Source organism: Anopheles arabiensis, chromosome 2, assembly GCF_016920715.1.
Source record: "Anopheles arabiensis isolate DONGOLA chromosome 2, AaraD3, whole genome shotgun sequence".
NCBI lineage: Eukaryota > Metazoa > Arthropoda > Insecta > Diptera > Culicidae > Anopheles > Anopheles arabiensis.
Genome location: NC_053517.1, coordinates 68,464,099 through 68,536,187, shown reverse-complemented (window position 1 = coordinate 68,536,187; position 72,089 = coordinate 68,464,099). Strand labels below are relative to the sequence as shown.

The window sequence follows — 72,089 nt, the reverse complement described above, 5'->3', positions numbered from 1 at the left end:
AGTAAATCTGCTACAATGGCATTTAGACGACACGTGTAAACGGCTAGTGCATCTCCAACAAGGCACAATCTTATTTACCGCCCTTGTACTAACCCGTTCATAGTTGTTTCCGTTATCTCTAAAATTTCTCCAATTTGGTCGTCCTTGGTATTCGATACTTTTTCCACGTAGACCTGAAGGGTGCCGTGCGGAGGAATCAGTTTCTACCCGTCCGCGTGTAACCGCCGCTACTATGGCTTCCGCTTCCGGTTGATGCGTCTTCTTGAAGATTTCTTCGTTCGTTTTGTCCAACTCGTAACCTCTGATCTTATCCACAAGTGCCGTTAAAGTACCTCCCTTGCGCATAACCTTACGACCCGCTTCCCGGACTTTAGAGTTTAGTGCATGTAGTTGAAGAACTTCAGTCACGCTCTCCGTTAACTTTTCTTCATCGAAATCGCACAGCTTGGCTGAAGCTATCACGCGCTTTACGTATTTTAAGTCAGATTCATCTGCACCTTGAGTCAAGGATCTAAACTTTTGACGCTGTACTAGACGATATTCCCGGGATCCAAACAGATCTTTCAACCATTTCATTGCGTTTAAGTATGGTGCAATAGCTACGAGTTTAGCGACTAGTAGCATATTTCTTTTTCTCTCCAACTTTAGCGCCTTCCGCAACTTGTTTCCTTTATTGGGCTTCCTAAAAAAAAATAAGATTAAAATTTTGTCCGTTCAATGTGTTATATATATTTTTTGCAGCCCTCCCAGAGGCATACATTTTCGAGTAGCCCTCCCGGAGGCGTCCTCATGTTACAAGTAGCCCTCCCAGAGGCGTACCGTTTTTTTTTTATTAGTATCATTATTACATATATATTTGATTTCTTCATTTTATTTTTTTTTGCAGCCCTCCCAGAGGCGTACATTTATCGAGTAGCCCTCCCAGAGGCGTCCTCTTTTTTTACACTCGGCCCTCTCAGAGGCGTTCGTTATTATTATTATTTTTTTTTTGTAGCCCTCCCAGAGGCGTACATTTTCGAGTAGCCCTCCCGGAGGCGTCCTCTTGTTACAAGTAGCCTTCCCAGAGGCGTACCTTATTCTTTTGTTTTATTATTATATATTTGCAGCCCTCCCAGAGGTGTTCATTTTCTGAGTAGCCCTCCTAGAGATTTTTCTCCTTTACACATAGCCATCCCAGAGGCGTATTTTATATATGTACCAACGTTCTATAATTCCAGAGAACTGCCTCAATTTACCAACTACAATTTGAATTAGTTTGACTAAAATTGATAAAAAAATTCACATTCGTACCGAACCGTAAAACATATCTGGAAGATCACGCTTCATGCTAAGCACCGTACTTTAGCGTGAACACCGACTTTCGAAGCAATCCACGCATACATTTGAAGTCATAGCCTATGGAATATTTCGCTTCTTTGTAAAAAAAAGAAAACGCCATTTTGATCCTGAGTGAAAACGCGGGTTCTCTAGACGTAGTGCACAAACCTGCGCACACACACAATTCTGGCGGACATACACTCCTGTTTGAGCATGTGTGTCTTCTAGATCAGGTATGTCAAACCTCCTGTTCGGTAGAAAATTCTTAGATTTTATTAAACAGTGGATTTGCTTAGTCTAAGAAAATAATTATAATTATTGATATTTATCTTTCTTTTTTTAACAATAGTACACTGACTCTTTTTTTTAATTTAAGAACTATTCTTTTCGGCTCGCGGGTTAAAAATTTAAAACATAAATGTAACACACTGATGAAAAGTGTTTGACACACCTGCTCCAGAATACGTACGCATACACTTAAAGTCGTAAACGATCTTTTGTGTTATGTTAACAATAAGAACGCAATACCACCGGGCAAAATTCTAAGAATTCGCGTGATATGTGGATGTCATACACGCACAAACACACATGAACACACACTCGCACACCTCTGGTATCGTGCTCGAACAAGAATTCAAATTCCCGGGAAACGGTCATACAACTGTGGTAAGCATTGTTTCCGCGTGAATAGGCCCGTTCTCCACACAATGTATGCACACTTGTCGGTATATATTTTTCTTTACAAATCCTCTGTCTTCGGTTAGAAACACCGATGTGTTCAATATCGCTTCTGTTCATTCTCAACATGCATCGCTCGTTTATACACATTAAAGCACATTTACTGAATGTCTTTTGCAACCGACATGACGTACTTCACTTCATTTATTATTATTATTATTATTATTATTTATTAATCTTCAACGGGCCGTATGGCCTAATTAAGATGTAACAGTTCAATAAAAAAAAAAAAACATAGCAAAAACAAGATTTGCATCGCAATTCACTGCGGCCACGGCAAAAGCCGGAGACGTTCCTTGAAGCACTGAGTTGAGATGTCGAAGTCGAAGCAATCCGAGACAGTGTTGAAGACAGCCGACATGCGGAACATAGGGTCTGACCGACCAGCACTGGAACGGGGTTGAGCGAGCCGTAGAGTTTCTCTAGACCTAAGTGTTCGGGATGGTGCATAGATATCGACTCGATGCAACAATGGCGATGAGTCGATAGAGCCATTTAGCAATCCAGCGATGAAAGAACACTGTGCATTGCGTCTTCTGACCGAAAGAGGTTCAAGGCCTAGAAGACGGCACCGCGCAGCATACGGAGGAAGATTATTGCGATCCTGCCAGGGAAGTAGGCGTAGGGCATATCTCGTGAGCTTACGTTGAATCGCCTCAATTCGAGCAATTGAAGAAGCGGTAGTTGGGCTCCAGACTACGCACGAATATTCCAGAACCGAACGAACGATACAGTTGTACACAGCTTTGATGCACATGGGGTTGCGGAATTCATTAGTTGTCCGGATAACCACGCCAAGTAATTGATTTCCTCTGGCTACAGCGTCTTCGATATGCTGTTTAAAGTTCAAACTAGAGTCAAGCAGAACGCCTAGGTCTTTGGCATGATTCTGTCGATTAACTGCAGTGCCGTCCATGAAGTAGGTCCCAGTCACTGGGCTCCTGCATCGACTAAAAGACACACAGTAGCATTTCTCGATGCAGATAGTCAGTCCATTACGCTTGCACCACGAACAGAAAATTTCGATGCAGTCTTGCAGCAATGTACACCTGTGTTGTGAATAGGCGCAAAAATTTTTGCATCGTCGGCAAACAGACTGATACTGTCGGGAGGTAAAGCGAGGGTAACATCGTTGATAAACAATATGAAGAGAAGCGGGCCAATGTTGCTTCCTTGTGGCACACAAGAGCTGCTGACTATTTCTTTGGACATGTGCTTTTCAATTTTCACGATGTATGTGCGATTAATTAGGTAAGACTTAAGCCACTGTACGAGCGGGCTGGGAACTCCTAGCTTATCGAGTTTAGCGAGAAGAATTGCGTGCGGAAGAGAGTCGAATGCTGCTTTTAGATCGGTATAAATTGCATCGACTTGAGCTCCGGCATCAATTTGACTAGTGCAATAGGTTACAAATTCAACCAGGTTCGTGGTAGTCGACTTTTTTGGCACGAATCCATGTTGATACGGACTTAGGTAGCTGCGGCATGCATGTAGCAGATTTTTGTATATCACTAGTTCGAACACCTTGGCAATGGCAGACAAGGATGTAATACCCCGGTAGTTGATGGCATCTGTCCTGTCGCCCTTTTTGTAAATAGGAACCATCCAAGATTTCCTCCATGTTTTGGTAAAGTAGCCATTGGCTAGCGATGCATTGAACAATTTTGCAAGGATAGGTGCTACTGTCGTTTGACAGCGTTTCAGCACGGTAGAAGGAATTCCGTCGGGTCCAGGAGCGAAGGAAGGCTTTAGTTGCGCTAGGGCAGATAAAACGATCTCACTGTCGATGAAAGGAGTGCTCATGTTAATTGCTCCAGCCGGAGTGTTGACGAGAGCAGCATCAATGGTATCGGTATCATTCATGGCCGGTGAAAAGCAATCTGCGAAGCGATCCGCGAAGAGATTGCACATTTCATTAGTGTTGGCACTTGTTGCTCCTTTGTACGTAATGGATTTCGGTGTATGCGTGGATTTTGTTTTGCTGTTGTAGAAGCGCCAAAACGAGTCAGGCCACCTGCAGAGGTTACGTTGAATTTTACTCAAATATCTGCGATATCGAAACCTGTTATAGCTGCAGTATAAAGAGTGCGTGTCAAAGTAGATCGAGCGAGATCTTTGGCAGCGGCGCGTTTGGTAGTGACGATAAGCAGCTCTTTTTACACGTTTGAGTCGTTTGAGTGTGCGGTCCGCCCAGGGGGGGTTAGGTTTAGGACGCTGAACTGGGACGCATACAACAAAAGCTTGCAGCATGAAGGACGAGAATGAACATACTGCTTCGTCAAGTGAAATAAAATTGGAACAATGAAAGCTATTGTTAAACATTGATATCATGTCGTTCAGTTTCACATAGTCAGCTTTAGCAAAGTTATAACGATAAAATGCGGTTGTCGTCGAGTTTTGTCGAGTCGTCGAATTGCGTCGGGTCGACGAGTTAATACGTATATTGAAGTCTAACGCCGGATGGTAGGAGTCAAGAGGTACAAGCGGAACAACACTTGGAAAGACAGGCGAACACAATTTAGCTGCAGCATTGTTAGCGTAGAGCAGGTCAAGCATGCGTCCGTGCGAATTATTGATGTGATTAAGTTGCACTAATCCGTTAAATTTAAATCCATCCACAAAGGTGTTGTTGGCCAGTGAGCGCGCAGTTGGTTCATAGTGCGTGATTGATGAGTATGCTGGCGAGGACGAAGGATCAGCTGTGGACCAGCTTATGCTGGGCTGATTGAAATCGCCAATAACAAACAGCAGATCCGAAGGCTTCAGTATGAGAGTGAAGCCGCTGATACAATCATGTAGAGAGCGAAGAGTCGATATCTCGGAGCTAAGCTGCGGTGGAATGTATACTACCATGACGTACAGATGTGCGTTATTGCAGGCAACGCGCACACAAATATACTCGAGAGAACGATCACGGGAAGGTAATTCTATCGACTCGTATGCGTTAGAAACGGCTAGCAAAACACCACCACCGCGAGAGCTAGAGCCGCTGAGAGAGCGATCACAGCGGTAAACAGAGAAGTTGTTGTTGAAGAGAAGAGCAGATGGAATGTTGTCAACAAGCCAAGTTTCCGTGAGTGCGATGAGATCGAAGTCAGCCTCCGATACAGCTAAGTGAAATTCTTTTGTTTTAGTACGCAAACCTCTAACGTTTTGATAATAGCAGCTTAAATACTCAGCGGTAGCGTTGTCATTGTGGCGGTTGGATAAAGCGGGTAAACGGTTAGTCAATTGAGCTGCGTTGTCAGAGCATGAGGCTTGGCGTGTTTGTTGCGTGCAATGAGCGGAACTTCGTCTAGTTGAGAAAAAAGCGATCGATTGTAGACTGGTGTAGGTGCGGAGATGAAGCACGGTGGTTTTGGGGCGGTCCAGAAACAAGTGTTGAGTTGGGTGCTTCCAAGGTATCATTCACCGGGGGGTGACACTGTTGTGATGATGTTGTTTCAGGATCAGGTGGAGTAGACGTGCGTGCGGCTAAACGGTGAGTCGTTGTTGGTGTGCGTGTGGTGTAGCGGTGTTCAGTACTAGTAGCTATCAACACTTTCAGCCCATTCCCGCAATGCACTGCTCTCAATCCACAAAACGTTTTATACTTACGATCTGGGAGCGTGGTTTGCGCCATTGTCGTGATATCCGCAACTGTCTTCGCCAATTTCAACATTCGTTTTTTTCATTTTCCTTTTTTTATTATCTCTTTTTTTTACTGCTGTCTCGTGCTTCAGATGTTTAGGATGCTTGGTGCTTTATGACCGCTCTCGTCAACATTCGTCCAAAAACTGATCGCTGTGTCGTTCTCTCTCTCCGTCGTCCCCAAAGCTCTCTCCGATTTTCGTTCGTCTCTCGTGGTCATCGCTCCAATTCGTTTCTCTCCCGCTCTCGTTTCTCTGCCGCTCTCGTTTCTCTGCACTTTGTGCTTCCTTTCTCTGGCTCCGTCTCTCGTCCTAGGTTGCTTATCATTTTGACACTTGCCTATACATCGATCTGCTATATTTTTATTATTTCTTATTCTATTCTCTACAAAAATCATTAATTGGAAGAATGTATTCGCTTTTGGGCTCTATCTTCAAATATCCCACACACATCGCTTAATATGTTGCTTAGAATATTCCGGGAGAAAACTACTCATAGACTCCCCAAGGATGCACGTACTTTACTGCGAACCAATAAAGCAACTAAGCCTAATATCACAAACATCGGTACAGGCCAGTATTGGTACCAAGGTGTTAGAACATGCCTTACGAATACTTTTAGGTGGGTAACAACATTCACCCCTTTTTCTGTGAATACAATTGTCTATTTATTTTTTACATTGATAGGAATGTGCAGTTTGAAGCAAATGCTGAATTGTCGCTAACTTTTTTTTATCGACGGGTTGCCTCTGCACAAAAGTTCACGCACAACATTTTGGCCAATATTAATGGGGATCCATACGATGCCACATGTGCATCCAATGACCGTTGCTATTTTTTGCGGCCAATCAAAGCCGTCTTCCGTCGACGAGAACCTTACTCCGTTGGTGGATGAGTTGAACTTGCTAATGGAAAAACGCATTCAATTAGGCCGCAATCCCACTTCGGTGAAAATAAAAGTACGTGCCTTTATTGCAGATTCACCGGCACGCCTTTTTATAAAAGGTAGATTTTTGCAACTTATTTCGTGACTTATACCATTCTAATTTTTTTTTATAATAGGTGTACAAAGTTTTGGAGGAAAACACGGATGTATGAAATGCACGGTTGTTGGAGATCGGCATCCAATTTCCAAAGCCATGTGTTTTCCTACTGGTTCAACGTTCCCTCCAAGAACCGAGAGAAATTTTCGCTTGGGTTTATATGGCGAGCATCACAAGGAAATAACGCCACTCCTTAAGCTAAACAAAATTAATATTGTGAATGCTGCGTCTATTGCGGATGGCCTGCATTTGATAGACTACGGTGTTACACGTAAAAATGTGCAGGGCTATACTTTTGGTCAATGAGGAGCACTAAAATGGTCGGAAGAAACATGCAAAATCATTTCTAAAGATTTGATTGGAATTACTCTACCATCTGAATTCCACAGAAAATTCCGAACCCTGGAGGATGTTAAGTTTTTGAATGCTTCCGAATATAGTGCATTTTTACATTATGCTAGCATTTATGTACTGAAGGATCGCATTACCTCAGAAGCATATGACCATTTTCTTTTATATTTTTGTGCCATAACTATGCTGTCTACCGACTTTTACAAAAGCCATTGGAAAGTCGCTGATGATATGCTAGCACTTTATGTAAAAGAATATGGTCGTATATATGGGGAAGGGTATGTTAGCAGTAATGTACATAATCTTTTGCACGTATATGATGAGGTAAATGATTTAGGAAACCTTAGAACACTCAGCGCATATACATACGAAAATTGTCTGCAAATTCAGAAGCACCTTTTGAGGCATGGGCATAAAAATCTGGAACAAGTGATAAATCGTTTATCCGAACTTGATCTCCTCTTAGCTCCGAAGTCATTGGAAAACGATCATCCTTGCTACACTCTAAATTTCGGAGATAAGATAAATCTCCACTTACGTGAATTTGTTTTAAAAGAAGGTAATCGGGATGGATGGTTTTTGTCCTCAAAGTTTTAGGTTGTACGGTACCGTAGTTCAAATGCCTACAATAATAATATAAAAATAATTAGAAATGTACTGGCCGAAAAGATGGAGTATTTTGACCGTCCCATATCTTCTGCGATTTTGTACATATGCAAGGGCAATGTAAACAATGTGTCTGATTCTTTGGTTGAGCTTGAACCAAACGATATTATTGCCAAATATTGTTCCGTTATATTGAACGGGCAAGGAGATGCATTGTTTGTTCCCGTGGTGCATACATTATTTGAACCTCGTAATGCACACCACCAGCCAGAATAAAATATTTCGTAAGTTATTTTCGTTTTATTAAGTTCATTTCGTAATTTATCCATTTTGGTAGTGCATGGTATCCTTAATTGAAAAAATAAATGAATTAATAATACAAAAATAAAGTCCTTCTTAATTTTATTCTAAAAATCCCAGTTCAAACAGTTCAACAATTTTAAAATTATTTTAATTTTTTTGAATTTACATGGAGTGTGGCAAGATATTTTCTTGCTTTGTTTTGGTCCTTGGTGTTGGTTTCCGTTGGTACGATAATTGCTGACGTCGATTACTGTTTTTGGTTTTTTTTTTGAAAAAATCTCCTAGCTGTTGATGTGAAAACCTTCCTAGCTCTTTAAATAGGTCTAACACGTTTGTATAACTTTGTATACATAATTTGTGCAAATCTGATGACGAGCGTCCTATCCAAGTGAGCTCATGAAACATTTTTTTTTGAGAAGCATATATCAATCGCACAGTGTAACAGGTGTTCCGTGCGTGTATCGTTTGTTTTGTATCTAATATACTGTATTAATTTTTGTCTAAATTCTCAATCAGTTCCCAGTTGTTCATCAAAACTTTTTAATTCATTCGCATCATTTATCGGGCTTAACTTAAAGCATGTCATTTCGCGATGATCATTGGAACCAATCATGTTAGATTGTAACGCATGTTCAAAGATTTGTCGCAAAATTCGCTATTCAGTTATAATGGTATCCAATTTGGATATTATAGTGTTCTGATTTTTTATGATTAGCATCTGATCGAAAGCAGTTATATTTTGATTTGAGTCAGTTTGAACGTGCGATGGCGGAAAAGGTATAGATAACGAAGGTAATGATTGTACCGAGTTGTGCGACGAAGTTGATTGTATACCTTCCGTTAAAGTTAATGGCTGACTGGAAGATCCAGCTTCTGGATTTGGCGGTTTCAATTCGATAACATCTAGCAACACTGGCCCTTCAAAGTTATTCAAATCTGTTTCGTTTGCAAAAGAGTTTGAAAGGATTGATGAAGGAAGCTCAAACAACGGCGGGGAAAGTGGCGGGCTGATCGTGTTTCGAGATGGATGCATTGATGATTCTTCTGATCCTAACATTGATGATAAAATTTTACTGGAAGATTCGGCTGCCACACTTAGCGGTTGTTTTTTGATCTCATTCACTGGCCCTGTAATAATATAAAAAAACATTCGTAGAACGCTTTGGTATTGTTGAAGACCCGCTGCGCAAAGCGATCGAAAACTTCTCACACTCAAACTGCAAACATATTTGTAGCAGTTTTGTAGCTCGGATTTTCGATCGCTTTCCGCCAAAAGCGATATAACTCTTGAAGGGTCTTGTAGAATATTGGCATAGCCGTTATCACTTAACCATTTGAACACAGATGCAAACCATCCTATGATATCACTTTCACTCACTTTGCTATGTGCTGTTGATAGGGGAAGTTAGGTAAAGACGGACACCTTAAGGGAAATGATAAAAATCTAGGGATATGTAAGTGCAACGACCATGAAAATGTGCATACATTATCTTACACTCATGTTTTATCAGAAAATGTGTTAAAATTTTTAAGTTTCCATCGATTTTTGCGTTTTTTTCATGAATGAAAAACATGGTTTTTTTCGTGCAGTTTTGAAATGTTCGGGTAAGACGGACACCTGATATGGGAAAGATGGACACCATGAAGGGTAAGATGGACACCTGTAGAAAAGGTTAGAAAGTGAAGAGTTTTACAGTATTTTAACAAATTCTATCGCTTTCCACGTCCTGGTACGTTTATAAACCAATTCTTGGCCTATTGCAACGGCGATTCATTCATGAATTTAGGAATTGTAAACGGCGCTTGTAATATATCGTAGAATGCAGCATCTAAAGCATTATTAACATATCGCGCACTTACAGCTGAAATTGCTCCAGTGTACAGAACAATAGTCTTGAACTTCCTTTTAGGAAATTACTCCGCAAAAGCCCACGACCCCAGTATTTATAAGGGACTTGTTAATAGTTTGGATTTCCACCATGTCAAAATTCAACATTTGATTTTTGTAATCTCATAGAATTTCTCATCTATTCCTGAACAATGTCGTCCCGCTGCGCAAAGCGATCGAAAACTTCTCAAACTCAAACTGCAAAGATATTTCACAACCCATGGTTGTGAAATATTTCACATTCAAAATTGCTGCAAATTTATGAATGAAATATTTCGACATTTTCAGCGCTGAAATTTTAGGATTGAAATATTTCTTCGATTGGAATCCAATCGTTTTCCCTGACATTTCTGCTAGCTTTTTCGATCGCTTTTGGCGGAAAGCGATCGAAAATCCGAGCTACAAAACAGCTCGATTTTGTCGTGCGGGAAGTACCCCGCTGCGCAAAGCGATCAAACTCAAACTGCAAACATATTTCACAGCGCATGGCTGTGAAATATTTCGCATTAAACTTGTTGCAAATTTATGAATGAAATATTTTTCAGCGCTGAAATTTTTGGATTAATATATTTCTTCGATCGGAATCCAAGCGTTTTCCCTCACATTTCTGCTCGCTTTTTCGATCGCTTTTGGCGGAAAGCGATCGAAAATCCGAGCTACAAAACTGCTCGATTTTGTCGTGCGGGTCAGTACCGGCTTTTGACTTCAATAGCGCCGTGGGGCCGATTCGTATGAATGTGACCCGCCCCCGCACGACAAAATCGAGCAGTTTTGTAGCTCGTATTTTCGATCGCCTTCCGTCAAAAGCGATCGAAAAAGCGAGCAGAAATGTCAGGGAAAACGCTTATAATCCGATCGAAGAAATATTTCAATCCAAAAATTTCAGCGCTGAAAATTTCGAAATATTTCATTTATAAATTTGCAACAATTTTGAATGCGAAATATTTCACAGCCATGGGCTGTGAAATATGTTTGCAGTTTGAGTTTGAGAAGTTTTCGATCGCTTTGCGCAGCGGGCCTTCAGCCTTCGAGTCCGGTTGTCCTTCCTTCAAGTAAGCCTCTAACGCATGGTGTAGAAGCATTTCCGTGTCGAAACAGGCTAAAAGTGCCTCCTTCATCACCATAGTCGATTAAGCCTTCCCCGCACGACAAAATCGAGCAGTTTTGTAGCTCGGATTTTCGATCGCTTTCCGCCAAAAGCGATCGAAAAAGCGAGCAGAAATGTCAGGGAAAACGCTTGGATTTCGATCGAAGAATATATTTCAATCTTAAAATTTCAGCGCTGAAAATTTCGAAATATTTCATTTATAAATTTGCAACAGTTTTGAATGCGAAATATTTCACAGTTCTGGGCTCCCGCCATGCAATTGACAGCGATTTGCGAGGGCGCGCGAGGGCTCGCACGCCATACAAGTTCACCGCCCCAGAGCCCTCGCATTAAGAGCTTGCGAGCCTTGGTAGTTTTTTCACACCTAGTTTTAGCAGTTGTAATTATAGCACCTCGAGAGCAAGTATAACAGTGCGATTTGTAGCATACTAAACACCTGAATTTTGACATTTTAGTTTTCAAAAATCCACAAAAATTTAAATTGTGATCTTTTCGCCAAATACTACCGCACAAAATATAATTCTTGAATAAAAATCAACGATTTTTTAAAATACCATAAGATTTCGAGTACATGAAATCTTTCGCAACCCTCGCATTGTTTGACGGGCTGTGAAATATGTTTGCAGTTTGAGTTTGAGAAGATTTCGATCGCTTTGCGCAGCGGGTGTCAGGGAAAACGATTGGATTCCGATCGAAGAAATATTTCAATCCTAAAATTTCAGCGCTGAAAATGTCGAAATATTTCATTCATAAATTTGCAGCAATTTTGAATGTGAAATATTTCACAGCCATGGGTTGTGAAATATCTTTGCAGTTTGAGTTTGAGAAGTTTTCGATCGCTTTGCGCAGCGGGACGACATTGTTCAGGAATAGATGAGAAATTCTATGAGATTACAAAAATCAAATGTTGAATTTTGACATGGTGGAAATCCAAACTATTAACAAGTCCCTTATAAATACTGGGGTCGTGGGCTTTTGCGGAGTAATTTCCTAAAAGGAAGTTCAAGACTGTTGTTCTGTACACTGGAGCAATTTCAGCTGTAAGTGCGCGATATGTTAATAATGCTTTAGATGCTGCATTCTACGATATATTACAAGCGCCGTTTACAATTCCTAAATTCATGAATGAATCGCCGTTGCAATAGGCCAAGAATTGGTTTATAAACGTACCAGGACGTGGAAAGCGATAGAATTTGTTAAAATACTGTAAAACTCTTCACTTTCTAACCTTTTCTACAGGTGTCCATCTTTCCCATATCTGGTGTCCGTCTTACCCGAACATTTCAAAACTGCACGAAAAAAAACATGTTTTTCATTCATGAAAAAAACGCAAAAATCGATGGAAACTTAAAAATTTTAACACATTTTCTGATAAAACATGAGTGTAAGATAATGTATGCACATTTTCATGGTCGTTGCACTTACATATCCCTAGATTTTTACCATTTCCCTTAAGGTGTCCGTCTTTACCTAACTTCCCCTATCAACAGCACATAGCAAAGTGAGTGAAAGTGATATCATAGGATGGTTTGCATCTGTGTTCAAATGGTTAAGTGATAACGGCTATGCCAATATTCTACAAGACCCTTCAAGAGTTTTTAATGGAGATGAAACATCGTTTTATATGCATCCTGAAACAAAGGAAATGCTTGCACAAAAAGGGTCACGTAATGTATATGAAATCGAAAAAGCACCAGCAAAGCAGAATATAACGGTAAAGCTGTCGTTCTGCGCCAGTGGATTTGATATGCATCCACACATCATTTTTCCCGGACAACGACTGAAAAGGGAAATTTTACAAGGTTTTCCGGCTGCATGGGGTATAGGCCATAGTGAACGTGAATGGATGGATACCAACTACTTTAAAAATTACATCGAAAAAGTGTTTCATCCGTGGTTAGTGAAACAAGGCACAAAATTTCCTGTTTTTTTGTGGACGGCCATGTATCCCATAAATCTATAAAAGTTGCTGATATTTGCAAATCACTTGGTATAATTTTAATTGCATTATACCCCAACACAACCCACATCACCTAACCTGCTGACGTTGCCATTTTTAAACCGCTGAAAGACGCATGGAGAGATTCCCTGGAGCAATGGCGTTATGAAAATGCTAATGAAAATTTCACCCTGAACTATTTCGGCGAAATGCTACAGAAAGCAATGAAAATCGGTATCAACACAGCTAGCTTTAACAATGGATTCTGAGTGTATGGTTTGCATCCCTTCACCCCAGAGCACGTTGACTATACGAAATTCCTAAACAAATTACAGTTACATCCCGGCGCAAGTCATCCAGAAATAGCTTCCCAGGCAACGGTAATACACGCAGAAGATACCAGAACAACACCTGCACATCCAAACAGTGATTAAAAATATGCATCAATTCCAACTGGCACACTGAGGCTTGCGTTAGACATGATTGGTGACGAAGCGCTGCAAAGAATAACAAAAAAGGACATTACAAAACTATCTCGCCTTGAAAGATGCATTCTATATTTTATACAGAATTCATAAAGCCATATGTTACAATAGAATCAAATATGGAAGATTATGATTAACAAAGCATCGCACATTTAAGTAATTATGAAATGGAAATACCATCTGAATCCCAGAACCACCCACACGAACATAATATTGATACAGTTTATACAAGTAAACCTTTATCGACCGAATATTATTTAACATTATTGAATGAAAATCTAGACAACCAGGAAATGGAAATACCATGTGAATCGCACAACTACTCACAAGACCATTACAGTGCAACAATTTGTACAAATTAACTATTATGGACTCAACATTATTCAGATGGTTTTGCATGTGAAGACCTGATTATCGATCCCGTTGAACCATTTTCTCCCGTCGAACTGTACAGACAAAGTTCCATAGATCAATACGTTTTTTTTTCGAACCATCTGAACCACCAATAGAGCAACTGATTAATCAAAATGACTCGTTCATGGAACAGGCTGAGCCCCCAAATACTTCAGAAGGATCTAGCAACCTGGAACGTCTGGTGGAAGAATCGTTTGCGAGAGCTCAATACAGCAGGCAAAGCTCAAAATAAGGAAAATGTGCCATTTTCAGACGTTTTCAACTTGCCCCCCACACCTTGCCGAAGTAAAAAACATCGCAATTTTAAATTGCGCTACTACTCAGTCCTTACTGCAGGAGAGCGGCTGGATGACATGAACCGCAAAGAGGAAGAAAAACTTCGACTGCAAGAGGAACGCAAGAAAAAAGCTATGCTACGCCAGAAAGACAAAGAAAAGCGAGAAGCGGAACAAAAAGCTAAAAAAGAAGCTCGATTGCTAAAGAAAAACGAATGTGATAACGTAAAAAAGTGCTATAGTCGAATTAAATTTATATAGTTAAGTGAAATAAATATAATCTTATTCCTTAACATAATTTTAACTGTGTTTATCATGGTTTTTTTATCTGCCTGAAACATTATTTGATTATGAAAAGTAAGTTATAAAGAGTATAGTCTCCTCTCTCCGATATGGGTGTTAAAAATGATCGTTAAAACCCTCATAAAGCGTACCCCTTATTACTAATTTTTCGCATTACGAGCAAATTCAAATACTCTACAAATACCTCTCTCAGCCAGTAAATTCTCGAGTAACGATCAATATTTTTCACGTTCAGGATATGTATTTTAGCGAGCTTTTGTAAAATATAGAGCGCATTTGGTTAACAGTAATCATTTCTATAATTTTGATAATTTACTATTAATTACCGGAATTAGTTGCCTCACTTTTCATTCAAATCACATGGAGAAGAGTCCCCTGCATAACAAGTTTTACACATAACATAACATAACGAGTGAATCACTGAAACCGGTTAATCTCGTTATGCCAGGTTCCACTGCGCTACATGCTGGTACACCTATTCTCATCCAAATTTGAATCATAATCCGATTGATATGGATTGCAATGCATGTGCATTTAAACGATTGTAATGGATCATTTGTACGTATGTTTGGATCCTTCGCGACTGCATTTGTATGGGCTTCTGATACGATTGAGGCTGGCAATCCATAGCGACCCGATTGAAACTCAAAATTACGTGAGATCAGATGTATATGCTTAAGAAATTTTTACGCAATATTAAGACAGTCTGCCTAATATAACTAAAATTTTATTGATAATCTTAAAATTTGAAGCACAATAAAAAAAAAGGTTGAATAGAAGCATGGTTCAGTTACGATAGTCTGCCGAAAGCGGGAACTGTTTTGGTTAATGTTTTGCTGTTAGTTTCTATTATGACCGTCACTGACAGTATCATCAGCATCTCATTTTTTGCGTTTTGCGGCAGTATAAAAGGAGAGCCAAACCGTGTTGTGCTTCATTCTTCCATCAGTGGTCAAGGTGAAAGGTTGCTGTTTAAAAATTCCACAAAATCATCATGGGTCGCGGAAAGCACTGCACACCAGAGGAGCGAAAACACATTCAGGGGCTGTATCGTGAGAACGTGCCAATCAAGACAATCTGCAAGGCGTTCGGCCGTTCGCGGACGTTTGTGGACAACGCCATTCGTAGCGAGGCTACGGGTAAATCGACAGGTCGTCCGCGAAAAACAACGGCTGACGTTGACGCGCAGATGGTTGAGATAATCAGGGCGGACCCTTTCAAAACTTGCAATCGTATTAAGCAGGAGCTTAGATTGCAAGTTTCGGCGAATACGGTGTCGCGCCGTTTACACGCCGGTGGGTTCTGTGCCCGGAAACCACGAAAGGTTCGTAAGCTGCAGCCGCACCACGTAGAAGCGCGCATTCGGTTTGCCGAAGAGCATTTAGCTGCATCCATCTTTTGGTGGAGCAAAATATTTTTTTCGGATGAGTCCAGAATCAATCTGGATGGTTCGGACGGCACTAAATACGTCTGGCGCCTTCCTAAACAGGCTTATCATCCAAAAAATACTATAAAAACCCTAAAGCACGGAGGCGGCCACGTAATGGTGTGGGGTTGCTTCTCCTGGCACGGCCCGGGTCCTTTGTTCCGTATCAAAGGGACACTGAACTCGGAAGGGTATAGAAACATGCTACGTCGTAAGATGTTGCCACACGCCCGACAAAAATTCTGAGACGAAGAGCATTACATCTTTCAGCACGATAACGACTCAAAGCATACATCGCGATTAGTTTAGTCCAGACCTCAACCCGATTGAGAATCTGTGGTCAACTCTCAAGCGTTAGCTTAAGAACAAGCATGCACGTTCTGCCGATTCCCTATGGACGTTCTGCCTATTCCCTACGCTGCAAGGCTATGTGGAAACGCATAGACAGGAAACGCATAATAATACCGGCTATAACGCCTGTTTAAAATGCACCGTTGAAGGGAATCATAGCGAGGCTGGACACAACATCGTTTATGCAAATGATTCAAATGCAAGAAAACGAACAAATGAAAAATTCCGTAAATATGAATATCCAGGACATCAAATAACAACAACACCCCTATGTCAATTGAATAACTTTGACATAGTGCAGCATGTAACTATTTCAGATCTGTTGCACTTGTTTCATCTAGGGATTAATTATAGGATGGCGTGATGGAAAGCTAGGCAAGAGAGCATGGTCCCAAGAGCAATGCCAAAAGATATCCGCTGCTTTATTAAAGATTAATCTTCCTTCGGAAATGCATCGCAAATTACGTTCCATAAAATATTCGAATTTTTGGAAAGGAGTAGAGTTTGGATACTTTTTAAACTACGCGGGACTTGTTGTGTTGAAGCCACATTTGCCAAATGAGTTGTATAACCATTTTATGTTGCTATTTTGTGCTGTAACATTGCTTTCGTCAAATGTTTACAAGACGAAGTGGAAGGTGGCTGGGCAACTGCTAGACAAATTTGTGAAAGATTTTGAAACTTTGTATGGGGAACGTTATATTAGCAGCAATGTTCACAACCTACGTCATGTTCTTGAAGAAGTAGAGCATTTTGAATCGTTGTGGTCTATTTCCACGTATGTATTTGAAAATTATTTACAGTTTTTGAAGCGCTTGCTGCGAAGCGGGTGGAAAAATTTAGAACAGGCCATAAATCGACTGTACGAAATGGATGAAATGAACATGCAGCATGCATCAACTCAATCCAATAGCAATTATCCAACTGTAAAGCAGCGCGGTAATGTTTCAACACTTAACATTAATTCTAATTTTCTACTACAGAATAACACCCGAAATGGCTGGTTCTTGACAAAGAACGATCACATAGTGAAGTTCCAAAGTGCCACAAAAGAATATTTGAATGGTAGCGAGAGTATTACTGGTAAAAAGATAAATGTGAAAGGCTTAGTTTTCAACGAGCCATTTGAGTCAAGCGAATTTTTTGTTTTCAAAGGATGCATTAATACGTTATCTGAAACATGTGAAGACTTCGGGTTAAATGATATTAAATGCAAATTTGTAGCATTGCCCACATAGCGAAAAGAGGAATTAATTTTTGTTCCTGTAATACATACGCCTGTTGAATAAAATAAAAACATAACAAATAAAGTGAAACCTCTCTTTTTTTAATTTTAATTCACGTCTTAAATTATTTTATAACGTATTACGAATGAAAATAAAGGTAAGTTTTCGTTTTATCCGCAGTTCTTATATAGTTATAAATTGACTATGATTTTTTAATAATTATAACCAAACATTTTTAGTCATTTTGGATGACGTACAACGTATTTAAAATACTAATTTATAACGTAAAAATAAAATCATCCATGATTATTACTATTACGTTTTGCGGTATGGCTTGACGTTCGCTTCGTATTGTCAATATGTATACGTTCAGCAGCATGTCTTAATTTTTTTTGTGAGTATAAAGCAACATAATTAATAGCCGGTGTTCATGAATTTGTGCTCCCTATTTCTACAAATAATTGTAAAATATTCTTATAATTACGTAAACCTGTTTTAGTTACATTACATGTTTTGCTTATACCGGACCAATTCATTTGCGCAAAGAATGTTTTTGTAAATAATAAATCTATCGCATCGTGTAAACGATTATCCACATCATTGCGTGTGATTTGCAGTTGCATCAATCTGACTACCTTTCGCGTGAAATCCGAATCATTATTTAGTTTAACATCGAAGGTTTTCAATTCTTCTTCAGAATTAATCTGATTCACTTCAAATTCCGTCCTGGAAAGTAAACCTTCGCGAGGACGAGTCCTTGTAATCAGTTCTTCTGATATGAATCTAGAACGTGCTGTATTCTTTAAAACGATATCCATTTTGGTGTCAATTTGGTCCATGCGGTTATTGATCACCTTGAAATTTTCTTTGATTTCATCGTTTTTTTCATTAATCTGAGCAGTTAATGAGACACAAAACTCGTCAAACATTACGCGTAAGTCCTCAAGTTCCTTGTACGCAAGAGGAGTAGAAATTTTTCTTTTTTTGTGTGCTGAAAATAGAAACAAAAATAAATAAAACGTATTTGAGCGACAGTTGTTAAAACTTGCCAGTAGGATTATTGACGACTATCTGGTGTTCATATTTTGAGGTATCATTATTGGTAGCTGCAAAAAAGTAAATGTTAAAGTCATAAGTGCAATCATAAGAATTTGTTTTCATGTAACTTGCGATATACCTGCTTCTAAACTTGTGTTGTTTGTTAAAAACGTCGAATTAATATTGAGTTCCGAAAAAAAACACTTAGAAAAAATAAACAATACTCACCTTTTGGTAATTCTATGAACCGTGCGTTGTCTACGTAATTCTGCTCCGAGGAAATACGTGCACCTGTGAAAGAACCAATATAATTATTGATATACAAACTTCATTGGCATAGTAGCTTAAACGAACCATCGTAATAAAAGATTGCCGTAGAACTTATCCGAGTGGAGCAAGGATGCGATACAACATCAAGATCGACCAAGCTGGAATATTTGACTGTACAGTAAATTGTAAGTAAAGAGTATATGAGGATAATAGTTTGTTATTTGCATTAAAACACACATAGCACGAATTGACCTCACAACCTTCATTTAAAACTTTCACACACACACACACACACACACACACACACACACACACACACACACACACACACACACACACACACACACACACACACACACACACACACACACACGCACACACACACACACACACACACACACACACACACACACACACACACACACACAAACACACACACACACACAAACACACACACACACACACACACACACACACTTAAATAATACTTACTTGTCTACTGTACGTTTTCCCTTGTAATATTGGATACCATTGAAGAATTCGTTGAAGATTTTATGTCGTTTGTTTTATCCATCACAAAACACGTCCAGCAGCGAGGTTTTTGATCAATATGATTTAATTAAATGAATCATCAATCATATAATGCAAAATATGATCTGCACACGCAGATCTGTGACAGCAAAAACATTTCCTGAGAAAACCTGCGTTCAACCAAGCTATTGTTCTATGTATCTTTATTTTATTTTATTTTATTTTTTTATTTTATTAATTGCTCGGCCACGTTGGGTTACAGCAATAGTGCTTACTGACTATAGTATACAATTATTCACGAAGGAGTTGGAAGGAGTTTATGGTACGGAAAAGGAGCGAAGACGGGATCGGTAGACAGGATAGGATATGTTGAAATCGAACAGATCAGAAGTACTATAAAAAGACGACATAGCTCTTACAAAAGGCTCATTGCGAGCAAAACGTGTACGACATATAGGTAACTGGAGACGAAAACGATAACGTAAGGTGCGACAAGGTGCATACAAATGTAAGCGCGACAGAAGTGAAGGAGTATCAATCGTATTGAGCAATATGCCAGCGACGAAAGAAGCCTGAGCGACCGAGAGGCGGTGCTCCAACTTGGCAAGGCCTAATAGAGTGCATCTATCGTCATACGAAGGAAGCGGAATAGAGTGATGACCCAGCGACCTACGAAATACGATCCTTGTAAAACGTCTCTGGATCCTCTCAATCCTTTGGAGCAGAGATAGTTGAACAGGAGACCAGATGACACAGGCATATTCCAGTACGGAACGGACCCAACAACAATAAAAGGACTTAAGACAAAAAGGATCACGAATTTCAGTGGACATGCGACAAATATAACCAAGACTTTTGTTGGCCTTGTTGATGACATAGTCCGTGTGCTCCTTGAAAAAAAGACTCGGGTCAAAGAAGACGCCAAGATCCTTAGACAAGGACGCACGGGGAATAGGGGCATCACAGACACTATAAGCATGAGTTATACTTGTAGAAGATCGGAAGAAAGACAAGACAGAACATTTTTCAGGACACAGGACTAAACCGTTAGAAGCACACCATGTAGAGAATTTACAGAGCCAGGATTGAAGGACTAGACAATCAGCTGTAGAAGATACAGGAAGAAAAATTTTAACGTCATCCGCATATAGCAAGAAGCCGTTAGGAGGAAGGATCGAAGTACAGTCATTGAGGAAGAGAATGAACAGTAAGGGACTAAGGACACTACCTTGAGGGACACCCGAAGAACTAAGAAAACATTCAGAGAAAGAGCCACAGATTTTAACTGCATATGAACGATTCTCAAGATAGGAGTTGAACCACGGCAATATAGAGCCACCGAAACCTAGTTTTCGAAGCTTAGCAACAAGTAATGATAGAGGTATACTGTCAAATGCCGCTTTGAAATCGGTATAGATAGTGTCTACTTGCTTACCACTAGACAGAAGACAAAAAACACATTAGGTTGGTGGACACTGAGCGATTGGGCATAAAGCCGTGTTGTTCCGTAGAAATATAATTTTTTACACAAGGCATTACAGATAAATGGACAATTGACTCGAGGATTTTAGAACACGCACAAATAATAGAAATGCCTCTGTAGTTTGATGCTAGTGTGCGGTCACCTTTCTTATAAATGGGAACAAGCCAAGCTAGTTTCCATTGACTAGGAAAAATCCCTACACTAAGCGAGCGAGAAAAAAGACGAGTGAGAATAGGAGTGAGGGTATTGCCACATTTTTTCAAAACACAGGCAGGGATGCCATCGGGGCCTGGTGAAAACGAAGTTTAAAGTTTGGATAAAGCGGATTTTACTAGGCTTTCACTTACAACGACTGAATTACATGATATCACATCAGAGGGCGTGTAAGACAAGCCTACGTCCAAAGGAACCTTAAAAGTACTAGGATCGACAAATACACTAGAGAAATGTTTGGCAAACAGGTTACATATATCAGGATTGGACGTAGCAGAGGACAGATCAAGAAACAGGGTGGATGGAAGGCTAGCAGAGCCTCGCCGAGAGTTCGCAAAACGAAAGAATGACCCAGGATCAATAGTGAAGCGCATTTGAAGACGCCTAACGTAGCGACGATACAGATGGCGATTAAGAAGACGATAAGCCTTAGCCGCATATTTATATACACAAAGATTGTGTAAAGTATTATTTAAACGGTAGGCGCGTTGAGCGCGGTTTTTGTCCGATTTTAATAGACGTAAAGCTCTGTTCGATCACTTAGGATTAGGAGCGGGTTTAAGGAGAGGACAGCAGGAAGGGAAGGCGGAAGTGATTACATTAGTAAACGCTGCTACAGCTTGATTTATGTCACAGTCAGCATCAATAAAGGACCAATCGGTATCGGCTAATATACGATGAAGCTTTTGGTAGTCCAATTTCCTAAAATTGAACATACGAGCCGTAGGTATTCGTTGAGAGGATGCAGGGCGAGAGTGCGTAAGGAGCACGCTTGTCTCAAGAGCAGGATGATGATTGTCTAGCGCGACGAGTGGAACAGGTGAAGCTATGACGGGGGAGCAGCACTCCAAGAAGGCAGCATTGGCAAATAGAAGGTCCAATTGTCTTCCGCGTATATTTTTTATGCCGGATAATTGCAGCAAACCGTTTACCGACATTCCATCAAGCAGAGAAACATTTTCACGAGATACACCAGTAGGAATGAACTGATTAACGCACGATGCCGACGGTTGCCAGGAGAGTGATGGTGAATTAAAATCACCAAGTAACACCATAAGATCATTTGGTTTAAGTTTGCCAGCAACGAAACTAACACTCTCATGTAAAACGTCAAGGACTACTTCGGAAGAACGCAAATCGGGTGGGATGTAAACGGCGTCGATATAGATTGCAAAGTTTTGAAGCTTAACAATTGTCCGAACAGACTCCAGCGAGTCGAACGGCAGTGATAAAGTTGACGTGTTCAGCACGGAAGATCAGGCAATGAGTACACCACCACCACGACAGCGGTTACTGTTGAGAGAATTTCGGTCGCAGCGATAGATGACATACGCATCCTCCGAGATAAGAGAGGACGGAATTGAGCCATCGAGCCATGTTTCAGTTAACACCAACACATCCATATCAAGCTCAGATAGAGAGAGGCGTAACTCGTCTAGTTTTGTGCGCAATCCTCTTACGTTTTGATAGTAGATGTTTAGTCGATCGATCGAAGGAATGAGAGAGCGAGATGCGCCGGGAGTGCTCTCGCTGCAAGTTATTAACGGCGGAAGAGAGTCAGACGGATTGTGTGTATTGGATGCAGGGTTAGCTTCCATCAATTCGGGTAAAATCGGTAGATCATGAAAATCTTCAGCCGGATCAGCCGGTTTACGCTTGCTGAAAGTACTGCGTATAAGGCAAGCTCATAGGACCATGATCGGGCGAAATAGTGAAATCAGCGTTTCGCAGTTGTGTCGTGTGGTTGATAGAAGGTGGCGATGAATGATGATCCGATTCACGGGTAACAGGCGCAGAAGGTGCAAGGGATGCTGCAGTAGTGGGTCGCCAAACATTGACGGAGCGGGGATTAAGGTCGATGAACTCCTTAAAAGAGATCCCGCGAGGCCAGGTTGAAGCAGCCAAAGCAATAGCCCGGTGCGAATCCGGTACACCAATTTTAAAAGATACGTAGGAGAGCGTAGAAAGATCCCGGTCGCGCCGTACAAGGCTATATACCAAGATGTCGTCTGTCCCTATGTTAGAACAGGCCATTTCACGGATCGCTTCAATCGGAGTATCAGGAGCAATACGGGAGATAAAGACCCAAGTACGGCGTGGGCGTTCAGGAACGGTCGTAATATTGTTGTAGGACAACCCTGTACCCGATGACAGCATAGCGCGTGTAACGGTATTGGTAGGCGACGAGTCGGGAGAGCGATCCATCAATCGACGTTTGGAAGGATTCTCACCAACAGCTTGATGGGTGAGCTTAGAGGCCGCAACTGGAATCGTGGTCGTAGAGTGCGTAGCAGGAATCGCAGAATGGTGAGCACTCGATGTAGTAGTATGAGTGGCAAGATGAGAATTGAGCTTGTTCATTAGTGAGTTGAATGAAGTGAGAAACTCACGGTGCATGAGATCAAGCCCCTTGATGCCATGCTTAACTTCATCAAGCGTTGTGAGTAGTGGAGCCTGTGAGTAGTTGCGTTCCATTGAGTGAGAAGCAGTAAGTGAGTCGATGAAATCTTTCACGGAACGAATTGACGATGCTGATTCCTGTTTCATCAAAGCTATCTCGTTTCTAAAACAATCCAGTGAAGAGGAAAGTTCAAGTCGCAAGCCAGCTGATGTCGCCTGCACAGAACGTGAGGTATCGCGGAAATCGGACTGCAACGATTCCAACAGGTAGGCAGCGTCACGAGAAAGGCTGTGCGAGAAGCGTAAAGTGTCAACGGCCCGCAAACGCTGAGCACAATCCGCGCAAGCCCAAAATAAATTTTGTGACTTCTTAAAATCACGCAGGAGCGGGGTTGAAAGTCCAATGCACTTATCGTGGTAATAGTGTTCACACAGACCGAAGCACGGAATTGGATCGTTGCTAATAGCACCTTCACATTTCTTACAGATCACGGACGCCATCGCAAAATAGCACAGTGAGTGGTCACAACAACCGCAGGCGGATCGCAATGTTTATTTGTTGAACCGTACAAATTCACAGGTGCCGCACAAATTTGTGATACGTGAACGCGCGAGTGCGAATTAACCGAACTAAAACAGTTCAAGCACTTAAACACCAAGAAAATCGCGGTAAAAAATCAACTTGGAAATAGCAGAGTGAGAAAGCACAACCAGCCGCTATGAGTGACAAGTGACAAGTTATCACTTGACCCTAATATCATAAAACCTAACTTAAAATAACAAAACTTATCCTTGTCATTTAGCTCACTTGCTAGGACGACGGATCGAAATCGACGGTAAGTAAAATTGACACTATATAAACCTAACATTAAATCTTGATTCTGCCGGCCTATCTTTCCAGAGAACGAACATCAAGTAAATAAAACCGTGTGCGCAGAACTGTGGAGAACAGATTGTCATAATGTCTCAACCCACACACTACAATACCACCAACGATGTATATACGTAAAATGAAGAGGGGAGGGGGCGGATGGAGAAGAGTGTGTGCGTGCAAAAAATAAAGCTGCGCACAGCACAAGCACCTGAAGCGTTTTTTTGCATTCTCTCTCTTTTTTTTGCCGTTTCATTTTTAGCTGTAATGCTTCGTTTGAAGTTTTGCGCCGCAGTTGAGGTTATGTGCCAAAATTGAGGTTATGTGCCGAAAAAAGTCTGAATCTCGTACACTGGCCTGTATCGTATACCATTTCGATTGCGATCGAAATCAAAATCCGATGAACAAAAGTTCATTTTGAATGAACAAAATTCACTTTGGTATCGCATACGGGTTGTTCATTCGATCGTAATCGAAATCGAAAAGTCAGTTTCGACCAGTAGACAAATCCTATGTAAAACATCGAGCAGTCGACTATTTTGTCGACAATTGGTATCGCATACGCTCTTTGTCGATCGAATTCATTTCGACTAGGTAGGGGGTAGTCGAAATCTCTTGTACAATCTGATTTCATTCATTTTTTTTTTTGAAAAATAACAAAAAAATGCATGCAGACATGAAAAATATGAGTGAAATTATTATTTACAAAACAGTAATGTATAAATTTATGGAACAATAAATGAATAAAAATCTGTTTTAAAATACTGAAACATTTGTAATGAAAATTAAACTAATGTCTACATAAAAATATTATATAAATAAATAAAAAACAATTTAATAACCTAACGTTCTCTAATCTCCGATCTCTTTTAAGGCCCAGGTCTATGAACATGTTGCGGCAACATTTGTTCAATGGCAACATTTGTGGATTTTACTATTTATTTCAAAACCGTTGCACGCATTTGCAAATACAAATACATTCTAAAATTAAGTTGATATTATTTTTCAACCGTTACACACGACTGAAAATGTTCCTGCGACAAATAAACATGAAACAAATCGATTTGTTTCTTTTGTAATAAAAATGTTCCCGCGGCATGAATTTGACAATTTGTCCATACGATTTGGCAACAAATGTTCCCGCCACATTTGCATAGACTCGGGCCGACGCTACCTCTGTCCGCTATCTTAATAGGGTTGTATTCCAAACCGTCATATCTACAACCACTTACGAACAATATAATTCTTCCATACCCAATATATGCCTACACAGATAGGCTGTTGTAGAGTTACGTAGAATGTTTTGATTGCAATCAAGAGGGTTAATCATGAATCGGTACGCTTCTGGCCCAAGGTGTATGGATATTAGGAGGTGAAGTGCTTCAGAGCAAATTGACATTTCACGACTTGACATAACAATACTGGGGGCTCCGATATAAAAATCGGGGAGGGCTGGAGGGGGGTATAGAAAATTGTATGCGATTTGACATAACAATACTCAATGATGGCGCCCGGAAAACGCGCTAACAATTCACCTCCTTAATAAACACACCTTGTTCTGGCCACTCCAACTGTCACTTTCTGCTCACCACTTTGTCAAAATCTGTCAAAACTATCCAAACAACATCAACGACTGACCTAATTCGTATGAAATGCTGAAGAATAATGAAACTGGCTGGTGCTGATTTCTTTTCATTGTTTTTACTGATACGATTTCAATAGAGCTTGATTCAACTTGTGTGCTCTGGTGCATGAAGGTGATGCAAGAAACTGATAAGAGCAATTTACTGTAGAAAATCAAGTTCCAGTTGAAACGTGAGTGCGGAAGCTATGGAGAAAGCCGAAAGTGCGTCTCGCATTACCAAGGATCAAATAGAACGTTTGATCCAAATAATGGAACAAAACCATTGATGTTGCCAAAGGTGTTTGTGTGAATCCAGCATCATTTTGGCACGAAGTTAGCATGGAACTTAATAGCTTAGGTCCTGCTAAGGATAAATATTCGTGGAAAAAGGTAAAATTCAAAACATCGCATACAATATTGTATAACTTTTGTGTTAACATATGTATTGGGATAAATATATGAAATAAATAATAACAGCACAACAACCGGATGTGTTAGTTCTCATTTTTGAATGTTGTTTAATTTTCCGGAATTCTATTTAAAATGCAAAGATTATGCAAAGCACAACACACGTTTACAATCCTTGCGCATTTAGTGGGAGAGTAGTGCAATTGCCTTTCACCGTTTATACATCTAAATTTCCCTTTTAGCATACCAATAGTATTTTCTATGATAACGCGTCCTTGAGCATGTTTTGTATTGTAATCGGCCTCTGAACTTCCAGGTTGTGTATTTGCGTAAGGTTTTAATAACCACGGTTTACTTGGATATGCAGAATCACCTAAAATAAAGTTCAAATTATTGCATATCACTTTAATTTAATGTTAATTGTTGTTCTACAAACCCAACAGTTTAAACATTCTTTCACCATTCCTCCACTTTTGCTCAAAGAATGACTTAGCTGGACTGTTATCAAAAATAAATGCATCGTGATTCGATCCACTATATTTGGCATTAACATACCGAATGATGTGTTTGTGGTCACATATCTGAAACAACATTTTATATTAGACACTATACGAACACCTATGCTGTGTTTTAATTACAAGAAGCGCATTTAAGCTGTAGAATCCTTTCCTGTTGAAATATATTACTGAGTCTTCAGTAGGAGCTATCATTCTGATATGTGTACCGTCCACAGCCATAACAGCACCAGCAATGCCAGATTTACCATAGAAAAATCTACGTGCCTCCATTTGTTCCTCCTCCGTCATTTCCAGCATTATGTGCCTCTTAAGTTCATTTTCCAGAGCACGTAATGTTTCATCGAACATTTCGGAAAATGTCGATTGTCCCATTGGCACCGTAAAATCGTTGCCTACACCCAGCTGGTAGGATCCTTGTGCTAAAAATTTTAGAGCTGCTGCCAGTTTTTGTTCTGCAGATAACCCACGATTGTGTTTCGGCATTATTGCTGGTTCAATTTTTTCAAGGATATCTAAAAATAAATCCTTCGAAATCCGAAAATTTTTCCTAAAACTATAGCAAGCTATCAGTACAAGTGCTTCTTCTACCCGGACTGTTTACTTACGCGGCATCGTCTAAACTCAAAGGATCTAATTCCTTTCGCAATTTTCGCCGATATTTCTTTAAATCCACATTTGCGGATCGACGATCACGATTGTACAGTAAAATTGAAGCAATCATCATTAAATAGCAAAGCACAATGATAAAATGTATTCTCATTCACATGTATTCACTGCTCCCTGCATTCGCAATGTAAACAAACCGCTGTTTGACAGAACGCAAACTGCTCGACAAGTCGATCGTATAAGTTTTCTCGATCGAAATCGACAAATCGTATGCGATACCTATTTCGAGTCGATTTCGATTTCGATCGACAATTTTGCTTCGATCGCAATCGAGTCGTGTTTTCTTATACGATACGGGCCACTGTTTCGTTTGTCAAATCGTGCACGAAATGTTTGTCGAAAAAACAGCCGAAAAGTGACATTTTCACTTGCTTGGGGCGCTGTTAAATGTACACATGAGTTACATGAGTTCAATGAGAGGTGCGCTCACCTCGCGTGAATTGACAGCAACGTCAGGTTGCGTCATTTGTACTACTTACGGACATTGTATATCCCAACAGAAGGTGCTGGCGGAGGTGGAATCGTTGACCATTGACAGAACCCGTACTGGAGAAAGCCGCGCACTTGTCTGTATAGATGATCCAACTTCTTGGGATAACAACGGTGTCGCTGGGTGAGAAAACATTACACGTAATCCGGTCGCTCCTGTTGGCAGTACTCGCACAGGAGGAAATTTCGCACCTTGTTGAGAACGTGTTATGGTTGATTTTACCATTTCAACGGATTTCAGTGTGGATGGTTGTTGTAATGCTATAAAAAAAAACTTATTAATAAAATATGTTCAATAGCTCAATTAAAACGATGTGTTCTACACGGTGGTTCAACTTAGACTCTAACATTTATCGTTCATGCATTTTTCTGTTCCTATATACGTGTACGTTCTCACTAACACTTACTCTAATCGTTTCTTAGATTATGGCTACTTGTATGCTATGAACCTTCCTGCATACATCTAGGCGCTAACAAAATGTCTATTTTAAACACTCGTGGTTACTTGTGTAGATACTTACAGGATAATTAGTTAGCTCCATTTCAGCACATGTAATTTTTGCGATATGGTCTAATTTAAGATAAGCACTTTCGATTTCACTTTGCAAGAACACTTCAGATTATCAAGGATGATTAACGCTCTCTGTTATTATTTCGTTCACAGCCTCAAACCAACAAAACAGTGGGTCCCAAGGACGCAAAAACCCGACGGCGGCCTGTGTAATCTGAGCTCTCTACAAAGCTCTCCACGAAGCTCACGTTTGCAGTCTTGTCGAGAGCTTCGCCACAGACGCCCGAACCATCCGTCAAGCACACATCTAAACGTTCTGGTTTCTTCAGCCGCTCACGCATACCAATGTGTTTGCTCCACCCCCTTTTTCGGATTGCTTATAGAAATGATGAGGCTGTTCACATTTGCTTTATGCGCACATTCGCATGCTGTTTATTGAATAATATCCCTCTCCCTTCCCACATGTGTTTTGGCATACTCCCGCTGTGTAGACGGCAGAACGCTTTCCCCCTTCCAAATTTACCGTTCTTCTTCCTCTCGTTCTTCCTTCCTTCTACTGCGCTCGGGGTACCATCCGTGTTCAGCTGGCTTCTGTTAAGTAATGACGTCCTCACCGGGGGCTGCGCACGTTTCGACAGGTTCTTGGCGTTAGTTTGTGGCAGTGTTGTGCTGAACGCTGTCCAAATAAATGAACCCAAGTAGCAGAGCCGAAGTTGCCGAGAGATTTTTCTGTGAGCCAAAGCGAGAGGCCCTGTCTTCTCTCTCTAGATTTTGGGCAGCAAACCGCCGCGCGTGTACAGGTGTGTGCGTGTGACGAAAAACGATGGATGAAAAACGCGAAGAGCGGGGTCTTGGGCAGTGGCACCCCGCACGACAAAATCGAGCAGTTTTGTAACTCGGATTTTCGATCGCTTTCAGCCAAAAGCGATCGAAAAAGCGAGCAGAAATGTCAGGGAAAACGCTTGGATTCCGATCGAAGAAATATTTCAATCCTAAAATTTCAGCGCTGAAAATTTCGAAATATTTCATTTATAAAATTGCAACAATTTTGAATGCGAAATATTTCATAGCCATGAGGCCCGATTATTAAACACAAATTGTAAAGACAAGTTGTCAAAATCGGAAGATTTGTATTATGAAATCCGTTTGTGTTGTGTGTTGGAAAAATGAAATTTAACGAAACACAAACTCACAAGCACACTGCCAAGATCTGTATTATGAAACACAAACGGAAATCCAAAACTGTCAAACAGCTTTCCGTCAGCTTTTTGTCACGGAAAGGCGCCAATCTCAGATTGTTTGTTGTTGTGTTGTGTCGGTCAGAGTTGTTGCATTTGCTTTCACGACAAAATGTAAGTATTTTATTTCAGAAATAATCAAATTTTATCATTTTAAACAAAAATATGTGTACCACCATATCCATACAAATGGCGATATGCTGGAGATATTGGAGACGTGCTGCTGTTTCGGCTTAAGAAGCTGCTGGTATTTCCTTCCTCTGCTGTTGTTCGAAAGGTAGTCGAAAGTTCAACAGCATTGGATTCCAGCAACTTCTTCAGTGAGTGACTGCTTCAACAACCAACAGCATAGGCACATATAATTATCACATCTAATACTGCATACACTTTTAGGAATAACAAAGACGCCCGCACAACCAGAATGCAGTACCAAAAAATGGTCGACAAGTTGGAAGATGTCCCCGACATCGCTAGAGGGATGTTCAAAGGTGACCAGACCGCTTTTTGGGAAGAGATGGCCGAGCATCTTAACGCCCTTGGACCGCCAATTCGAACGGGTGCAACGTGGAAGCGGGTAAGATTAAAAGAGCAACAATACTTATATACATTTTGCTTTTAATTTTCGATGTCTGTTTTTACAGGTATGATTATAAATGTGCGGTCAAAAAAAAGCTGCGAGTTAATAAAGCGTCGTTGTTGGCTACTGGTGGCGGGCCGTTCCATCAACGGCCCTTAAACGACGTGGAGGAACGAGTTGCTGACTTGACCAACTTAAAGGCCACAATAGAAGGCAACTCTGGCCGTTCTTTCGGTGATAAGCTTTGCACGATGGACAGCAACAACAACAACAACAACCAATTGTTGGCGAATAACAATAATGAGCAAAACATAGAACACGAGCAGAAAATAACGAGCAGCAAAACCCGGTGGTAGCCAAAGCTCGACAGAAACGGAGCCGGAAGCGCAGAAACACCGAAGCGGTATTGCGCCAAAACGAAGAGCTGCTACAGCTTATGAAGCGCAACATAGAGGCGCAAAAAGAATCTACTTCTGCTCTAACGAAGGTAGCTGGCGCAATAGAGAACGCAACAGCAGCGCTGAAAGAGGCAATGGAACGCCTGACAATTGATTAAAAAAATTCATTATCTTTAAGTTTTTAGTCGTTAGTTTATGTTTACTGTTATTACTAAGCTGAACTGTGATGCATTTTGTGATGTGAACTTTTGTGATGGATTAAAAAAAAATAGAACTCAATCGCTAATTTAGTTGCATTGCCTTTTATTCATCTGAGCTTAGCTCTTCCAATCCATACGCAATACACATGTTGTGTAAGATGCAACATACGTTCGTTATTTGAGTTGCTTTTAACGGGGTGTAGTGCAACTGTCGAGCACCTAACAAACACCTAAATCTATTTTTGAGCAACCCGATCGCGCGCTCCTCTATTTCTCTACCTAAAGAATGGTTTTTATTAAAGGCAGCTTCTGTTGTGTTTGGAGCAGGATTACGTTTTGGTGTTATTAACCATGGTTTTGACGGGTATCCAGCATGACCTGTGAGAATTTAAAAAATTATTTACATAAACAAATACCCATAGGATGGTTTAATGTATTACCTAGTAGCTTGAATGCAGTTTCTCCGCTTCGATGTTTTGTTTCGAAAAAGTTGTTCATTCCACTTACATTCCAAATATGTGAATCGTGATTGGCTCCTCCGAATTTGGCATTCACATACCGAATTTTCATGAGATGGTCACAAATCTACCGGTAGCCCCTTTCCCTTAACCGGTGGGAACTTGGGCTCGATCTCCGCCAGAATGTCAAGGAAAATTTCCTTCGATACACGAATTTTTTTTTTAAATCTGAAAAGAACAACCACATATGTTTAACACGGTTTGCACAAATGAGCCGCATGCTTAACTCACGCTTGGTTAGAAAGCTGTAACGGGTCGAAAACACTTCGAAGCAGTCGGCGCTGTTTTGCCAGATCAACCGTTGTTTCTTCATCACTGCTGCTATCGTCACTTACAAAGTGGGAGAAAATCATTTCGATTTTTAAAACAAGGATTGTTGTTAGCTTGCGAAACGTATGTATCTTAATTAAACTTGTTTACGTTTTTTTATTTTGATTTTGAACATTTTGACACATCGAAAAAGGCTTTGACACAGCTTTAACGAAAGAAATTTTTTAACGAAACTTGTCTGTCACAAGAAAGGTTTCAAAATGCATGTCTATTTTTCGTTTGTCTTGACGAACTTGTCTTGTGTCATTTCCGTTTGTGTTTAATAATCGGGCCTATGGGCTGTGAAATATGTTTGCAGTTTGAGTTTGAGAAGTTTTCGATCGCTTTGCGCAGCGGGTTGCTCATTCACCATTAATGCCATGGTGGATTATGGGACACGCAGCACAGTGCATCACCATTTCCATTTCGTCGTCATCGTGTATCGAAAATAACACACGCACACTTTTATTGCATATAGTTTAAGACGCAATCCATGCCAACTTATCGTATCATTTGAAAATCAAATTTTGATGCATTTTTATGCATACGCACTGCATCCTGCCCGCCGACGACATACCATTGGTTCAAATGTGTTTATATTTCCACCGGCTTCCGATGATTATTTTGCAAACACAATGAAATTTTTCACTGCACTTTCGCCAACCATCAATACATATAACTTTCCACTTACCATTAAGGAGATGTTCCGGCGACCGCGCTACCGATGTTCGTCTTTGCCCGGGATATTCCATTCTCCTGCCACCTCGCTTCACTGTCACCAATTTATGTAATCCATCAGCGCACACAATCGATCACTTATTTGAAACCAATAATTCGAATGTTATGAACACTCTACACACAGTTCAGATGCACTTAATTTACTACAAATAGCCAAAACTATGATTTTCTTCACAAAATATCACACCAAATACTACTTACGTCATCACTTGCTCCAAACATGCAAAACAATTATACGCATTTAACAACACAATATTGTGTAAACGCGTTTTACACCTACCCAACCAGCAAAACCGAAGCTATTGGAAAACTTTCCTGTGTGCCATAGCGAGAGAGCATGACTTCTTTCTCTAGATTTTGGACAGCACAACGCCGATCGTGTGGCCTATGAACGAAAAACGGGAAAAGGGGAAACCGATATCCTTCGAGTGGCACACACGCAGGCATCTGCATACGTATTCCGCTGAACCGAAACTACCCATCTCTCTCGATCTCCCATGATTTTTCTGCTATCGCACTCATCCGGGTGTTAGGCATCCTCAGTCTGTCCAGAACTTTCACTGTGGAAGGATGTGTTGGAGTGATGTGTGATTTCTTGTGCCCCGTACTTTGCTCGTTTACGTTTTATGCCGTGTTCCTTCTTCTTCAATTATGTAATGATTTATCCTTGTAAATTTCTAAGATAAGTTTCTTATCCTCGTGTGTGCTTCAATGGGTACATTCAACTAACGCTTGTCGTCTAAAAAGTTACAGGTGCACGCACATGTTAATCGACGGTTGCCGACGGAAGGACGGTGTTCGGTTTTAAAATATTAAGGTAAGCGTTTCTATAAACCTATGTGCCAAATATTGTTAAGTTTTTTTTTTATAAAACACATGGATTAATTATTGGTTAATTTCCATCAACAGATTTCATCACAGCTCTTTCGTAGAAGAGCGCACTTCAAGGACGTCTAGGATACGGCTAAACATGCGCAGCACCAGTCCGTGACATTTCCAGACAGGCGCCGGCTTAACACGCGCAGCACCAGTCGAGGATATCCTAGCGCAGAGGGTAGAAGGAAGAACGAGAGGAAGGGTAGCAGAAAGCAACCGCAGCATTTGGAAGGGGTGAAGCATCCTGCCGTATACAGAGTGTGAGTGTGCCAAAACGCATGTGGAAAGAGTAACACCAATAAATAGCATGCGAAAGTGTGCATAAAGCAAAAAGAAAAAGCGTCACTACTACAACCAGCAATCCGAAAATATAAGGGGAGGGATAAATACAAATGTATGCGTAAGCAGGACCAGCAATCCAAGCATTTGAATGTGTGCGTCGGTTTGTGCCGTGCTGAAAGTTTTTACTTTAGCTGCTGCTAGTGTAAAAACTTAAGGAAAGCTTAAAGTAAAATTTTTTTACACGGGGCACCTTCAGAAATTGTTGGCTGGGTACGGAAAGCTTAAAGTAAAAATTTTTTACACGGGGCGCCTTCGGAAATTGTTGTCAGGGTATCTGTCAATTTATTTTTCTTTGTTATTGCTAGAGCTGTCGAACCCCTTCTATTACGAAACCTGCATTCTTTGGATCTTGGTTTCGATTCATATAATGGAACTGGAGATGGGAATAACAACACACTTGAAGGAATTAAATGTAGGCATATAGTGAATTCCTAAAAATCTCTGTGAATAGTTTTTATCTCTTCTGCGATTTAAATCATTCCATGCAATTTAAAACATTTATGAGTTGTGTATCTCATCAGTGAGTTCGTTTGTGATTTAATTTTTGCGACGACTTTCAACGCACTCAGTGTTATTTAAATCAATCATTCGCTTTTTCACCTAAGTTATTTATTTATTTCATTTTACTTCATTTAGTAATTGTTTAAATTATTTATTTAGTTATTTTTTTCATCATGTTACTTATTACTATTCAATCATTCTGAATCAATCACAAAATGGAAATGTTCAATTACTCAGGTAATTTTGGAAACTTAAACAGTGAGTGGAAAATTTCAAACACAGTGCGGTACTGTGCAATCATATATTGGAATCTTACATACATTCAGTGGAAGTTGTAGCCACTCCTGGCAAACTGATAAATAGCAAAATGTTATCATAGCATCATGGGCAAACTGCCAAATAGCAAAATGTTATCATAGCATCATGGGCAAACTGACAAATAGCAATTGTTTACATAAATACCATGCGCTATCAGAAAAAAATCCTATAGGCGTAGTAAAAGGAAGTAATTACTGAATTTTCGAGTGATTTATGAGTGGAAGGTGAGATTTCTTAACTAGATTTTCGATTACACGTGAAAGAGTTTTGAATTTACATTGCAATCTTTGCTATCATACAATTTTTAAGTTTGCCTCTGATAAGATTACTTTTCGGTCCTTGCTATTTGCAAGTACAAGTATATTATTAACCAGCTAGGACGTTTTCAGTTTTGTGCAGCTATTTTCCTTATAGGTTTCGTACCCGCGTTTCGAGTGCGATTTATACTTTTTTAAGTGGATTTCCAGTGTTTTTAGTTTAGTTTGAGTATTAGGATAATTTCTTTAGGTGCGCATGGTGAAGTATAGTGTAGTGTAGTTTAGAAAAGTGTAGTGTAGTGTAGTGTAGTTTAGTACGCAGGGCAGTGTAGATTTAGTGTAAGGAGATTATTTTCTTAACGTACGTTTCGTGTACGTTTTGTGGTTCAATTTGTTGTTCCTGCTTGGTACGTGTGTTCCTGTGTTCCTGTGTTCCTGTGTTTCTGTGTTCCGGCGTTTTCTTGAAATTCTGTTTTTGCTACGATATGGAGCATAATGAGGAATGTATGGGTAACGGTTGCCCTATGATTGACATCATGTCAGGTATAATATTTCCTACTTTCTTTTATTCACAGCACTTATCTAAAATTCTTTTTTTTTTGTTTTACAATTTTTAACAGCCCCAGTTACAGAACCCTATCCACAAACCATGCAGCCCTCCGTAAGTGATATCGTCTCACAGAATCTCACTCCACCGGAAGAAACTCCGAACGAAAAGAAAGCAAGGCTCGCCAGAAAGCGACAGGCACTGTACAATGCCAGGAAGCGCCTCGCGGGAGCAGCTCCTACGCTGGCAGCTGTACAGGACGACCAACAGGCTGTACCTTCAACTTTGGCCGGGTCATCCTTATCAGGAGCTTCAGCAATCTTGCAACAACAACAACTACGAAAGAATATTGACGATGATTTGCTCAATGAAATCGCTGGACGGTACTCCACCCCACCGGATGAAACACCACCCGAGAAGAAGGCAAGGCTCGCCAGAAAGCGACAGGCACTGTACAATGCCAGGAAGCGCATGGTGCAAACTCCGAATGTCGCAACTGTCAACCGCGCCCCAGCACCAGCATCAGCACCAGCACCAGTACCAGCACCAACAGCAGCATTGGTAGACCCAACTGCAGCAGTTGCTATCCGAGTGCCAATACATCAGCAGCTACAAACATACGTGCGCCATCTTCGCGACCATGAAGCAGATCAGCAGCGACAATTCATAGCCCGGCGTCGTATGACCGGCCATCTGAGAATAGCACATGGGAACCATGAGTCGTACAGTTGTCCCTCGCTTCATACGCTTGCACCACGCGTGCCTTGCAATTTCTGTTCCGCTCTCAAGTGGCCTGGAGAGCCGCCCTCTTAGTGCTGCAACAGTGGACAAGTTGTGCTTCCACCGTTTCCCGAACCGCCAGCAGAGTTGCGCCAACTATTTGACGTGCCGCAATTTCTGCTCAACTTCCGGCGATACAATAATGCGTTTGCCTTCACCTCTATCGGTGCCTCAATACGAGGAAATGACCCAATACGCCAGGATCTACGAGTCGGTCACGGTGGAATTTACAACTATCGCATACAAGGTGCGCTTTGCCATCGAATCGGTTCGCTCGCTGTGCTTCCAGGACGTCCACCATGCTACGCACAGCTGTACTTTTATGATTCAAGCTCGGAGGGTCAGTACGACGAAATGCTGAACGCTCGGGCCAAAGCATATGGTAGTGAGCTGAATCGTGAAATATTGGCCATTTTGCAACGTGTTTTTTCGACTCACAATCCGATTGCAGAGATGTTTAAGCATGCGTACGAACGGATGTCTGTTAGAGATGATCTGCGGCTTTGCATCCACTCGCGTATACCAGGCATCGATCAACGGCGTTACAATGCACCGACTGCAGATGAAGTTGGTGGCGTGTTCGTGTGCGATGATACTACCGGAGCCACGGAACATACACGCAATATTGTGCTGCAGCATCGTGCCACAGGATACTTGCAGCCTGTGTTTGATACCAACCAGTTGGCAGATGCACTCCAATACCCAATTCTGTTTCCGCGGGGTGAAACCGGTTGGACTTACGGTATGCCAAAGGTACAGCGCCGAACCAGACAGCAGCAACAACCAAGCAGACCAACGCTCAAACGCTTATGCATCGTGCCGGACGATTGTTTCAGCAGTACTGTGTAGACCAGTACTGTAAGATCGAGATGCAGCGGTTGAAATATTTGCGAGAGCACCAGGCACAACTTTGCACTGAGGCGTACACGGGCTTTTTGGATCTTGCCAGCGCTGAAGGTACCATCGCGGATCTTCATCCCGATTATTTGCCTAATGTGGCTGTGGAAATCCCTGTAGTGCAAGAACCACCTGTTGCACCCCGTCGTTCCATCATCGATCCGCCCTCGAACCTGTCGCGTACGGGCACGCGTGTTATTCTCGGACCATCATTTGTCGGTAGCAATCGATATATGCGAGCGCAATATCAAGATACAATGGCTATTGTTCGAGCTTTGGGTAAACCGGACCTGTTTATCACCGTCACGTGCAATCCAAAATGGCCGGAAATCACACAGTGCCTACTTCCACGTCAGCAGGCCCCGGATCGTCCCGATGTTATCGTACGTGTCTTTCGGTTAAAGCTGAAAGCCATACTGAATCACCTAACTATGGGAGCTCTCGGGATTGAGGTAGCTCGCATTCACGTGATCGAGTTCCAAAAACGTGGCCTTCCCCATGCACACATACTCGTGATTATCGCCGAGGAAGACAAACCGCAGACCCAGGCAGACTACGACAAGTTCGTGTCTGCCGAACTTCATAATCCTGCAACGTCGTCGCAACTGTTCGAGACGGTACAGAGCTGTATGATGCATGGACCGTGTGGGGCTGCCAATCCTGCCGCACCTTGCATGAAGGATGGTACATGCGAAAAAGGGTTCCCAAAGTCATTCTGCGAACAGACGCGCAGCATGGATAATGGCTATCCACAGTACCGTCGTCGTAACAATGGGCGCAGTGTGACGGTGAAAGGAATCAAGCTGGACAACCGGTACGTCGTGCCCTACAACCCATGGTTCACGCATAAGTACAATTGCCACATCAACATTGAGGTGTGTACTTCGATCAGCAGCGTGAAATATTTGTACAAATACGTGTACAAGGGGCACGACCGTCTGAGCGTTACCCTGGCGGTAGGCAACGATGAAATTCAGCAGCATATCGATGCACGCTACCTTTCACCGACGGACAGCTGCTGGCGAATAATGCGCTTTGAGTTGCAAGCAAAAACGCACACCGTTGTTACACTGCCTATCCATCTGGAAAATCAACAGAACGTGTTTTTCCGGGCAAACGAAACCGTTTCGTGCGTGTTAAACCGTGGTAACCATACCATGTAGACACGATTCTTCCAGCTGGCGGCACATGACAACTTTGCCAGAGCGCTGCTGTACAACGATGTCCCGACGTACTACCGGTACGCGAAACCAACTGCGAACCAGCGACTACCGTGGCAGGAACCGGGAACAAAGCACTGGATCCGTCGCATACGTACCGGGCACAAGAAAGTGACCGGCCGAATGGTGTCCTGTAGCATGCAGCTTATGGAACGCTGCTGCTTGCGGTTGCTTCTTTGCTACCGCAAGGGTCCAACATCGTACGAGGATCTGCGTACTGTTAACGGTTCGGTGTGCGAAACGTTTCAGCAGGCTGCCATCAACGAAGGGCTGCTTGAGGATGATTCCGAGTGGGATCGTGCTCTAGAAGAAGCGGCCACTTATCGTATGCCCGCCCAGTTGCGCCATTTCTTCGCACTCATCCTTTCGTCTGGGATGCCACAAAACCCGCGCACCCTGTGGGAAAGCTATGCGAGTGAAATGAGTGAAGATTTTCATTACCACAATCGCGACCGGTACACGACGGAGGAATCCGACCTGAATAAGCTGCTACGTGATGTTGAACACTTCCGGGGGCTGAGTGACATCGATCGCTACCTGCGCGGTACGACGCCATCGAGGGATTTGACCAGTTTCCCAGGAATGCCTCAGCTTTCGGAGTATGAACACGTTCAGGCACACATCATGGACGATGATGATGTGAACGAGTTCATTATCGCTGAACGATCGTATCTGATCACGGATCTCGATGTTACCCTTGCCACCGTACATCAGCTCAACGACGAACAACGCATGGTGTACGAAACGGTCACGGTGGCAATCGATCGTCAATTAGCGACGGCAAGCCAAGCGAACGCTGGTGACAAACGGTTATTCTTCCTGGATGGCCCTGGTGGAACGGGTAAATCTTTTTTGGTAGAAAAGATACTGGCACACCTCCGTCGCTGCGGAGGAATTGCGCTCGCAACTGCAGCAAGCGGCATAGCAGCACTGTTGCTTACAGGAGGGAAAACAGTACACTCCACGTTTAAGTTGCCGCTGGACTTAAACAATCATTCCACCTGTAGCATTTTGGTTCAGTCGAAACGGGCCGAAATGCTTCGACAAACAGCACTGATCGTTTGGGATGAGGCGTCGATGAGCAGTCGGTTTGCTCTCGAAGCAATCGATCGGACCCTGCAGGACATAACGGGTGTGCAGCTTCCTTTCGGCGGTAAGGTGGTGCTGCTGTCCGGTGACTTTCGACAAATTTTACCGATCGTACCGAAGGGCACGGATGCACAAATCATCAACGAGTGCATCAAGAAGAGCACATTATGGCCCCTGTTTAGGTCGCTACAATTGCGCGATAACATGCGGGTACGCACGGCACGAGATTTTGCCAACCTTCTGCTTCGTATCGGTGAAGGACGGCACGATACGTTTGCAGGACTGGATCCATCGTTGGCAAAAATACCGCACGATATGATTGTGCCCCATACTGCGAATCCGACAAACGACCTTAACACCCTGATCGACAAAATCTACCCGGACATGCAACGGCACTTCCAACATCCGTCATTCTTTTCGGATCGGGCTATTCTGTCGCCGCTTAACGTGGATGTTGCCAGCGTGAACAACCTGGTCCTAGACCGAATTCCTGGACCGGAACAGGAGTACCGTTCGGTCGATACATTGGTCAACCCGGAGGAACACGAGCATCTGCAACTTCCTTCCGAATACTTGAACACACTCAATGTCAGCGTCATCCCAGTGCATCGCTTGCGGCTGAAACAATTTGCACCAGTACTTTTATTGCGCAATCTTAATTCCGACATGGGATTGTGCAACGGTACGCGTTTGCAAATTGTAGGCCTAAAGCGAAACTGTTTACACGCTAAAATTCTGACAGGCACGCGGAGAGGCGAAGACGTCCTGCTTCCACGGATCTTCTGTGACAGCAACGATAAGGGTCACCCGTTCCAGATCCGCCGTAAACAGTTTCCGGTGCAAGTGTGCTTTGCGATGACCATCAACAAGTCGCAAGAGCAATCGCTTCACCATTTGGGCCTATATCTGCCGCAAGATGTTTTCGCCCATGGCCAGCTATACGTTGCACTCTCGCGGGTGACATCACGAGCGAACATTGCTGTGCTGATACCGAACCCGAAACGCGCTGACGAGGAAGGTGTCTCCACAAGCAACATCGTCTACCGAGAGGTCGTTGACAGTTGATTCTTCTACTGAACCAGAGTGTGACGTAAGTACTGAAAACAGAAAATTAGACATTACATAAATATATTTTTTTTCTCTAATCCATCAATCAATACGAAGATGTTCGTTCATTACCTTTTAACTCACTTTTTACTATTTACGTCTTGGTAGAGATGCTTATTTGCAAACCTTTTTGCCCGTTCTACCGACGTGGATAAGGACACGACCGAAACTGAAGCGCCCGTTCCTGACGACTGTAGAGAGAAACCAAAATAGTGTAAAAGTATTCCATCGTTTGTATTCTGTTTTAGTTCATTCATCGATGTTACCTCGAACAACAGTTCCGTTCGCGAGTGGCATGATCAAGATCTTCGGCTTGCCTTGCGTTAGTTGGCCCGTGATCAGGTAGTAACATTCTGCCACCTGTAAGGATAGATGTTTAATAATTGTAAGTTTTTCTTCCAAACAGCTGGTATGCTGTGTTTTTCTATTCATAAATATTACAGACTTCTCTGAACCACTTACGATCCAGTTCGCCGTGCATGTTGGTGCGTTCTATAATAGCGTTGCTGTTATTGCCGCAAGTGCTGTTACTGGTGCTGGTGCTGCTGTCGTTGCTGCTGCTCCTACAATCTGTAAGTGAAACAAACGCATGAACAATACGACTCTTCTTACTGTACCATGCATGTCGCATCATGCTACCAAGCATCTAACTCGCAGGTTTTATTACTTACAGCAGCTGTACCATTCCCGATGCACTACCCGTGTTTCGCTGTACTTGAATGCCCAGAAGCTACGATCGCCATCCGCTGTAGGTAAAGTATAGCAAAACACACAAACCAATTAGTTTATTATTTCATCTCTCACTCATCTCTACTAATTTTACACGCAGGTCACTACTTACTACTGCCAAACCAATGCCCTTCGCGGTGTTGCCTGTTCGAGTTACTGCTGTTACTGTCCTCAGAGCCGTCAACAAATGCTGTAAGTAAAAAAAACTCAGTGAACAAGATAAGAGCTGCTCTGTCCATCCCTCCATCCATCCATCCATCCATACTTACAGCCATCGTTTAACCAATGATCGGGCTCGCTCTGTCTGTCCTGCTGTCTGCTTTGTTCATGATTTTCGTCCTCTGGAAGTAAATTTACTGTTTAATATTGTTTTAAAACAACTATTTCAATCTGATCCTATTCCATTACCCGTTGTACGATGGCTGTCTTCTTCCGGTTCGATCTGCTGCGCACAAGGAATGTGGCTATCATTGCTGTCTGTGTCTGAAATAAGATTAAATAATTAATTTTAATAATACGACTTTCATTCACTCACAATAGGTACCTTCGGTGTCATGGCTGCGGATTCGCTCTGGAGTCACACTTTGCTGCTCCGCAAGTGCTGCAACTGAAAGCAAGTACAAGATTATTTCTGCGCCTACTAGATATGCATAACCGATCTGCTCGATCTGATAGTTACCGTTGGATGATTTTTGCTCCTGTTCATGTGTTCTGGATCCAGTGCTTTGCATACCAGCATACGGTATGTCATATGAGTCGCACTCATCGTCTGACGGCAAATGAAACGTATCTGCATCATCACTATCTGTTGTAATTCTTTTAGAAGAAGACGAAGCTACCAGAAAGTCATCCGTGTCCCACTCTCCATCTTACATGAAGTCGAGCGTATCTATATCAGCACAAACTGTAATTAAGCACAAATCCAACAGCAAAGGTAAGTAAATATCAATAAACAGATAACAAACGGTTTCAAAAATGTTGCTTTCATTTATTTTTTGTTCTGGCTTTTTCCGCGTACATTCCACAACAATGATGCTGAGCGTGTTTTTTGACGTTTTCTTCAAGTTTCAATTTATCGATGTCGACCAAAAAGGTAAGCATACTACCGATTGAATATACAAAATTTCCAACTCCTCACTAAATGCGTATTGGGTACTTTCATTTCAACTGTACTTCCATGTGTACCACATCACACATCGAGCATGATTCTTTGGGAGCACACCAACATGATCAAGATGTTTTGATAATGTTACGGAAAATGGTAAGCATCCTACAGCATCAACTCATACCACGAGCTTCTAACATACCGATCCATAATGGCTTATATGACCCGGTAGCAACAATATTCGAAAGACACCAATTCGTAATATGATACCTAATACTGCGTAAATCACACAATAAGTAGCAAGTTTGTTGAAGAATTATTAGAACAGCACGCCCTAACTCAACGAAAACTGTAACTTTCAAGCGTTTCCGTGCGTAGCCCTGTAAGCGGGCCCCTTAAGCTAGTCACAAAACAAAATACCGTCTACAATGACATCATCACTAGCGGAGCGTTGCGATGATATTGATGTATCATCAATTATAGAAGAAAGTTGGCAGATCGATGATATCCCAAACGCTAATGACGTGTCTTCAGTTGAACCGCTCCCGGCTCCAGTTGAATCGCCTGCTAGTCAAACGGTGGACAATCGCATAATACTTCGTACCCTTAATTCATTGTACCAATTTGTTCAGCATGCGGTGCCTTTGGCCCTCCGAGGCAAAGTAGTGTACAAAAATTTGTTTTTCATCCACTGGACAACGAAAGTGATCTTGAAGGGTTCGATGCTCCTTTAGGAGTCGATGAACAGTTTCGAGAAAACGTAAAAATGTTTATTTTACGAAAAGCAGCAGACAGTAGAACTAATTACATTTTGCATCGCGCAATCGATGTTGTTTTTTTTTTTCAAAATAATTATTCGCTAAGCTAAGTGTTCTTGGAGCGGCAGAGGTAAGAAAATAAGTTTGAAGGAATTCAATAATGTGTTGGAACTATTCAAGGATCTTGGCAATCTGGAAGATGAAGAAGTAGAAAAGTTTTTTGTCAAAAAAAAAACCATAATGCCATGCGGAGGACCACATTAACTGGTGCGAGAAAACCAGCTCCACATGTTAAAATTGGCAAAGAAAATGTAAATAATAAATAGAATAAGAAATTAGAATAAGTTATCTAAGATTAATTACTAACAACAAAATGTGATCTTTTGCAATTCAAAAACGGCCAGACCATAACAAGTTATTTTTACTTTAGTTAGTTTTAGTTATGAAATCTTATGAACTGATTATGGCCAGGCCATAATTATTTATTAATGATTATTTTAATTTTAATGGGCCATAATAATTGTTTTAATTTTTTAAATAGTTTTATTTATGAACAATTATGAAATAACTAGGCCAATCTGTTCTATTTCTTATTAATTAGTTGCATTTTTGAATTATTATTTATCAATTATGGCCAGGCCTTTTTAATGAATTAATTAATAAAAATTATGAAATGAATAATATTAGACGCGCACTTAATAAACAATATTTATTTTTATTACAAACAAAACTTACCGTTGTTCAAATGTTGTCCATGTCGGGAAGGGTGTGTATCAAAGGTGTGAAAAAAGTGTCTCCATCTTCATTTAACGGAATGGCCACAAGTTTACAAAACACTTCTGATGGACTTAGCTCGACCATGGTTCTAGCAATTTCATTTACGTTGCATTCAAATGTGAACAGGTATGTTGAAGAAAGCGGGAAGATGAAGGCTTCTTTCATTCTGCCAATCAGCTTTTTTCCAGTAATACGCACAGTAGAAGATACCTTCGCTGCCGAACAATATTGGATAACTTCTTGTCCTGTGGAAAGAAACCAACCATCTCTATTTCCTTTCTTCAATACATAATTGTTCATGAGAACTGTTACGTTAGTACCGTGAATTACGATGTCATAAAAAAAATTTCATTGGTTCTGGAGCAGTTAAATTGTCTAACTCGGACAGCTGATTTATGACTTGCTCCAGCTGCTGACTTTTGTAACCACTTCTTAGCATGCGTGTCTTACCTTGAAGCGCATTTTCAAAATCGAATGTCGATGTTTCATGCAGAGTTCCAAGGTCCATTACTTCCTCTGTAGCATGTAGCAAATTATGAACATTACTGCTCACGTACCCTTTCCCGTAAATTTTATCATAGTCGGTAACAAATTGTTCAAGCAAACATCCAGCGCTTGTCCATTGGTTTTTAAATGTTCTTGAGCAAAGGAATTTTGTAGCGCAATTAAAAAGCATATAGTGGTTGTATTCATTTTCGCTAACTCTGCCTCTTAAAACGACAGGAGCAGCATAATGAAGGAAAGAACTGTACTCAGAGCCTTTCCAAAACTTCAAATCGTCCAACTTGCGTAGTTTGCGATGGATCTCCGATGGCAAAACTATGCTTACCAAATGCAACGAAATTTGTTCAACCATTTCTGCAGTCCACTTATCCGACCCCCACAATCCGTACACCTTCCCTTGCAAATGCCGGCGTTGTATACCCAAGTAGAAAAGATGCAGGTCATCATCCACCGGCATTTTTTTTAACCATATTGAATTTTTTTAATTCCAGCAGTGGTGTTTTTTTCTTTTATGTGCTCCTTATAGACACCCGCACGGAAATCTTCGTCCGTCCTCGGAGCAGCACTGGTTGATGGAAAGCACGTTGTTCGTGATGATGGATGATAGTATCCAACTGCCGTGCATTTCAAGCAGCCATGATGCCCTACGTGTGACACCACACCTAGGAATAAAGTGTTAAAACAATTTTAAACAAGCTCCATTTTTTTCGTTGCCTTTAAGAAATGCACGTGCTGGAGAATCAGCCACAATTGCATGTACTTCAATCTTCACCAAAGTAGGAGGAGAACCTGCAAGTACTCCATTGTCAATGATATGATTGACATCCTGTACCAACGGACGAAGGTAATCCTCCAGTGAATCTGGCTTCTTTGTTCCACAAAATATTGCCACCGTCATAGGTTTTATGTGTGGCATTTTGTGTACTTTTGCCAAAATTGGCCAAAATGCCGTTCGACTACTTTTGTGCAATGGCACTCCATCAATATTTAAGATAATTGGTAGTTTAGTGCCGGGTATTATCCTCTGTTTTCTATAATAGAAATATATTACACATATCAACAAAACAATATACACAACGATTGGATGGTTTACACCACTGCTATCCTTGGTGGCTGGTGTGGGAAATTTTAATTAAAATATACAGATATTGGATCTTTAAAAGATTCTCATCCAACAAAAGTAAAAAAAGTAAAATGAAGCCTGACATATTGTGCCTGCCTTCTTTGGCGGTTTAAGCGTTGTGGCCCTGTAGGCACCTGGCTGTGCCACTGATGGGCTAGTGTGTCTGTAACTCATAGCAGGATAGTCAGTCAGTTTACAACAAAACCGATTTTGCCTCCTTAAGCAAAGATAAATTAAATAACATACTACATTATTATTACATATTCTCACCTGAATGCCTTTTCAAGACACGGTCCAAGGCCATTATACCAATACTGTCCCCCCGCAACGTTTAATATTTTTTTGGGCGCTGTGCTTGTTTTCAACAACGTCCGTGCGTCCTTAGGGAGTAATAAATTAGCTCGCTCACGCATTATATGCAGCAACAAATTAACGGACGAGTGAGCCGCATTGGTCTTCAATGCCCAATATCTCAAACATTCTTCCAGGGAATGTGCGTGCAAATCAAACCCAGGGGTCTTTGATGTTTTGTTTGCACCTTCACCTTCCTCGTGACCATCCTCGTCATCATCCTCGTCACTAGAAATATCCAATGTGTTGCCCTCTACAACAGCTTCGAAAATGTTCGACACTTCGCATGGATCCTCCACAACAGCTTGCGGTTGTGGTTCAGTAGCTAAAATGTTTATAAATCCTTTTTTTACTAATCACGATTTCAGCCGTCGGTTACGCCTGATGTACCGTTTCGTAGATTTGAAATCTATGAGTTGTTTTTTATTCGCAGATTAGTCAATTCTGCGAAAAGGTATCGGCAAACCTTTAGTTTTATAAGCACATAATTTTACAAAACACTTACACATACATACACATCGAGGATAAAATGTTAAGCATTGTTTTTCTTTTACTTCTTCACTTTAACCGCGTGAATATATTTGAATGTATTGTTACAAACAACCTTATCACTTAGAAATCAATTTTTATCTTTTTAGTATGCTAAAACATACTACAGTATGCACTCTCTGGTTGAACTTGGATTCTCTACCTACTATTGAAAATGTGCTTTTTAGTTAGCACGTTTTTCCATTACATAAAAAATGATTTTTTTCTCGGCAGGCCATGAGGTTTTTGTGAAAGTTGTTAAACGAATACAAACGCAACTGTCAGCTAACTATTGAGCGATCAACTAAAAAGCATGCCACCTAAAAACCGTTCAATTGTTTAATTCTGACTGTATTTAATTATAGCACTATAAGGAACGCATGGATTATTAACTGAAACATATTCCTCTTCCTCCTCTTATTGGCTTTACAATCTACGCGGTTATGCTCAGCGGGATAGTCAGTCCATGCTAAAGGTGAAGGTTCATACGATGCTTGAACCCTTTCTCCTTGTTCTTTGCCAACACTATCTCAGTACGCAAAATGCATTTTAGTTAAAACAAAATATTTTTATAATCTGTCTTTGCCACGGTATGACGGTCCATTCCAGCCTTGAACCCATGACGGGCATGTTCTTGACTGGAAGGAGATAACGACTGCACTACGCAACCGCTTTTTTCTTCCGTTCCTCCCGATTAAAAAAAAAATGTTTTAAACACTACACTGTTTTGAACTGTTGTGCAATAAAAGATGCACTTATTTTTATTTCAGAATGCTTTACTATTTATTTAAAATTGCAACAAAAAAAAACACCATACATACCCGGACATTTCACTCTGATTTTAAATTGAAAATCATATACACAACTACAATTGAGCAGAGCGCATTTGCATCTGGCGATAAAATTGCCCGGATTGCTTAGATGCCTCCAGAGACGCATCCATGTAGTCCATATGTTTTCAATGTTCTCCATGTTATTCATGTTTTGCTGTATTAAACAAATGAAATTAAGTCAATTTTGTAATATTACATTACTGACACAAAACAAATTAACCTTGCTTCACTTGATACAACCACCTTTACTTTTCACTTGAGTTTGCGCGTTAGAGAGCGGTACTTGTTCCGACGCAATGCGTTGCGATTTTACCAAAATGTATGGGATTTGACAGACGCATGCGTTAACGACGCACGACGCAGCGTCAAAGTAGAAAAATTTCTATTTCGACGCACGTCGTGATGCGTCTGTCAAAATGGTTCAATCATATCGGGTGAAAATCGATATTTTTTCACGTTAAATTGTTTCGAGCGCAATTTGACGTGTAATTGGACTACTAAATAATTTTATTAACAAAACAAAATAAATGTAGAGAAAGTAATTTCGTAATTGCCGCAAAACAGGTGAGTGCGTTGCAGTATGCAATGTGCAATAATAAATCGAAAACATGCTTTGCACTGTTTTGAGCAGAACTGGAAATGATTTTACAGTTGTAATTTAACATTATAATCACATCAGAACCTATAAATAAGAGGCATTATTGCTGTTTGTTGATGTTTTTCTTTGTAAAATGTGTTGACATATCCATGCAGAACGCAGCGAACAGATACCAGCGTGCGTCACGCAATGCGTTGCGATACGCTGCGTCGAAACAAGTACCAAGCCCTTATACGGACGTCACACGAGGCGTAAACTCAAAAAGTTTACGCTTGATTTGTATGGGAGAGCGTAAACTTCCTGTCAAAAGATTATACCCGTCCGGCAAAATGAGTGTATTTTTTGAGTGATTTGAGTTACGCTGTCGAAATACAGTGCCCCTTCGACGAATGAGTTACACCCTCGCGCGAGCCCTCCCCCTCCCCACCCGTAACGCACGGTGCGCTCTGCAGTTCTCAATGTGTTTGTGTTCTTTCGAGCCATGCTACCAACACATGTAAAGATAGTTGTTTCTTTCGTTTTTCGTTTTCTTTCATGCACTTATTCTAAAACTAAACACAAACACGGTCATTTTTTATTACATTAAACACTTTATTGAAACATAAAGTACAAACTAAAGTACACATTTAGAATCCAATGACGTCATACCGGGTCGAGCCAGGCTGCGGGAAACTTGTCGACAATCTGCGTTGACTCTGTTCAGTAAATTCTTACCTGTGGATCCACGCACTGCATGTGCGTCTGTGCACACTGTTTATTCACTGCACACTTCACCAAAACACACCGGCGCACGAAATGCGCATCAACGCACAAACACTGTGCGTGGGACATAGAACAAAACGCGCACAACCATCTCCGTCAAAGCGTCGCGCTGTACTGGTGGTTTTGTACGCGTAGGAGGGGGGGACATACGGAGCGATGGTTCGATGCTGTAGTGTGAGCGAGACAACACGATGTGACGAGCAGCTCCAAGTTGAGCTCGCTGAAAGAAGACACACACACATTCACAGACGGCTCGTCAAAGCACGGTATTTGTATTGGTGTTAGTGAAGCGCGCGTGTAAAACAGAATGCGAACTCTCATCGCAGCGCGCTTCTCCGTGCTTCCTCAAGCTTCCTCATACCCCTCGGCCTGAATCACTCAAAATTTGGGGTCTCATTGTTTGCGTGGTAGGGTTGTATGGCTGAAATCCAGTTTACGCCAAAATTTACGCTTCGTTTGACGTCCTTATTAGAAATGGCTTCACGATTTTGACAGCACTTGATCAGATTTGAGGAGAAAAAAATGTATCGAGAGAACGCACAGCGCTGGCGTGATCGATTTGTGCGGTGAGAGAATTTTGCAAGTCCCAGATGAGCGCAATAGCAGAACAATCATGGTAGAACGAGAGAGATGGGTAGATTCGCTTCAACGCAATCCAACGGTAGATGCATGTGTGTGTGACCAACGAAAGACTTCAGACCCCGCTCCTCGCGTTTTTCATCCATCGTTTTTCGTCACACGCACACACCTCTACACGCGCGGCGGTTTGCCGTCCAAAATCTAGAGAGAGAAGACAGGGCCTCTCGCTTTAACACACAGCAAAATCTCTCAACAACTTTGGCTCTGCTACTTGGGATGGTTTTCTCGCAGCGGCTTGCTGGTGTCGGTGTCTCGCTCGCACTAGTGCAGCGAGTGTTCCTCGTGCGTTCCCTTTCTTGCTACCACACAAAATCATTAGTACATTTGAAGCCTTCGCAGTGTGCAGCCGCGGGCGTTTTAGCCTAAGTCCCGTGCGCCCGATGTAATCTGAAGTGTTGAAGTGTTATTTATTTCAATTCACATTATTACGGCCTCGGCCGAATTTCAAATTGATGAAGTGTTTTGCGCATTGAAATAAAGCTGCGATAATCTTTCATAATTCAACATGAATATGTAAATTATGCTGCTTTATTTCAATGCTTTTTTTACAGTATTCAACAAAAACACCATAAAGGCAGTAAGGCGGGTGCTTGAAGTGACGATTTTTGTTTGATTTAATATAAAAAACATGTGTGGTTTTGCGGCAAGATTGTGGTTAGCGATGTGTGGAACGATGTGCGAAGCGATGTGTTTAAGTTTTATTTCGTGTTTAAGTTTTATATGTGATTTTATTACCCCAAGCAAGTCAAAACGCTCGAAAGTAGTAAGGAAAGTAGAATATGAAGTAGCCTTCTACTTCCCGTTCTACTTTGGTTGCTTAAAATCAGAAGAATGTAGAACATCTGGGTTCCAGGAAAGAGCAAAAAAATGAGTTCTCGCGTATACACCACACACACGCACGCGACGACTCACACTCACGCTTACGTTCTTGTCTACGCCCCTCCCCCTTATCACTCGCTCCACAGATCTATTTTTAGAACATCACTCACTTCCATCGGTCGATGTGACGATGTATGTCGTCGCGTGTGTGTTAGAGATTTGGTCAGAAAAACTTTTTCTTCACACCAAATCTCTGACATGGAGCGTCGGTGTTCCGATTGAACCATCGCGACTTTGATCAGTGCGCGCCGTTAAAACGACCTTTTTTATTGTGTTGTACGTAGCGTGCGCGCCAAAATTGTAAGAGTGCGCGGAGAGTGAATGTTGTTTTTTGGGGGTGGGGGATTGAGATACAGAGACAAATTTCGCTGCACATTAACACATACATTCTCACTGCACGGGTTGAACCACCGACAAACCGACGTGACACTTCGAACAAAATGAGCTTCAAAAGTTGTCTCCTTATTTCAAATGAAAATACGTTAAACACTAGCGCCATCTCTAGAATGATTCGCTTACTACACTGATACAGAGAAGAAACAGCTAAATCTCCTTTTTGTCTTTCGTCGCAAATTCCAATGCGCATTATTTTTTGTACTTCTCACATCTTTTGCATTGATTTGGAAACTTATAAAATGATTTTCCTGGGTGTTTTGTCCAATAATTCTCACAAAATCGTGCCTCACACTTCCTTCGTAATTTGTATTTGGAAAAGTTGTTTACATCGAAGCAGCAGTGAACAGAGCTTACTTTGACAGAAGTGATCGCCTCACTGGTAAATGTCAGTACTTTCGTATGGGACACTTTTGTAACGCCAGTGTCACGTCGGTTTGTCGGTGGTTGAACTGCGAATGCTCAGTTCTGAGAGAATATACTCGAGTGCAAGCAAGCGCGGTATAGAGGATAGAGGGAGACAAACGATTATTTTGCTCCAAGCTTTCTACTTTTGTCCTGTTGGGAGGGAGAAAAACGATTATTTTGCTCTAAGCATTCTACTTTTGTTCCGTTGGGTTTCCGAGTTTCTTTTCTTTCAATGTGTGAGTGAAATGTCGGGGCTCTGCAATGGTGTGTGTGTCGACTCTTCCTTTATTCGAAGCTATCAAATCAGATGTTTACATTTTCATACCAGCAAAATTACATATACGTGTAGGAGTGATCTTAAACAGTGAAAAGTAAAACAGTAAAAAAGTTATTAAAAAAAACATTACAAGGTAACTTTAGTTAAATGTTTACGGTAGAATAATGCCAACTAACCTTTAAATACTGCCTTTCGTAGTTGTTTTAGTGCTATATATCAGTGGGTCAGTTTGTTATACCCTGCGAAGGAAGAAGAAGAAACAGTGAGTATAAGTTTGGTGAATTTTGGTATTAAATGTGAGTGAATATTAAATGGTGCATGATTCACCTGTTGTGCCTTCGAATTCAACACGATGCCCCCGTCCTATCGGCACGGTTTTACGGGCTAATATACCGTCGGAGCCGTGTATTGCGGCGTCTGCATATGGTGCACAAATGCCTTCATCGATTGCAACAATGCCAAGTTCGACTGGCTCAATATACACCATGACGCCACCGACTTCAGTTGCAGTCACGTCTTCGATTGTGTCTTCAACAAGAATGGCCACAGAAACTTTGCTTCCATCGGGGACATTGATTCGAACGGTTGCACCATCCACGCCTGCGCAGACAACATATGTTGTAGCTTCATCGACTGCGCCCCCACCGACACCCGCACCCATTTTTTCGATGCAGCCGACCTCAATCCAGTTCCGGGGGAATGTTGCAAGCAAGCTGTGCATGTTTGCAACATTCCCCTAAGTGATTGAACTATTCCCTTATATGATTGAAAACCCTGTAATACGGATGGTTCAACCTGGAGTAAATCCGCAAACCAATCCAATTATGCCTGTGCCTTCAATTGGAATGCCTTCCACAGCAAGGCTTCCATGTGGACGAAACGGTTCAGATCGGCCAACTAGCAGTGAATGTGCAGGGTGCATCCGTTATGCATTCGTCTGGTACGGCTACGCTTTCGACCGCGCAACCATCGTCCAATCCAGCATTAGTGTCTGTGCCTTCGCTGGGAACGTCAACTGTTCCTATGCTTCCTTATGGAACCACAATCCGTACCATTGTACCATCTGGAACCGTTGCATCTCCGTCGACTACAATAACGGCAACAGCCCAGCCAGGCACTTCTTACTCGGTCGATAAATCAGCTTCGGCTTCTACAGTGTATGAAACTTCGTTGCAAATGGCTGCTTCATCACTTCATTCACCGGTGTCAGCGCTTCGACCTTCCGTTAAACCACTGTCAAGAAGAATCAATAGAATTGCTTCCTTCTTTGACCATGACACTACCAGAGTCACCACAATATAATCGGTCGGGTCAGATTCGGCCACATCGCAGCTTGCCGTATCCCGGTATACGCAGCCATCGACATCTGGTATAATCATAAAAGATTTATCGGTTGTGCCTACAAAATCAAAAAGTGCAACAATTACAGAAAACTCACCTACTGCTGCCATAGTGTCGTCGGAGTCGATGAAAATGTGTGTATAGCGTCGAAAATGGTACCAGCAACACCAAAAACATCTCAAAATCTGGACTCGAGCATCAGCAGCATGAAGTCTATGGTAGATATGTTACCAGATTTCGATAGCGATAATGATACGATTCCAAAAAACCAGGAACACATTGCAAACAAGCACACTTGTTGTGCTTTGTGTCAGCGACAACTGCGGAATAAAAACAGCAGAGAAATGCAAAAGTTTGTAATGGTTAGCGAAATTTTCAATATTTTGAAGGAAAAAAAAGGTAGTCAAAGCACAAATGCTACTAGCATAGAGACAATTAAGACCGTTGACGAACTTACTGTTTTTGAAGACAATTTGAAGAAAGAGGATTATTTTAATAACATAGCCCAATATAACATTGATTCTGAAGATGCAAATAGCAGATTGCTTGATCTTCTATATGAAAAACAATTCCTTGCGACTTGTAGCTGGTCTGGAAGGGGAAAAACAGGAAACAAACATAATTTCAGTGGCCATACAAACATGTTGCGTTTATTCCAAGTGAATGCAACTAATCACTATGGTACAAAGGTCGATTACGCTTATGTAGAAACATATATTCATGGGAAATTGATTAGAGCCCCAGCAAGAAAACATATCAAAATTCTTCTTCTTCTTCTTCTTCTTCTTCTTTGGCACAACAACCGTTGTCGGTCAAGGCCTGCCTGTACCCCACTTGTGAAGTGAGCTTGGCTTTCAGTGACTTATTGTTACCATAGCAGGATAGTCAGTTCTACGTATGGGGGCACGGTCTATTCGGGGCTTGAACCCATGACGGACATGTTGTTAGTTAAGTCGTACGAGTTGACGACAGTACCACCAGACCGGCCTCCAGATGCTCTCCTTACTCGGCGATATTCTCCTAATAACTTCGGAATGTAGTACCGCGACCGTATCTCGTTAATCACCGTGCTGTGATTGCCATGCATGTACCTTTCGTGATATTCCTGCTTTAGCAAATACGTTCCCCGATGATTTCCGGGAATAATAATTGGGTTACGTAATTCTTCGTTGATATCAATGCACTCAGATAGCCGTCCTCCGACCCTTAATATTCCGCGGCTGTCGACTACCGGTGATACTTTATATAGTGAGCTACCTTTATTTATCCCTTTTTTCCATGGATGCGCCTTCGGGGCCGGTTTTTCCCAAGGAAACATTTTGGACCTAGCTTGAACAAAAACTGGTCTGTCTTGCTCTATCTTCTATACCGCACCTGCTTGCACTCATTTGCGAGCGTTAAAATATACTCTCTCGATTTCATGTTCTCGCGAATTGTCTGCTGCTGTAAGAATGTATGAGTGAATGTGCAGCGTTTTTCTCTGTGCTTCTTCTTCTCCCCCCTCGTTCTTACACCCTTCTTCCATCGATCCGATGCGCGATTCCTTACTCGACCGCGCAATAACATTTGTAAGGTTCCGCCGCAATGAGATACTGTACTGTACGGAAATATACAGAGCATTTCCATTAGGCATCCCCCCGCAATAACCACCGGCTAATGTCAAATTCTCGATATTGGCGGTGACTGGTGATTGTGCCCCTCCCCTCTCCTCATCAACTTTAATTCACTTACTTCATCCCCTTCCCTTTCCCCTTCTCATAGAACTCATACAAATGAAATTCTAGAGAGAGAAGTGTGAGAAGAGGGAGAAGCTCTTTCGCTCTCTCTCAAAAAATAAGTCCAAAATTGTCTGCCTTTGGGTACCTGTTTGGGTACTGAGATAGGGCCCCATCTCAGGTCCATAGTTTTACCCATTCATCGCGTTTTGGACGTTTGGGTTGTTCAAGCTAGGTCCAAAATGTTTCCTTGGGTTGGCGGCATCGTACGTGAGGATCGGAAAGAGAGTGAACGATCGTAAGCCAATGAAACGCTCTCATCGCTCGCTTATCTTGTAGCGGAGCTTGGGGCAAGTGTGCCACCTTAAGCATTTCAAGTTATAACTCATTAAAACATGTTTTTCAAGAGCCGATTTAAATCTCATAACCATTTTACATCTATTTCCTCACTTATAAATGAGTTTCGCTTGAAAAAAGTGCAAACAAAACAGTTTTTGAAGCGTTTTAAAAAGGATCCAAAAAGACGTTCTTTTTTGGGCTATGGGGCAAGAGTGCCACTCGTATGGGGCAAGACGGCCACCTGGTTAAAATAACCGTATTTCTTAGATAATTGGAAATTATTACGTTTGTACCACTAGTGTATGTATTCCTACATGCATTTAGTCACCAATGAACCCTTTTTGACCACCAATTATACCACAATATGGTTTGTTACTGTTCTGTTTTTCTGGCGTGGAATCCGCTCACAATAACGCACCATTCCGCAGCACGCTACAACAATGTTTACATTTTTGACAGCTCGCGCCTATGAAGCACAAAAAATTTCACGTTTTCTCAGCTGTACGGTGGTGTAAATATTTTCTCGGTTGATTGTTCGCATGATTTTTGAGAGCTTATTTGGTTGGATTAAAAAAATATAATATTCTGCTCTATTTTGAAACTCAATATAAATCAGTTCAAAACAATGGGAAATATCGATTGGTCTATATGAAATTAGGCTCAGAATACTTAGTCATTGGAAAGCAACCAACTGTATACACAATTGATCATTAAACTAAAGTTTTTAAGGAAAAATGCTTGGTGGCACTCTTGCCCCGTATGGCACACTTGCCCCAAATTCCGCTACTATGTTCTCCGCAGAATGCTAATGCAAAATGCCAGCGCCCAGAGTGTTAAACAAGAAATCGCCAAAAAAAAAAGAGCTTAAACAAGCTATAGCAAATAAGCAATTAGAAATAAGTTTTGCAATGTTAGCTATAAAACAAAAACAATATACAGGCGGTCACTGAGTCCCTTACTCCCTTACTGAGTCCCTTACTTGGAAAACTATACGAAAATTAATTATTTTATATGATTCTGACTGAATTAAACAGTGTTAATCCGTTTGAAATAGTTTTTAACATTCGATCAATAGGCAAATTATTTGGAATTTTACAATTGATGTGTCAAATCAGTACAATTTGCTCAAATAACTGTCAAATTTAAAAAAAAAAACGCGTATCTCCGAATCCGCGTATAAGAGGTACCGTGTATCTGGGGGACCGCTTGTAGTTGAACATTTAACAGCAAATAATAACGAATAGAATTAAACAAATCCTTTTTCATTGGATTTGTGGCGAGCAATCAACGTACACCAGAGAAGTTTTATTTTAAAAATACAGTACTTTATGAGGTATATGGGTAATTGTTCGTGCAGGGTACGTGACGAGAAGAAATAAACAGCGGGTTCTAGAATATATCTAAAATATAGAATATATTCAATACTCTACAGTTTTTCTTATGATATCCAAGTTGAAGATATTTTATTCGTTAGATGCTGTTAGCATTTATTCAATGTTATTCTGAATGCATATGTTGTGCAATGCACCACATACGTTAAGAATATTTCCACTTTTTGGGATCATAGTTAATCCTATTGCTAGCACCAAATAAACATCTAAAGCTTGTTTTCAGTATTCCTGTTGTGTCCGCACAAATGAAACATGAAACATGGAGACGGTGATGTACGGCACAAACAGAATATATATTTTATCACTACTCTTTGGTATGGGTACTTACTTACTTATCCGGCGCTACAACCGCTTTGCTGTCTTGGCCCGCCTCAGGAGTGTCCGAAACCGCTCACGGTCTCGCGCCTTCGTCTGCCAGTCCGGTATCCCGGCCTTAATGGCGGACGCCTCCACGCCATCTTGCCACCTCAATTTGGGCCTACCACGCCTCCTCTGTCTTTGTGGACGGCCTAAAAAGACTTTACGGACTGGGTCGTCCGATTCCATGCGTACATCATGTCCATCCCACAGGAGTCTGGCGAAATTGATACGCTGTACGACAGTGAGGTCGACGTACATCTCGTATAGCTCGTCATTATAGCGGCTCCTCCATTGTCCTTCCACGGATACGGGGCCAAGTATCCTTCTGAGCATCTTCCTCTCGAACGGGGCTAAGAGGGTTTCGTCAGATTTGGACATGGGTAGTTCAATAAATACGGTTATAATATAAACGCAACACACGCGATGCCTGGAGAGGACGGTATGGGTAGTTCAATAAATACTGTTATAATATAAACGCAACACACGCAATGCGGGGAGAGGAGGACTGGTCCATCTCGCGCCGCGATCCTCACTGAGGACGTCACAAGATGACAGCCCTGCTGTGCTCAGGATGAGGCAGCGGTCTGTCCACAACAATTCCTATTGTATGTTCAACAACGTTCCTTCCTTTGATATGTCTAATGTGTAAACAATTTAAAATTAGGTTACTTATACTTATCTCGGGTGCAATAATCTAATCTACAAGAACTGCAATAAAATAGGAATGACAGCGAGCAGAACGGCACTTCCTACGACACACGAAAAAACGATAGAAAGCCCTCGTGTACGAAAAAAGCAACAATTGTAAAAATAAAGCTGTTTACAAATGTTAAAATTAAACTCAACGGATCCTTCTTCAGGATCACGATATGGCGTTACGAGCCAAGTCTCAACTGGATATCCTGTATCACCTACGAAAACGTTGTTAACACTTTGACCGCCGGCCTGACGTCACAGTTTTTGAGTGATCAAGTAGCGCATCCCCCTGTGCAAAGCGATCCAAAAATTGGAACCTCTCGCTCATGTAGTTCGTTTTTCTCTTTCCCTCCTACAGCGTTTTTGTCGAGCAGCTCATCGAGCAATGCGTCCCTTGCGTTTCCTCTTCCCCTTCGCCTGAGCACACTGCCAAAGATGTGCATGTGTTGGTGCGTGTGGTGGCCATCATGTGTCAAACAATGTGCGCTTTCATTTGTTGTCTATTGTCGTCTCTTTCACACCTACGTATGCTTGATGTGGAACGATTGCGGCGCCGATAGAAAATGTAAACATTGCGGACTGCTCATCCAAGAGTGCTCCGGCGTTTATTAAATAATAATTGCATAAAGTCGAGTGAAAATAGGATCAAGCCGTGTTCAAAGAATACATTTAATGTATCCCGACACTTTCCATAGTCATGCGCGTCAAATGGCACGGTTGGAACGCGAACATACTGCGACGCGAATGCGTTTTGTTGGGCAACCGGAACCGGACCCCGGGTAAGAGAACATTAAGCTGTGCGGTCTAAGGAAAAGTGTCCTCAATATGTTCCTTTTGTCTATGTTTTAGATGACCACTGGTGTACTAAGCAAGTTTAGGCCCTATGGAAGTGAACGATAAGTTACAATCATTATAAACTGTGGATTGCGAACCGCTTATTATGTTTGTGTACACATTTTTTACAGACAAATTTCTACCGATGAGTTCTAGTGTGGAGAACAGTGCGTAGACCAAAAGCAGCGATGAAGATGGTAAATTGTATTTATACGGGGCAACAACACACCTTAAATCGAAATGCGTTCTGTGCACGCCCATTGCCAATGTAATGGACACCGAATCGACGGTAATCGTAGGGGTATAGCAGTTGTACCTGGTAAGAATAGTATTTATAAGCATCTTGTTGTTTGATAAAGTTCTTACCCTGTGCATTGCTCTTGTTATAGCCACATTCAGCAATTCATATTGCCACACTATAGCCAAGGAGAGATTTATACTGCATGTCGTCATGCGTGGTAAGCGCATGGCATGGGGAACCGCTTTTGCTGCGTGTGTCTGCAAGCGGCATCAGATTCTTTGGCAAGGGACGAAGTCATAAAAGTAGGTTATTAGTAATTAGTAATATTTGGGTGCAATACATATTACTTAATACTTTTACTATTTATTTTATACAGGCATCTGGTAGCGCTTTTGGAATCAGCTTAAGGTGCACAATCCCAAAGTAATGAACAATTCATGTCCGTTAGGATGGTGCATATTGCGAGCCATAGACAAATGCACTGTTTCCGCTCCATATTCTACACCTTATGTGCCCTATGATGCATATGTTGCTGCGTTATGGATCATGTAGCGAGCCTTTGGTGCTCTCCTGTACAAATAGTGATATTGAGCGAAACGGTATCAACAACCAGTGCATGCATATAAATGCCTCACGGTGTATGCAATCTTTGCAAACAAGACTGCAACTCCAAAAACAAGCTTTTCTGTCGCATACTTACTCTTCTTAAAATAATGTTTTTTTTTATAAATATGAGCGCCACATAATACCAAAACAATTGCTACTTAATATGTTTTCGGATTGTGAATGCAAATATAGAGCTTTTGGATTTTGAGTTCGGTATATTCTTCTTCTGAGTTCATGTTTTGTAATAATTTAATTCATTTTTATACAGTTCACCAAACGGACACACCTAAACTAATACTACTAACAAACTATAATGTATTCTTCATAATTCAATTTAAACAAAACCTATACTACTATTTACAACTATGCTAACTATACTATACTAATTTAAACAAATATATGGCAAAAAACTACATATCTACTATTTACAAATTCAAATCAAAGTTCAGATCTTCGCGGTCTTCAAGACCTCAAGATCTGCTACATTCAGGTGACGTTCTTCGTTTTCGGCTTCTTAGTTAAACAGGAACGCGTGCTGCGGCGTAGCGCAATTTCAAAATAAAATATTTTTTTATAAATCCTCCCTTCACTACCATGTCGTCCGTGCTTTCAACTTTTGCCATTAGTGACACAATGTTAAGATAATTCTTTAGCGGTATTTTCCCGTTCTTGGCTGTCCACCTGCAGGAAGGCATGAACGTCTTTGAAAAAAGCAAGTCCCTTGCTTGGTTCAACCGCTTCATTGAATACGGCGGCATCACCTCACATTTGAGCCACGACACACAGTGCCGCATATACTCCTTGTCAGCCAACTTCCGCTCCATGTTGTCGAGTTCGTCCTTCGATCTGATGGGTTGCAGCGTAAACTCGTCCGGCAAAGACCTCGCACACCCCTCCTTGTCGGCACACACCGCTGCTCTGATCCGGTTCACAACCACCTCCGTCGTCAATACTGTCTTACGGATGACGGAGATCTCCTTATTCAGAGTTGCGCTGTGTGCCTGGAGGGTGTTTTCGACATCGTCAAACCGTCGTTTTACGTATGCAAATAGGTCCGCTATTTGCTGCCGCACATCAGTCGAAGGATCGACACCAGGATAGTCAGTGGAGGTGACTGTGGCTCGGGGTGGAGTAGAGACGGGATCTGCACGATTGGAAGCCGTACCCAAATGAGTAGCGGTTGACCGGAGAGGACTAGCTGCCTTCGAACGTCGAATTACCACCGACCGGTTCTTGCTGGTGGATGGGACAGGTGATACAGCAGGAACTGGCTGGTTATCGTAGCGGACTGGCGAAGCGACCGCTGATGTCCGCCGGATTGGCGATGCAACGATGGCATTTCGCTGCACTGCCGATGCAACAGTGGCACTTCGCTGCACCGCCGCTGTAGCTGTAGTACTACGCTGCACCGCCGCTGTAGAGGTAGCACTACGCTTCACTGCCGATGCATCGGTGGCACTCCGCTGCACCGCCGCTGTAGCGGTAGCACTACGCTGCACCGCCGATGTAGCAGTTTTACTACGCTGCACCGTCGCCGTAGTGGTTGCACTGCTGATGCAAAGGTGGCACCTCGCCGAACAGGTGCAAACGACGACCTAGTTGTTAAGATGGCTGGAGAGGCCGGGAAAGTTGAGGGGACAACTGTGGTCAGCTCGCTAACCGATACTGCGTCCCGGACATCGGTTGTATGGTTGGTGTTGATATGAGGACCACGTAGTCCCATTATTTTTCTCGGAGGACCGTTTGAATGTTTCAGGTGAAATGGCACAGCTGGTCGAAGGGCGGTAGCGCGTTGGACACTGCTTGCTACCATGGTGCTGGTAGCCCATGTTAACGTTCCACATGTAGCCGCTGTGGCGACAGTGGTGATTGTGCTTGCCACGGTTGTGGTTGTGGCAATGCCGCTGGTGGTGATTTCGGATACCGCCCCCGGATATGATATATTAGAAATTTTCTTCATTCCCGCGTCGGACAGACGATATACGCCTGTTGGAATAGGGACATCGTCGTCACTAGACTCCTTTCGTACCGGAAACATTTTGCTGAAACAATGCAACAACGCAAAAGTTAAGTAAGGTTTATGCGCATCCTTGATTACCGCGGTCAATTGGTAAGATCGGAACCGGCATGGAACACACTTCACGGCCAGCAGTTCAATACCAGCAATCAATCGTCAATACTGTATTCAATACTGTATTCGTTGGGATGATGCAGAAAACCTCACTCAATGAACATTTTGACGTATTGCATTTCCTTCTATCCCATAGTGGCGAGAGCCCGCCAAACTGACAGATCGAAATGGCTTATACCGATATTGAAAAATAGTTTAACGATTTTGAAAACAAAACTTTTTGTATTGAACTGGCTTTTCAGACTTGAATTCACCCGTGCAGCCTTTAGCATACATTTAACGTGATTGAAATTTCCAGTTTCAACATTGAAGTGGCTTGGAAAACCCTGTAAGCGGCGCAGCACATGTCGTTCTCGTTCTCTCTTTCATACCTCATTTGTTCTCAAGAGAATCACTGAGCGTCAGATGCGAAGTTGAACGGTGAGCAAAACCTTCATGCGAATTTATATGACACGGCGCTTTAAGTGTTAATATGAAGTTTAGTTCACCTGCATCTTCTGTGAAGAAAAATAAACAAATTATTATTACTATTATTATTATTATTCTTATTATTATTATTATTATTATTATTATTATTATTATTATTACTATTATTATTATTATTATTATTATTATTATTATTATTATTATTATTATTATTATTATTATTATTATTATTTTGATTATTATTATTATTATTTTGATTATTATTATTATTATTATTATTATTATTATTATTATTATTATTATTATTATTATTATTATTTTTATTATTATTATTATTATTATTGTTTTTGTTATTCAACAAAGTCATCTAGCCATTCTGGCTTCCATAACTTAATACTTGTTTACTAACTAATACAAAAACTCAACTCATGAGCAAATAAATAAAAGCTGAACACAAAAATAAATTCATAAAAAAAATTAAAATTTCACTTGTCAGTATAAACTTTGCAAAGTTTATTTTAGCACATTTACGCTTACGCTAGGATTGACAATACTGTTAACAGGGCTAAATGAGTTGATCATTCTCAAAAGTGGATCATCAGAACCAAATATCGTAGACCTACAAACAGTACTAAATAAGGGACGTTGCCTTAGATTCCTACTAGGCGCCTGAATATTAATTTGTCATATAATAAACGGGGCGTCAATGTAACCGCTGATAAACTTATGTATAAAGCACACTGTGCCATTCGTTTATGTCAGCTGAGTCAAACTCATTTTGATAGTGGTCCGCAAATACAAATTTTTAATGAACTGCGGGCTGCAAAGTTGAAAATTGAAATATGACCCATGAAAAAAGACAATACTTTTTTTCGATTCATTTATATGATTCATTGAGCTCATGTGTTTCATAAAATTTCAAATAGGGTCTTTTACAAAAAAAATATTTTTGTATTTCTCGATTGAAAACTGGATCCGTTTGTTTTTCTGCAATTTCTTCGATATTTGGATGAATTTTTGTGAACATAAAATTTTTGAAACATTGCTCAAGTTTCGATCAGTTAATTTAGTTCTGTGAGCTATTTTGTTATCTTTCATTTGTGAAAAAACGTTTCACAAAGGTATGTGCTTCCGAAGTAACTCAAAATTTCTTCTGTTCTCTTTTTCATAAAAGGGAATTTTTCATTCAGATGACTGTATATTGCTGGGGTTCCGACCTCTCTGTATTTCTCTTTTAATGCAGAAACATACTGAAAGTAAATTACTTCTAATTGCATATCATTTGGAAGCTTCTCGACCTCCACCAAGAATGGCCCAACAATAAAAGGAAATATATGTTCCAAGTATTTTATATCAACAAATCTGCTTTCGAATTCTTTTCTGATTTCAACTATTTTCGATGCATACTTGTCAAAATGTAATCATTCAGTTTTGTTCTTAATTTTAACGCAGGTTGGAAAGTGTAGCTGGTCATCTTTAAGGATGTGAATATCAAAAAATGTGAACTTCACTACAAATGCTTTTAGTGAGTCGTACATATTGGTTATCAATTGATTTTTGCCTTACCTTTTTTAAATTTAGATCGTTTAAATGTCCTGTTATATCTGTAAGAAATGCAAGATCCTGCTGCCAAAATTTATCTTGAAGTGCCGTGATGTGCATATTGTTTTCATCCTTCAGTTCCAAAAAACGAGATAATTTCTGGTAAAATTAAACAAAAGGTTTTAATAACCTTATGACACGACAACCAATGATCCTCCGTGTAGTACGGATTGGTTTGGAATTCAGCATCAGATTCATTTAGAAATGTCTCAAATTGTCGATGATTTAAAGCGCGTCATCGTATAAAACTCACAACGTTTGTAAATGTTTTCAAAACTGGTTCTAATTTTAAAAATTTTACACACGATACTTGTTAGTGTACATCCCCGATTGTTGGAATCTCGCGTTCCAACTACCTGTCATAAACGGGACCCACCGGGCACTAGCACTCAGAGATCGCTTGAATACGCGCTTGAAAAAGAACTTGAGTTGGCGAAATAATTCAAGTGATCCGTCCCCACCGGTCACCAGCACTCAGAGATCCGCTGAGATTGAAGCTGGCTTTGAAGCTGAGTTGGCGAAATTATTCAACCGATCCGTCGGGTCCCGAAGCCGAAGCAAACCCGAAGCCGAAGCAAAACCCGAACGGGGTTCGGCACGACCCTTCGTTAAAATAGCCCCCTCCCCCTTTCTTGCCAGGATTTCTTTCCAAAATGATACAGTGCGGACCATTATATCAACATGATTCGATTTATTGAATATCGAACCAACATAGAATACAAAAAAAACACAACACATGCACAATAATCACTGCACTTAATTCTAAATTAACGCACATAATAAAAAAAAACACTTTTTACACTCGCACAAAGAAAAATTAAAATCAGCACAGCACTTTCTGCTCCACATCGCTGTCGCGCCTAGTTCTTCTCGCTGCACTGTACGGGCCACCATCTCCAACACCACGACACTGCCACAGGTTTTGTTGTCTCCGTTCGCCGTGAAACACACATGAAATGGAAGAAAAATTATATTAATTAGAAGAGAGGATGTTTTTAAATAATTTTAATCACTTTTACTTACCTTAAATTAAACAAAATTCCATTTTTTACGGGGTTTATCCTCTGACTACCAAGCGTTGAAACACCACACAAGCACCAACCTCACTGGACTGAAAGTAAAGCCTACTGCGTGAATGTGTGTTTGCGCTTCTGCCAAGCCAACCGCGCCGTACTGCGTGTGCAGCCAAGTGCGTGTGTGTGTGTATTTGCACCACTGGACACAGAACACAAATCTCACCGCACAGCAGAGCGTGTGTCGCCAAGTGTGTGCATGTGTGTATTTGCACCACTGAATTCTGAACGTCCACCGCACCGCACCACACAGCGTGTATCGCCAAGTGCGTGGCTGTGTGAAGTATCACCGTGGACTGCAGAAAACTGCCTGCACTAGAACAGAGCGCTGGTGTGGCCACATGTGTGCATGTGTGTGTGTACTTGCTCCACTGAAAGCCGGTATCGCACCAAATTTTGGGTGTCGCCTTGTGCGTGCGTGTGTGTTATTGTCACAGCACACTCGCTCATCATTTTTTTCGTTTTTTCGCTTGAGCCACTCGATTTCGTTCTTCGCTGATTTTGGCAGCGCACGAAGGGGGTTCGGTTTCAACTTCCAACAACAACAACCACACGAGGGAGCTCGTGGATACTCACGAAGGGAAAATCGCTCAAATTAGAGCGAGAGACAGATAGAAAAAACGAAAGGTCAATATAAAATCTTCGGCTTTTGACTGTTGGGGATCGATCTGCTGTGCGGTGAGATTTGTGTTCTGTGTCCAGTGGTGCAAATACACACACACGCACTTGGCTACACACGCAGTACGGCGCGGTTGGCTTGGCAGAAGCGCATTCACGCAGTAGGCTTTACTTTCAGTCCAGTGAGGTTGGTGCTTGTGTGGTGTTTCAGCTCTTGGTGGTCAGCGGATAAACCCCGTAAAAATGGAGTTTTGTTTAATTTGAGGTAAGTAAAAGAGATTAAAATTATCAACCAACATCCCCCTTCTAATTAATATAATTTTTCTTCCATTTCATGTGTGTTTCACGGCGAACGGAGACAACAAAACCTGTGTTTGTGATGTGCAAATGTTGGTGCAAATGACGGGTACAGTGGAAAGATGACAACCATGATTAACAGCGGTGGAGTGCAGAAAGTACGGTGAAAATGTTGCGTTTTATTCACGGAACAGTTGATAAAAGTGTTTTTAATATAATGTGCCATAATTTGTGTAATTTGCGAAGTGTTGACCGTGTGTGAAATAGTTGTTAGTGCGTCTCATTGAACCGATTTATTTGCTTAAATAAATCAAATTATTCTACTACATGTGTGTGACACTGTTTCATTTTGGAAAGAAAATCTGGCAAGAAAGGGGGAGGGGGCTATTTTAACGAAGGGTCGTGCCGAACCCCGTTCGGGTTTTGCTTCGGCTTCGGGTTTGCTTCGGCTTCGGGACCCGACGGATCGGTTGAATAATTTCGCCAACTCAGCTTCAAAGCCAGCTTCAATCTCAGCGGATCTCTGAGTGCTGGTGACCGGTGGGGAACGACCAGTACACGAACAAGGCACGAAGCGTAACAGGAAAAAAGCGTTAAAAAGGGCCGCAAGATAGGAACGAGCCCTTTTCTAAACCAATCGCGGAAAAACGGACAATTTTTTTGGCTTGTAATAGTACAATAAATCGGTTTTGGCAAGAAATTTAATCCGCCTTGGTTTAGTTCCCAACACCGATGCTTTCTGTACTCGTTTATTCCGTGAGACTGGGTGACTGGCCTCGCGGCCACGTGACCGTTTTGTTTAGCGTCGGGTTGCCCCCCCGACGTTCAGGCACCCAGTTTCCCGGGATACCCACCCCCCTCCTGGTTCGCCATATGCCACCATCCGCCCAAGGGGTTGGATCAAGCCCGTGTACCCATGCTTGGATATGTGGTGACACACGTTACCACTCTGCACGACGAGGACGTGTCGGGATAGGAGTTGGATGGGAGAGCCTGTATTATCCCTCTAGGGGGCTTCGGATCCCATCCCATTGCAGAGCAAAAAAACGAATTAAACACTTCCGTATTATAAAATGGAAGAAAGCCACAAAGAAGCGTGGCGGAAATTGTCGAATGAATACAATATTCCCACGAAAGATTTGAAAGATAAGTGAAAAGTGGAGCTTGAGGGGTGCATTTTTTTTTTTTTTTTTTTTTTTTTTTTTTTCTTTGGCTCAACAACCGATGTCGGTCAAGGCCTGCCTGTACCCACTTGTGGAATTGACTTTCAGTGACTAATTGATTCCCCCCCATAGCAGGATAGTCAGTCCTACGTATCGCGGCGCGGTCTATTTGGGGATTGAACCCATGACGGGCATGTTGTTAAGTCGTACGAGTTGACGACTGCACTACGAGACCGGCCTGAGGGGTGCTTATTTAAACAATTTATCCAAAGTTCGAGAGAGTCGTGTCACAGGATCCGGTAAACATTTTTATATATAACGTTTCACTGTATTAAAATGAACTATATCACCATTGTTGTGTACGAGTGGATGTGCCGGGCTAAGGATCCTGCTGCCATCTAGGATCTCGTCTAGTCTAGCTTGTAGTCTAAAGATCTTGACTTCCTCGAGAGCCTATATGTATGAAACGACTGATCGCCGAATATGTTTGATCCCTGAACCTTTTTCGATTGAATTTTAGACAAAGATGGTTCATCCAATCGGCATTTGTGTGTGGTTAAATTTTAAATATTTTACCGGAAATAACCTGTCGACCGTTGTGCGTTACAGTACACAGTTAGTGAGTATGGTGATTTTTCTTTGAGGAGACAGTTTCCAATTGTTATGTGTGGTATTGCGGTTTGTACCGTATACATGTGCACTGACGTTTTATCAAACCGTCGACCTATTTTTTCAACGCATTACGCATAAAGCAAAAATAACATTAAAAATGTAATAATTTTTTTTTAACTTTTTTAGCAACAAACGATGTATTTGAACCATCTTGGTTTGCATTTCCACGTTTCAAAACGTTCCACGTTTTTCTCAGGTTCGGGACTTAGGAGTTATTTTAGACAGTAAGCTTAGTTTATCTAGCCATTATCAAAATATCGTCACTAAAGCTCTTAAACTGTTAGGATTTGTCTTACGTGTCTCAGCGGACTTTAAAGATCCTTTCAGTTTAAAAACATTATACTGTTCTTTAGTCCGTCCCATCCTGGAATTTGCCAGTGTAGTTTGGTGTCCCCATCAAATCATATACATAGATAAAATTGAAAAAAAATCAGAAAAAATCACACGTGTTATGTTTCATCGTCTTTCCTGGTCAAACCAAATTCCACGTCCTTCGTATAATGTTCGGTGTTTACTATTTGGCTTAGAGACTTTACAGCATAGGAGAACTTCGGCTCAGATAACTTTTATGCATAAACTGTTAATTGGAGATTTTGATGCACCTGACATTTTAAATTTTATTTGCTTTTCTACTCCCTCTAGAGGTCTTAGAAGTAGAGAGCTACTAAGAAGCCCTTTTAGATTGACTGGTTTTGGTGCCAATGATCCACTGCTCAAAATGATTGATGTGTATAATAGGTTAGGGTTATCAGCAGATTTCAATCAATCCGTTAGTCAGCTGCGTCAGCATATTCAAGTTAGTTCTATGGCCATACTGTAAAATTGTACTCTGTAAGCATTAAGTTATTTAGGCATACTGCCCGATAACTTTGATTCAAATAAATAAATATATAAATAAATGAATAAATTTGTAGCAATGCAATTCTTGAATGAAAATATGAATGTTGGTGAAACAATTGACACTGTAAGTAATGTTCATTCTATAAACTTCATTTCTGAACTAGTAGTTCTTTTAAAATTGATTAAAAAATTAATCATATTCGAACCATTACTACTAGTGGGTTAAAGAATGCATTAAAAAACGTTTTCTTCTTCTTCTTTTTGGCGTAACGTACTACGCGGACAAGACGGCCTATACAACAGGTGTTAACTCGTAGGAGAATTTCGGATAAAGTCTTGCGCGTTTCTTTCTGTTTTCTAAGCTACCAATAATTACCAATCTTGTAACGACGATATGCCAGAGAAGAAGAGGACGAAAAAGCCTTTTCGTCATCTATGAATCAAATATAAACCGCTAGTGATGTCCACGTAAACAAGTTCAAACAAATGAACGGATTTGTTCCGCTCCGCTTCAAACTGCTCGACTCCAGCAGTTGCTCCAACAACAGGCTTTTGAGACTTTATTCATTACCACGTAGCCGTATAGTCAGTCCTTGGTACGGTGGGGGCTTGAACTCATTACGGGCAAATAGTTAAATCGTTCGAGTTGACGACTGTATCACGGGACCGCCAAAAAATGTAGTTTAATTAATGTTAATTGTGGAATTTGTATTAAAAATAACAACGTTTTAATCAAGACCTTGAATTCTAGCAATTACGAGCCTTATGACAGATCTCTAGAACACTGATACAAGAGTTTTTTTTATTATGTTTATAATTTTTGGAAGGTTTCTTTTTAGAAATTTTCAATACTAGCAATATTAAATTATTAACAATAATGTTGTGAAAGGCATTTCCTTTTATATTTTGCGTTACACCGGTCATATTCGGTTGATTATATGGTCCGTTATGCATATATGCAGAACAATGAAAAACGAGGCTGGATGATACAATGCGAAACTAAAATATGTTACGCTAATTTGATGAATAAGAAATAGATATCTTGCAGCCAAAGTAATACTATGTAACAAAGTAATTTACCAATAATTATATTTACAGGCGAATAATAAAAAAACCTATCCATAAATTGCTACCAGGTCTGATAGATATATTGCTTGATATTAGTTAGTTAATTGCTGATAATTCATATTAACATGTTTTTCTAATATGCTAATATGAACTTCAATCGTAAGTTCATATTCTATTGTAGTATATATCGTTAGCTATATACCCGAATTTGTGACAAATATGCTGCAGCTCCAGAAGGAATTGCTCGTGACGATAGCAATTGATTGGATGTTCCGTTTCTAGCTAAAAGCCTTTTGCACCAACATCTGCATACATAAAAAAACCCTCAGAATTGACGATGGCCATCAGTACAACACTGAAAAACCCTGCACAATTAAAATACAGTGAGCCAGTTTTCTTTGAGCATCGAACATGTTTGCCATCTATTGCTCAAATTGCGTGGGGAAAGCCGAATTTTCTTTCAAACCCATTGGACATTTCTTTCCACTCCTCTTCTTTTTTCGGTAACTGAAATTAAAAAAACAAATTTGGCATTGACCATCTTTAATATATAATTTGGCAAAGAATTTTAATAGTCACTAGTACAGAAACTACATTGTAAATAGCTAACATGAATATATCAATGATGATTTTTTTGTTCTTTCAGGAAACAATTGACATTGAATCACAACCCAGTACATCGACAACTCGAGGGGTAAAACGTGCTCGAATTACGCAGGATAGTGCAAATAGTGTACAAGGAGAGTTAATTGTTCTTACGTCCAAAGTAATGAAACGCCATATTGCTAAGAAAAAGATCAATCGGATGCATTCGAAAAATACGTGCACTGTTCATTGCAAAAGTAAAATCCAATGCATCGGTCGCAAATAGAAAGCCGGATTATTCAAAGGTTTGCGGAATATCCGGATATTCACACTGAAGAAGAATATTTGGAGGAGGAAAACGAAGGGGATTTGTAATAATTTAGCCTATTTTTTAATGGTTCATGGGTTCAAGCCCCAAATAGACCGTGTTGCCATACGTAGGACTGACTATCCTGCTCTGGGTGGTAATCCTAAAAAAGTCACTGAAAGCCAACCCAAGTGGTACAGGCAGGCCCTGACCGACAACGATTGTTTGAGCCAAAAGAAGAAGAAGTTTAATTGATAAATAGTAATATCTTCAGCTATACAAATAAAACATTGAAATAAAATCGAATCTATTGTTTCAAACTATTTTTTTTTTCTTGCTGCTCACAATTCAAAAGGAACGATCACAGCGATCTGAAGTAAAGCCCTGGCCAATTTAACGTAATCAATAAAATAAAGGCTGGATTAAACCACTTTGTCCTTTTTCCTGCTATGTAAAAGGCTTTAATCAAGCATTGACAAACCTCGGAGATTATTTTTACAATTAACTGCCTCGAAACCTGCTAAAATGTTTGGCAATTAATTTTTTTAGATTTTCAATTTTTAGAGATTTTTTACTTAGAGAACTTACACGAAACATATATTCGAGGCTTTTATAGCTATCGCCTGTGTTTAGATATCTCAATGTTATCAACAATCTCTCTCGTGGCGATACAGCAGGTCGCATATTCGTGTTCTGTTTCGAATCTCAGTCAGCATAGATAAAAGATACTCAAAATCGTCCTCACGCATGCGAAAACAATTTTGAATGGTTTTACCCGTGTCTTCACTCATATCTCGCAGCATTAAGTTGCCATACTCGTTTCTGTTTAAAAGGTATTTCCGAGCCCAACATATACGGCGAGGGCGGGGTCATTCACGATTCTGTTGTTTTTGTAGCACTAAATTAATTTGTATTAATGCATCGCTGACGTACATAGGAATTTGTATTATTTGCGCAACAGGTACTTCTTGGGTTCTCTCGATTTCACAAACCATCCACTTCGGTGACTTACTGGCATTTGAATGGCGTCCCCTTAATTTCCTGTTCTTGGCGTTGTCAATCTGGTTACTTTTGACAACCACCGACTAAGGTTAATCTCAGTGTAACGGTGGGCGTCCAATACGCTCGAAGACGCGACACACCAACCAAAACTGTAACGATATGAACTTTTGTAGCTTTACAGTTTGAAAGTGTACCATGGGCTGCATTAGTGCTGTTTCAATGCTTTTTTAGCTGAAAAACATTTTATATTATTTTTTAGAAGTGGCAAACGTTATTGACGATCCGATTAATGCAGAACCTTTATTCAACGAGGAATTAAATGAAACAACTCCTCAAAATCCGCGAGCGCGAGCGAATACTAGCCGCGCATGAAAAAGGTGATGATCTCGAAAACATTAGGCATTAAACGAGGTACGGTTTATGTGATCTTGGATTTGACATCCCTTATTTGTGTGACGAAAGGTTCAATCGAGTTTGAGACGTCAGCGTGAATAGTATAAATATAAGCGAATTTTAGTTTGTAAGAGGACTCTGGAAAATACACTAAAAGAAAGCAGAACGTAGAATCGTACAAAAATATTGGAAAACTGGAGACATTGAGGCTTATCAACGTGGTGGAGCTAAACCACAAAAACTGACAAAAGAAGCCATTTTCCGTATTCGTTCATGGATCGACGATGACTGTTCTATTTCGCTGAAGACTAGCGGATAGGAGTATGGGATGTTTATCAAATTCGAGTCAGCACAACAACCATATGTCGTGCCTTTACATCGTTTCACTGCTAATGGAAAAGAATAAAATTAATTCCTGAACGACGAAATACCCCGAGCACCATAGCCGAACGCAAGGAGTATGCTATGGCATATAATCGATTGGTGAAAAGACTATCCCAAGTTGCTTTTATCTTTATAGATGATGTCGATTTTAATGTGAGCATGAGGACAATGATGCGACGATCACTTATTGGGACATCTGCTACGAAAGTTGTGCGACAACTCCGATCGAGGAATATTTCTATTGTTTGTGCAATGAATCGGAGTGGTATATTGCACTGAATTATGCGAAACAGTGCGATAAACCAGCGAAGTTTTATAGAATTCATTTGCGAGTTGAAACAAAAACTTTGGAATCAAACTGCCGAGCACAATCCAGTTTTAATAATGGATAACGTGGCTTTCCACAAGTGCACAGTAGTAAGGGAAACTATTTTGCAAGAAGGATGTGACGTAAAATATCTTCCTCCATATTCTCTTTTCCTGAATCCAATTGAAAATCTTTTCAGCAAATAAAAAAAAAACCACCCACATAATGAACAAGAACTAATGACTGCTATAGGCAATCGATCTAGTTTGATAACATCGGTGGACTGCGATGGATATTTTAGTAACATGTGGCAGTACATAGAACCGTGCACAGTGAGCGAGGGAATCGATGATAAGCTTCAGTTTGTAGAAACCACAGGGTTTTGCAGAGGTTCCCATTATCATGGGACACTTTCTTGACTTATTCGGGTAGGAAATAATAACTATTTGTCATGATAATTGGGCACTATAGCACCTTTTTTGAAAAGACACATTGGGATTTTAAACTTGATTTGTCCAAAAGAGGTGCTATATGACCCAACTCACATTACATCTTCAAGAAAGATTGAAGAAAGTGTAAGAAAATTATAAAAACTCTCGAGAATCCCAGCATATAATTAGAAATTTAATATAAAATTTATATCATCATCCTCTCAAGAAAAAGGGAGTGTTTTTTATCATAAACCTATTGTTGCTTCG

At 41.1% G+C, this 72,089-nt stretch overlaps 5 protein-coding genes and 1 pseudogene across 5 annotated transcripts in view; 3 read left to right on the top strand and 3 right to left on the bottom strand.

Moving 5' to 3' along the window:
* LOC120893825 overlaps positions 1-6,031 on the bottom strand; it is a 6,036-nt gene extending 5 nt beyond the window's left edge. The window contains exons 1-3 of the mRNA XM_040295953.1: positions 5,653-6,031; positions 94-682; positions 1-10 (exon numbers count right to left, since the gene is read on the bottom strand). The exon at positions 1-10 is cut by the window's left edge and continues 5 nt beyond it. Coding sequence (XP_040151887.1) covers positions 1-10; positions 94-682; positions 5,653-5,729 — 676 coding nt within the window. The 5' untranslated portion in view covers positions 5,730-6,031. The remainder of the gene's footprint in view (positions 11-93; positions 683-5,652) is intronic.
* Positions 6,032-12,829: 6,798 nt separating this feature from the next.
* LOC120893819 lies at positions 12,830-14,357 on the top strand (annotated as a pseudogene).
* Positions 14,358-26,354: 11,997 nt separating this feature from the next.
* On the bottom strand, positions 26,355-27,709 carry LOC120895533 (putative nuclease HARBI1). The gene is made up of 2 exons (XM_040299006.1): positions 26,879-27,709; positions 26,355-26,821 (listed from the first exon to the last, which is right to left on the bottom strand). Exons 1-2 carry the CDS (start codon positions 27,239-27,241, stop codon positions 26,669-26,671), a joined length of 516 nt encoding a protein of 171 aa, XP_040154940.1. The 5' UTR covers positions 27,242-27,709; the 3' UTR covers positions 26,355-26,668.
* A 7,505-nt stretch (positions 27,710-35,214) lies between these two features.
* On the top strand, positions 35,215-36,215 carry LOC120895164. The gene is made up of 2 exons (XM_040298265.1): positions 35,215-35,239; positions 35,317-36,215. The coding sequence occupies exons 1-2, from the start codon at positions 35,221-35,223 to the stop codon at positions 36,054-36,056; spliced, it is 759 nt and encodes a 252-aa protein (XP_040154199.1). The 5' UTR covers positions 35,215-35,220; the 3' UTR covers positions 36,057-36,215.
* Positions 36,166-40,294, top strand: LOC120893811. The gene is made up of 4 exons (XM_040295927.1): positions 36,166-36,367; positions 36,475-36,776; positions 36,860-38,032; positions 38,084-40,294. The coding sequence occupies exons 1-4, from the start codon at positions 36,166-36,168 to the stop codon at positions 40,292-40,294; spliced, it is 3,888 nt and encodes a 1,295-aa protein (XP_040151861.1).
* Positions 40,295-40,999: 705 nt separating this feature from the next.
* LOC120893802 lies at positions 41,000-41,952 on the bottom strand. The gene is made up of 6 exons (XM_040295915.1): positions 41,745-41,952; positions 41,610-41,672; positions 41,474-41,548; positions 41,335-41,406; positions 41,178-41,255; positions 41,000-41,082 (listed from the first exon to the last, which is right to left on the bottom strand). The coding sequence occupies exons 1-6, from the start codon at positions 41,794-41,796 to the stop codon at positions 41,000-41,002; spliced, it is 423 nt and encodes a 140-aa protein (XP_040151849.1). The 5' UTR covers positions 41,797-41,952.
* Between the last annotated feature and the right edge of the window lie 30,137 nt (positions 41,953-72,089).

Excerpts from the sequence above, each read along its gene's own strand:
- LOC120895533 (XM_040299006.1), bottom strand. The coding sequence starts at position 27,241 with ATGCCGAAACACAATCGTGGGTTATCTGCAGAACAAAAACTGGCAGCA. Across the intron at positions 26,822-26,878 it reads ACAGCTTAAATGCGCTTCTT|ATATGTGACCACAAACACAT; the intron begins GTAATTAAAACA and ends ATGTTGTTTCAG.
- LOC120893811 (XM_040295927.1), top strand. The coding sequence starts at position 36,166 with ATGCGTTTGCCTTCACCTCTATCGGTGCCTCAATACGAGGAAATGACC. Across the intron at positions 36,368-36,474 it reads GATTCAAGCTCGGAGGGTCA|AGATGTTTAAGCATGCGTAC; the intron begins GTACGACGAAAT and ends ATCCGATTGCAG. Across the intron at positions 38,033-38,083 it reads AACAGAACGTGTTTTTCCGG|ACACGATTCTTCCAGCTGGC; the intron begins GCAAACGAAACC and ends CATACCATGTAG.
- LOC120893802 (XM_040295915.1), bottom strand. The coding sequence starts at position 41,796 with ATGCAAAGCACTGGATCCAGAACACATGAACAGGAGCAAAAATCATCC. Across the intron at positions 41,407-41,473 it reads AGACAGCCATCGTACAACGG|AGGACGAAAATCATGAACAA; the intron begins GTAATGGAATAG and ends ATTTACTTCCAG. Across the intron at positions 41,083-41,177 it reads AGGGCATTGGTTTGGCAGTA|CGGATGGCGATCGTAGCTTC; the intron begins GTAAGTAGTGAC and ends CTTTACCTACAG.